At 44.9% G+C, this 60,948-nt stretch overlaps 1 protein-coding gene across 1 annotated transcript; it reads right to left on the bottom strand.

Annotated features, from left to right (window-relative positions):
• Positions 1-731: 731 nt before the first annotated feature.
• On the bottom strand, positions 732-20,870 carry LOC141153316 (uncharacterized). Its single transcript, XM_073638033.1, has 11 exons — positions 20,765-20,870; positions 16,887-16,924; positions 16,435-16,567; positions 15,510-15,608; positions 14,498-14,566; positions 7,951-8,043; positions 7,469-7,561; positions 6,480-6,593; positions 5,344-5,448; positions 3,294-3,374; positions 732-3,203 (listed from the first exon to the last, which is right to left on the bottom strand). The coding sequence occupies exons 2-11, from the start codon at positions 16,887-16,889 to the stop codon at positions 1,228-1,230; spliced, it is 2,766 nt and encodes a 921-aa protein (XP_073494134.1). The 5' UTR covers positions 16,890-16,924; positions 20,765-20,870; the 3' UTR covers positions 732-1,227.
• Positions 20,871-60,948: the final 40,078 nt, after the last annotated feature.

Raw genomic sequence — 60,948 nt, 5'->3', positions numbered from 1 at the left:
AGAGTTGGGGGGATTCACGGGAGAAGTCTTGTATGCGATTGTGGGAAGAGGTGATAAGCTGGGAGATCTTATGAGGATTGCAGGTTGCGTGCAGGTATGTATTGGGAGACTAGGCCACAGATTTATGGAGGAGACAGGTTGTGAATGACTTTGTATGCATGGTTAGGGTTTTGAACTGGAGTCTCTGGGCAATGGGGAGTCAGTGAAGGGATTGACAGAGAGGAGAGGCCGGGGAATAGCGTGAATTAAAGCACACCTGTCAGCAGGATTGTGCTCAGTAAACTACATACACTGTCAGGTGTGCCACATTACACTGCTTAAAATGATACCTTGGTTGATGAAATCCATCCTGTGGTTCTTGTGTAATCTTTACTTTCAGTTTGGAGATAATGATGTGCTCGTGCTTCGGGGCGGCCTGTGGGGGGCGCTCTATCTGGTGCTCTGCTTACATATTCAGCTATATGCTATTATGACAACTCACTGTGCCTTCACTGACCTGTCTCCTATTTTACATAATGCACCTAGTAGTGCGGGGCTAGGTAAAATAGGAGGCAGGTCAGTGAAGGCACAGTGAGCTGTCATAAGAGCATATAGCGGAATATGTAAGCAGAGCACCAGATAGAGCGCCCCCCACAGGCCGCCCTGAACCACAGCATGGATTTCACCAACCAAGGTATCATTTTAATCAGTGTAATGTCACCCACCTGACAGTGTATGTAGTTTACTGAGCACAATCCTGCTGACAGGTGCGCTTTAAGTATATATTAGGTGGATATTTTTTATTTGGTTTTAAATCCAAATAAAAAGCTATGTAAAATGTTTTGCTCCAATACACCAAGAATTAGAGGATGAACAACTGTGCAACAGTCAATTAAAAATGTCCTACCATTTTGAGTTTACAGCAACCATGCAGACATATGCATCACTATAATAACGGACGACAAACAAAACTCTTTGTAGTTTGATCTTGTACTCATATTCCCCTTCATTTATCCCTTACTTTTTCCTAACATACATTTCGTACATTAGCAAGATTAGACTACACTTTTTGTTGTTAGTTACCATGGAGATACATAGGTCTGCATAGCAGCTGTAGACCTATAAATGCAGCAAAAAAACAAAACAAAACACAAACCAAAATAATTTTTTTTGTATTCATTATAAAGTATAAAAATGCCGTTCTGTTAACATGTAAATATAATATATATTTATAAAAGTCACAGCCCATCAGAGCGTCTGTGAACAAGCCATCCTCTTCTGATGCTTTATTAGGTAGGACCTCTGCAAAAACACTTTCCCGCACCCGTTACATATAAACGACCGGCTTTTGTTGTGAATTGCTTGATGTCGGGCAACGTGGGACTGACTGGTGAAGCCTTTTCCACACTGGGGGCAGAGGTACGGCCGCTCTCCTGTATGAGTCCTTTTGTGACAATTGAGGGTCGACGACTGAGAGAAACACTTTCCGCACTCATTGCAGGCATATGGCTTCTCCCCCGTGTGAGTCCGGAGATGTTTCACCAAACATCCATTATATGGAAAACCTTTCCCACAATCCGGGCAAGTGTGCTGCTTCTCCTGAGCTCCAGAGTTTATAGGGTTGGTGAAAAACGACACATCTATCATGGACCTCTCTGTAAACGAGACACTGTCGGGATCATGGTTATAATAAGAAGTCTGTAGGAAGGAGCCATCTCCAAAAGACTGATCACTAGAGGAAATATCTAAATATGGGTTCTCGATAAATGAGAGGTCTTCATGAGGCCAGTCGTTCAGAGGGACATCTGTAAGAAGCTTCTTCTTAAATGGCACCTCTCCAACGGGTCTACCATTGAATGACACATCAATAATCGGCCTACTGTTAAATGCAAAGCTTTCACTTGTCCTTTCCATAGACGGGACAACTCCATAATGACCACCGTTGATCGTGACATCTCTAACATGGCATTCATTCAATGGGGTATCTTCGCATGGCATGTCATTGAGCGAGTCATCTGTCAAAAGCCTCTTGTGAAATGGATCATCTCCAAAGGAGACGTCTACTTCAGCCCTCTCGTGAAGTAGGACATCTCCATGTTGTCCGTTTGTCAGCGAGCCATCTATAAGAGGCCACTCACCAGGCTTATCCATATCATGATTTCTGTTATTATCCTTGACAGGGTCCTTGCTTTGGCTGTTTACTACTAGGTTGGAGACATTTCCGCTCTTCGTTTGGGCGATTTCGGCCAGCAGCTTCTCCTTCGCGTGAATTTTCAGATGCACATCAAAATTAAATTTCTTGGTGAAGCATTTCTTGCACTCCAGACAGACGTACGGTTTCTCATCCTCATGAAGTCGCCGGTGAGAATTAAGACTAGAACTTTGAGCGAAACCTTTGCCACAATCTGGGCAGACAAAAGGTCTTTCTCCGGTGTGCACCCTCATGTGCTTAATCAAGCAGCCATTATATAGAAAGCGTTTTCCGCACTGGGGGCAGCCATGGGGTCTCTCTTTGGTGTGATCTCTTATGTGTCTATCGCAGGCTGACTTTGAGCTAAACAGTTTTTCACATTCGGTACAGGGATAAAACTCTTCTCCGGCGTGGAGCCGCAGGTGCATCTCGAAGTTTGACTGCTTGATAAAACACTTTCCGCACTGAGGACATGGGACGGGCTTGTCTCTTACATGTAAAAGCTGATGTCTGTCAAGTCCTGACTTTGAATACAGGAATTTACCGCAATCAGGGCACGGCCACTGCCTGTCTCCTTTGTGAGTTTTCAGATGTGTTTCCAGCATTGACCGCATGGTAAAACACTGGCCGCACTCTTGACACACGTGGATCTTCTCTTCTATGTGAAGTAGTATATGCCTCTCTAAGGCAAGGTTATCACTGAAGCGTGCGCCACATTCTTGGCAGACCGGGGTCTTTGGTTCATGGACTTTCTGATGCTCGAAAAACTTGGAGACACTGGTGAACATTTCAGGACACATGGGGCACAAGAACTCCAAGTCAGTGATTTGCTCCCGCTCAGCATCTTCAGGACTGTCCACTTCTTTACGCTGCTTGATACGGGGAGACCCCGGAACTACAACTTCTTGGTGTGAAGTCGTATCGGTTTCAATCCTTTTCACGTACCATACATTTAACAATGTATTGCTTGGAAATTCCTCATTTTCGTCGGTGGTGTGATTTATTGGGCTAACAGCATCTTCAATAATCCGATCTAGAAAAAAAGGCAAGAAGTAAAATGCATCAATGAAAGGCCGCACTCCATATCAGCTGTTGATACGATGGCCGCCCCCTCCTTCCTTACCTTTGTTAGGACCATTAAGCGTCTTGGACTCCCAGTGAGCAGACGTGGTGAAATCACTGTCTGGTATAACCTGATCTTCATCTGCAAAATGGAAGAAAAGAGCAAAGCATAAAGGACTATTCAATGTGAGTACACCAAGAACACTGCTGCTTGCATTAAACGGTCCCTGTCATTTCAACTAAATTTGCATGAATCAACAGTACAAGTGAACATAAAAAACTTTGCAATATATTTCATCTGCAAAAAACGACTTCTTTCTCCACTTATGAGCCACTTCTTCTCAACCTGATTTACTTATCCATTCTCAAAAATAGCTAAAATACATCTTGAACACAACAAGACAGACTACCAGCTCACTGAGAGATCAGATTCCAGCCCCGCTCCCTGGGAAAATGTATGCAAGTTAGCTCTCCGAAAGAAAGAAAGAAGAAAATGCTCTTATAAGTGTCTCTTATATCTGCTTATAGATGGCGCTGGGATCATATTACTTCTAGAGAAGATAATTTGCATTGAAATATACAGGTGTTGTATATACAGGCATACCTTTTATTTCAGGTGATTTTCAGAATAACTAAGTGTGTACATGAGGAATATCACTAATTCTGGTTATTAAATTACTTGAGTCCTGCATTTTCACCAGTTTTCCCCTCTGCTGGCTCCAACTCCATTTTTCCTCTGTCTCTGAGCTCGTTAGTGGAGACTAGTTGCTATGATGTCTCCCTTACACGGCACATACAAATGTGAGGCTCCTGCTCTCCTGTCTGGATGTAGCACTTGTCCATAAGCAGCAGCAGCATAGAGAATATTACACACCAGTATTGAGCAGTGTAGCTGTGAATACAACTCTGAGGTGTGTGACAGTCACTGGTGTGATATAAACGACGGGAGGTATGTGTCACGCAGGTTGCTGGCCTGTGTGAACTGAAACCTACAAAATTTCAGCCAGCATGTTATATGCTAGGGGTTAACTCACCTAAAGGGTGTGTTTTTTTGTGAATGGCAAAGAGGGTGGGAAGCCATTCACACTACCTCCCCTTGGGGTGTGGCTGAGCAAGGTTTAAATTCTCAATCACTATTGTTTCCTGTTGGCAGTGTGTTGTCTGGAGAGTGAAGTCTCCAGCCTGTGTTGGGCTGAAGCCAGAGAGCAACACAGGAGGATTGGTGTTTGGTGAGACTTCAATGTGCTACCTGGAGCAGGCAAAGCCTCGCTGGCTAATGGACTCTGTTATACTTAATTTTTTGTTTTCCCGTTAACCCCGAGAGGGACTGTTTATTTTTATGGGACGCTGCTGGAGATTATGCCGTACAATAAACCCGCAGGAAGTTTACCCGAACCGTGTGTCCTGTGTCTGCCTCTGGAGAGCCGAGCAAGTCGCTTTACCACAGGTGATATAAAACATTTGTTACAAACTGCAAAGATCTTCTTGTATTCTTCTCGCTCTCTCCCTTAAAGCTGAGTGCTACTCATTCCTCCTTCCCCCTCCATAGAGTCTAATAGGCAGCTGTAATCTGATCCCTCAGTCAGACGGCAAGGAAGACCAAAAGAAGTTTCTTACATTTGCTTGTACTATTAATGTATGCAAAGTTTGTTGATAGTACAGATTCAATTTAAAGCGAATCTTCACCCTGGTATTGAAAAGCTACATACACTGCCTCCCGCTGCGACTGGCATACCAGACCACCTGTATCTGAGAATGCCGCAGAATGCCCGTCCTGTGAGGGGGTGGTGTGCTAAATCTGAACCATGCCATCCCTTCCACTAAGTAGGTTTTTAGGTGCCTCCATCATGGATACAGCAGGACTGGAGCGCCCGGTTTCAGCAGGAAGCACCACGTACGGTGAACAAGACAAATGTAAAGTTGCTTTCAGTGCCAGGTGGAAGGTCGCTTTACTTATCAAAATACACAGGTAGTCTGTCACAAGCTAACAGATATACTGAGATCTGACCTAACGCCCTTTATATCCTCCCTAAATATCTGTACAATTATGAAGAATTCACCGCCATCTTCAGCCATATAGAAACTACAGAGGACTTCGCCCGGGCACTCACCCACATCTATCACTCGCTCCTTCTCACTCTGATCTTCACACGTCACCGGTGTCCGCGTCTGCAGATCAGTTGTTGGCGTTGTGTCCGGTTCCACACAGAAACAATCTTCATAAATGGAAAAAAAAGTGTAAAGCAAAAGACTAAAAAACTAGTGTGATAATCATCAATAATAATCATGAAAAGAAAGTAAAAATATAGTAAAATTACGAGTTTTATGTATCCGAGGTCTCAAGGTCACACTTGATCAGCCACAAGAAGGCACCAAAGATGGCACCCAACAATGGGACAACCTTAAGGTGCACTTAGAGGAGCTCCTTCCCAGTTATAAGCCTGTGTACACAAGCCGGCAATCAGCCAATGAATGGGCAAAATGCTCCTTCATCATGGGAACAAATTATTTATACAAGCAAAAAAAATTGTTATGGGCAACAGATGGCTTCCTGTAAGCAGGAGATGTGCCGGGGATACCATGAGATTGGGTGGGGACAGATTATTGTATCAGCGTTTTCTTCTGTCCCCATCATTGTCCTTCAGTTGTGTAAGCAGGTCAGGAAACAAGCGCCGATCTATTGCAGAAGATGGATTGTTGTTCATTTAATGGCCTGGAGTTGGCAGTGTGAACGCTCGCTTAACCTTGCGCACATGTTCTCTCCATTGAATTAGTGTTTCCGAAAGTGTTAAAGGTGTTTTTCGACTGTCCCCCCAAGCTGAAGTTCATTGCTAAAAGACAACCTGTACCTTACTCTCCCTCCCCAGGTCCATGGGCGAATCTCTGCCGCTAGTCCCAGTGTCCGTTATAATCTGCAGTGCTGAACTCACCTTGACAGCGCTGCAGCTAATTAGTGAGGACAACGACTTTGAGAGTCTCATGCCGTCTACTCGGGCAGAGCTGCTGAGCTCAGTGATTGGCTGCAGCGCTAAAGGCGTGATGTCAAAGATGCAGACAATAACAGACACTGTGAGCAGCAGTGGAGACGGGGAGAAGACACAGCTTGTTTTTTTATTTTTTACACCTGAGCCTTTCTTAAAACTTAAAACCCCTTTAACCAACTTTTTTGCTCCTTAGATTTCTCCTGCTCAGGGTGAAGGTAACAGCAAATGGATCCAGACACCTACATAAATCCTCTTGTACTTACCAGACGAGCCATCTTCCTCTTCATCATCTTCATCCTCCTCCTCCAGATCGGCGGCTCCCGTTTCCTTCTCTTGCTCCTCACTTTCGTCATCGTCAGACTCTACATATATACAATCTGTACAAACCACACAGCGCTGCGGAGGTTAATCTGCGCTCATCAATGATCTGCAGCATTGCATTGTATAATCGTATTCTGAGCTACTCGTATAAAATATGGGCACCGCTGTACCCTCCGAACACTTAAAGGGGTTGTACAGAATTAGAAAACCACGGGCCGTGTCTGATACTGCAGCTCAGGTCCAAAGTAGTGTAAGGAAGTGACCTGCAGTAGCGCTTACATGCCATCAGCAGGGGTGGCGCTGTTTTGGAGCTAGTGGTCATGTATTTCTCATCCTGGAGGACCCCTGCAACACATCCTGAGACGGGTGATGCATTTCGCGTTTTGCACTGGAAAGATTAAAATAAACAGATGAGAATATTCTCCACGATGGGAATCTCATGCACCGCGCTGATACCGCTATACACTGGTCCTGTGGCCCCTAGTGAACCGAAGACCCCAGTGTAACAAGATAGAGGACATGGAAGGCTGATCAGAGGACCGGAAGCGACCAGACAGTACAGGAAGGCCAAAAAACAGGGGCGTGCAAGATCTTTTTCTTTTAATATTAACTCCTTCCCGGCCCTCTATAATCCAACACAATGGCGGATGGACACCATTTTGCTGGATTGACTTGAAGCAAAATAACAAACCCTGGTGAATTCAAACTATTTGTGAAATCTGAGGCATTGAATTGATTTGCTCATCTCTAGGAGGACCGCACTGAGGGAGCACTTATCTGCTATGCAGTGGCTGGAATATCCCTTTAATTATTCATATTCCCAATATAAGAGTGAATCACATTGTGCCCTCCCTATATTCCTATAGACAGCCGGGTATCGTCAGTGACGTCACACAGCAGCAGGTACAGACGGCTTTTGGTTTGTTCTTACCTAACGCGTTTCCGTCCTCGCGCGTCGCTGCCTCCTTCACATTTTCCTGTATATTCAGCTTCGACAACACCTCAGAGCCCAAATATACACAATCTGTATACAGAGAAATCCACAGGATATCATCCTGGATAATCATCGACCCCAGATCAGTGTTATGTGACAGACACACACAATGAGAGAGAGTTACTCAGGTTCCGATATTCTCCTTGCACAACATTTAAGCTGCGTTTAGAAAGGTTTTCAGACAAGAAGTCGCGGCCTGAGTCTGCTCCTGTGCACCACAACTTGGTGTTATTTAGGCGACCAAAGTAATAAGCCAACTAATAGGTGGGTAAACTTAAAGGAGAAGTGTAAAGACGCGATACTTATCATCCGGCACGAGACACCGGCACATTACGACGGTCTCGTCTAGGTTTCCACTGTCTAACAGTTGTGCAGTTTTCGTAAATCAGCCCCAATGTGCCGCGTTCCCCATCACCCACCTGAGAGGTCGTCATCTTCTATCTGGGAGGCGTCACTTCTAGAAGATTCTCGTTCCTGTTCTGAGTCGGAATCAATTTCCAGGTAGATGTATTCTGTGAGAGCAGAAGAACAAGACGTCACTGGACTTCTGTCAGATCATGGACTGGGAGGCGCTGGGATATTAAACTTAATTAAAAGTCAACAATTTATTAAAGGTCTTCTGGCGCGCATCGATCACTGACAGGTCGAACCGGTGGTCTGGCGGCTCCAGTGGCCTATACCATGTGGTCTCCTGCGCTGCTTGTACAGACAATTTTGCCTCTCAGCATCAGAGGCGCACAGAGGTGCTGACACTGGCCGGATCCACACATCTGGTCAGCTTCAGAGCAGACGCTCATACACTTTATAGAAAACAGCTTGTAAGCGCTGCATCTTTGCCTAGGACACCAGCCTCTGCTGATAAAATGCAGAGGTAGCTGGTAACCTAGGAAACAACCAGTACATGATTATATCCCTCCTTTCTTGAGAACAGAAAGGAATTTTAATAAGAAATAAATAGGAACGTGCCTGTTCTTACAAGCATTTAGCAAAATTACTCATTTAAAGAGGTTATCCAGGACTGTTTAATTTTTTTTTACAACGGGTATAAGAACTAACAGACAGGTATTTGTTACCTACCTACCCCATTGTGCCTGGCGTCGATTTCTACCAGCACAAAGCGGTCACAGACCGCTCCTGCCGGCGATTCAGAGGCTTCTGGTGACGTTACTGTTAGAACCTTGCTCTTAGTTTTTTTTTCCTTTGCTGGTCACATGACCTTGTTGGCCTATTTAATCCTGCTCCGCCCTTCTGGCTTTGCTGGACTTCATTGTATATCTACTTTCTAGCTAGCCTGTGCTCTGTGTCTTGCTCTGTTAGTTTGCTTGGTCTACTGACCTCTATGTTCAATATATTTTGTTTGTTCGTCTGTCTGCTACTATTTCTGTTAGGAGGTGTCCCATATTCCTCCCAGTCCTTAGTACTTGTAGGGATTCCTTCCCCACATCTATAGGTCTCCGTACAGACTAGCTTAGGACTTTAGCAGGTCTGATCGCAGGATCAGGTTCCCTGTTACATCGTAGGGATTAAGCTGAGTTCTATCGTAGGGACAGATCTCCTCTCTTTCCTTAGCTCTGGTAGCAGAACATAACAGTAAGTCCAGCCAGCAAATTCTCTAAGGAAAGATTTTTCTGTTCCATCATGGTGTCGGTTCAGGATTTGGTTCATCGCCTGCAGGGACTCTCTCTGGAGGTGGCCGAGCTCCGTCAGCACGTGAGTAACTGTCCTGGAGCACATTTCTTGGAGCCTAAGGTATGTTTGCCGGATTTATTTTTTGGTGAACACCGAGAATTTTTTTCATTCAAAAATGCTTGCTTATTGTATTTTCGTTTGAGACCTAAGTCCTCTGGGGATGAATCCCAGCGCGTAGGGTTCATAATGTCACTTTTGCGCAAAGAGCCTCAGGAGTGGGCCTTTTCTTTGCAACCTAGTGATACATGCTTCAGATCAGTGGATAGTTTTTTTTCTGCTTTGGGACTATTATATGATGATCCTGACCGTGTCGCATCAGCTGAGACTGAGTTGAGACGTTTAAAACAAGGATCAGGTAATGTGGAAAAATATTGTACTCATTTCCGTCGTTGGTCTACTCAAACAGGGTGGAACGATTCTGCTCTGAAAAGTCTATTTCTTGCTGGGCTCAGTGAAAGGGTTAAAGACCTGCTAATTGCTTATCCTACACCTGAAGATTTGCAACAGGCTATGCAATTAGCTATACGGGTGGATAGAAGACTGCGTGCAAGGGTTAATGAGAGCAAATCCTCTGCTATGTCAGTTTCTGGTTATGAGAATGTATGTACTAACAGTGGTGAACCGATGGAGATTGGATCGGTGGCACCTCGCTCTCAAGAAAAAGACCGTCGATTTTTTGAAGGCTTGTGTTTCTATTGCGGAAAATCTGGTCATTTGATTAAAGGCTGTGAGCTTCGTATGAAGAAAGAAAAAAAAATGGTCAGTCATGCCCGTATTGCCTGTTTAAATTCCAAGGGTGTATTTTTAGCTGCTTCCACGATTGCTCAGGAAAAATTAATGGAATTTCGGGTGTTTGTCGATTGTGGGTCTACTCTGAATGTTATTGATGGGGGATTCGTGGAAAGACTCAATTTAAAACCTGAACCTTTGTCATCCCCCATTGCTGTGGTTTCTGTGGATGGTTCCCCTTTGAAGAATATTACTCTCAAGGTCTGTGAATTTCCTCTCACTATTAATGGTGTTCACCATGAGAAATTGGATTTGGTAGTGTTGAATAACTTGCCTTCTCCAGTAATATTGGGATTGCCCTGGTTAAAATTTCACAATCCTGTACTGGATTGGTCTACCAGTGAAATTAAATCCTGGAGCCATAAATGTTATGACAAGTGTTGTAATGGGCGTATTGCAGCTTTGGATAGGGGAGAATTGCCTGTTCCTATTCAGGATTTTTGGAGAGTTTTTTCTGAGAAGGAATCGCAGGTTTTGCCTCCCCATAGAGACTATGATTGTTCTATTGAATTTGTCCCTGGAGCGACTCTTCCTAAAAGTCGTTTATTTAACCTTACTATTCCTGAGAGGAAGGCTTTGGAGGAATACATACAGACAAGTTTGGCCGCCGGTCACATTAGGCCCTCTAAGTCTCCTGTGGCGGTTGGATTTTTTTTTGTAAAAAAAAATGACGGCGGTTTACGTCCTTGTCTGGATTTTCGTGAGATTAACAAAATTACTGTACGCAATCCTTACCCACTGCCATTGATTCCTGATCTGTTTAACCAGTTAATGGGGGCCAAGTGGTTCTCTAAAATTGACCTTAAGGGGGCATACAATCTGTTGCGCATGAAGGAGGGTGACGAATGGAAGACTGCTTTTAACACTCCTGTGGGTCATTTTGACAATCTGGTTATGCCTTTTGGTCTTACTAATGCTCCTGCATTTTTTCAGAATCTGATTAATGACATCCTTAGACCTCTGATCGGTAAAAATGTGGTTGTGTATTTGGATGACATTTTGATTTATTCGCCGGATCTGGAGTCTCATTGGCGGAGCGTGCGTGAGGTATTACAGTTATTAATGGACAATTCGCTTTTTGCTAAGCTGGAGAAATGTGAGTTCGCTGTACAGAGAATTAGTTTTTTGGGCTACATTATCTCCAGTGAAGGTTTTGAGATGGATCCGGTTAAGGTTCAGGCTGTGCAGGAATGGCCTAGGCCTATTGGTTTGAAATCGATACAGAGGTTTTTGGGTTTCGCCAATTACTATAGAAAATTCATAAAAAAATTTTCTAGTATTGTCAAACCTCTGACTGATCTCACCAGGAAAGGTGCTGATGCGGTTCAGTGGACTTCTGAGGCCATTGAAGCTTTTGTGTATCTCAAGGAGAGGTTCACCTCTGCTCCCATCCTTATGCAGCCTGATGTTACTAGGCCGTTTTTGGTTGAGGTTGATGCTTCCTCTGTGGGGGTTGGCGCAGTATTGTCTCAGGATAACGGGGATGGATTACATCCCTGTGCCTTTTTTTCAAAAAAATTTTCGGAGACTGAACTGAATTACGATATTGGTAATCGGGAATTATTGGCTATTAAACTCGCATTTGAACACTGGCGCCACTTCTTGGAAGGTGCGGAATTTCCCGTTCAGGTTCTTACGGATCATAAAAATCTGATATATCTTGATGCTGCCAAGCGCCTGAATGCCCGTCAGGCTAGGTGGGCACTGTTTTTCTCGCGGTTTAATTTCTCCGTTACTTACATCCCTGGTTCTAAGAATGTTAAGGCGGATGCCTTGTCTCGCAGTTTTTCTCCCATAGTCGGTGCTGAGAAAGAGGAGAACATTTTACAAGAAGGTGTTGTGATAGCTGCTTTGGACTCCGTTTTGGAAAATGAGATTCTTAAAGCACAGGAGAATGCCCCTTCTAACACTCCTCATGGGAGGTTGTTTGTGCCTGGGACCTTTAGGAGAGATTTGTTTGTTGAGTGTCACGAATCTTGGTTGGCAGGTCATCCCGGAATCTCTGAGACCAAGAGACTGGTGGGTCGCAGTTTTTGGTGGCCTGGATGGCAGAAGGAAGTCATTAAGTGGGTGCGTCAATGTACTATATGTGCTAGATCTAAGTCCTCACATACTCCTGCTGCGGGGTTGCTTTGTCCTTTGGAGGTTCCCAGTGCTCCTTGGACACATTTGGCTATGGACTTTATAACTGACCTTCCCCCCTCTGAGGGTTTTACTGTCATCTGGGTGGTCATGGACCGTTTTAGCAAGATGTGTCACTTGGTTCCTTTCGTCAAACTGCCCTGCGCTAAAACTCTCGCTAAGGCCTTTGTCAAGGAAATTGTCAGACTTCATGGCGTTCCTACTGACATTGTTTCTGATAGGGGTCCTCAGTTCGTGGCTCGTTTTTGGCGTGCCTTTTGTGATAGGTTGGGAGTTCATTTGTCGTTCTCGTCCGGATATCATCCTGAATCTAATGGCCAGACAGAAAGGAAAAACCAGGATGTTGAGCAGTTCTTGCGTTGTTTTGTGGCAGACAATCAAGAGGGGTGGTCTGAGTTTCTGCCACTTGCTGAATTTGCTCTGAACAATCATACATCTTCTTCTGCTGGTTGTTCGCCTTTTTTTTGTTGTTCTGGGAGACATCCGTCGTTTGGGTCGTTCTCCAAGTTGGGATCTGCCGTGCCTGAGGAGGAGAATTTTTCCGGTGATTTGGAGAGAGTTTGGACGGATGTGCGTGGTAATCTTCAGGAGGCCAACAGAAAATCTAAAGACTACTTTGATAGGAAACGACAGGAGGTTTTGTTCGCTGTTGGTGACATGGTTTGGTTGTCCTCTAGGAATCTGCGGTTGAGGATTCCTTCAAAGAAATTGGGTCCCAAGTTTGTAGGGCCCTTTAAGGTGCTTCAGGTTGCCAACCAATCTGCTGTTAGGTTGGAGGTTCCTACCTCCTGGAGAATTAATCCGGTATTTCATGTCTCTCTGTTGAAAAAAGCTGTTGTATCGGATTGTGACGCCTCTGCCTCTGTTCCTCCGGTGGTGGAGGACGGGGAATATGAAATTTCTCGCATCCTTAACTCTAGACGGTATAGAGGTAGTTTGCAGTATCTTGTGGCCTGGAAAGGTTTCGGTCCCGAGGATAACTCTTGGGTGAGGTCGGATGATGTTTCCGCGTCCAGACTTATCAGAGTGTTTCACAGGAGATTTCCTGATAAGCCTGGTCCTAGGGGATCCGGAGGATCCTCTTAGAAGGGGGGGTACTGTTAGAACCTTGCTCTTAGTTTTTTTTTCCTTTGCTGGTCACATGACCTTGTTGGCCTATTTAATCCTGCTCCGCCCTTCTGGCTTTGCTGGACTTCATTGTATATCTACTTTCTAGCTAGCCTGTGCTCTGTATCTAACTCTGTTAGTTTGCTTGGTCTACTGACCTCTATGTTCTATATATTTTGTTTGTTCGTCTGTCTGCTACTATTTCTGTTAGGAGGTGTCCCATATTCCTCCCAGTCCTTAGTACTTGTAGGGATTCCTTCCCCACATCTATAGGTCTCCGTACAGACTAGCTTAGGACTTTAGCAGGTCTGATCGCAGGATCAGGTTCCCTGTTACATCGTAGGGATTAAGCTGAGTTCTATCGTAGGGACAGATCTCCTCTCTTTCCTTAGCTCTGGTAGCAGAACATAACAGTTACGTCAACATAGTAGCTGCTTCTCTTCCACTGTGCTCTATTGATGGGATGTGACTGCTGACATTATGCTGATTGACAGCTGGCTCCCCACTGCCTAACTGTGGGGAGCCGGTTGTCAATCACCACAACTTCAGCAGCGATGCCCTGTCAACAGAGCAGAGCGGAAGAGAAGAGCTTGATGTGAAGCAGCTGAATCGCCGGCAGGAGCGGGCGGTGATCGCTCTGAGACAGCGGCAGGTAGAAGATGCAGGTAGTTGCCTCTATTAGTAACTACCTGCCTGTTAGTTTTTAGGTCCATAGTAAAAAAAAGTCCTGAATAACCCCTTTAAGAAGATTAGACAACCTATTTAACGGCCGTGCCCAAGAAATGTGGTAACAAAAAGACAAAAAAAAGGTGCAAGAAATTTTGCACTGCTCAATATTTTTCCTAAAACTGGGATAGAGATGAAGCATAAGGAGAATATCTCCTTTTTGCACAGATGCAATCTATTGTTTCCTGTTATCAGCCATTTCAGGCTGGTGGAAAATCTACTGCAGTGACTTTTATTGAGATGATTGATGTGAAGTTCAGAAATCTCATATATTTCACATTCAGAGAAGCTTTAGAAAAAAAAATGACATAATAGGGGGTTGACCCGGGGGGGGGGGGTCTTTCTTTGGTGGTCTGTATCCCTGTGATACACAAGCCACATCAGGACACGTACTGGATATCAGGATTGCCCTGTGTGTGCACATATATAATAAGTGGATATGTCTGATCAGCATCACAGGGTATCGTCCCCCATAATAAAGAACATGACATTCACTGTTTCCGGGACACTGACCGGCCTCGTCGTCATCAGGCGATACCTCCGGGAGCTGAGCGAGGATGTCAGGCTTTATAATGACGTAATCTGCAGATACAAAGAGCAGATATTAATCATCCGGATGAAACAGAAGGCGGGATATTCCACATAAACTGCGGCCTAATTCTGACCCACTGGCCTGATTCATCATTGCATTTCCCGCAGGTTTTTTGTGTCAATACTTCTGAATAAAAGAATTTTCATGATACGATTTGTACTCTATTTTCCAGTTTTCTTTTGTGGTTTCGTTAGTTTTTGGGGGTTTTTTATGGCAGCGCGGCTTTTACAGATGTTTTAGACCGATTTATGAAATGTGATTTTTTAAAAAGTCGTAAAATTTGTCGCAGCTCTACTCCCCTCCTCCTCTGGGGTGATTCTATGTACGCAAGTTATTTTTTTGCCAAATGTGCAACTTTTTCTTCTGAAATGTTGCAAAATCAGTGAAAGGCATAACAAAAAAATAAATGAATCAATAAATTAATAAAAATGTTGGGCTTTCCGCAAAATTCATGAATCACGTGCGCCATTTTGATAAATTTGGCATCGAAAACTACAAGTTCAAAAAGAAAAGTGACTTTAAAAAAAATGTAAATAATGAATCAAGTCTATGGTGTCTAGAGGAGCATAAAAGATGATTTGTCAATGTGTGGAATAATATAGGATCTCAATCCTTTCTACCATCCACAATGAGATGTTATAGGGGATGGAGACTTCCATTTTTTTTTCAGCGCAGGCTGTTCTTGTTGTCTCCGCTGGGACCAGAAGCAATGATTTCTCAGTAAAGCCTGTGGTTATCTCTAATGCTCAGGTCGGTAGAACAGGACGCCATCCAGGTGACCATCCGGGTGGTCATTGCTTCCTGTCCCACCAGAAATAGCCACGCCAAAGAAAAAGGGACAGGTATGGATTACGGGTACATAAAGGACGACTACAGGGAACGGGGACCTAAAACGGCACACCAAAAAGTTTCAAAGCCTTTCTTCGCACTTACTAATGGGGGTCTCTCCGTCGTACAGCGCCCGATCCTTCACACACGGCTCCTTCCCTCGTTCAATCCGGGATATTAGTTCTGGTTTCAAATAGAAACTCCCTGAAATCATGAGATGTCGAATGAGTGACGACGTGGGCGCCATAATGGACAGATTACATGTAGTCTGATGGCAGGAAATAAACCCTCATTGGGCGACCTCTGCTGGGTGATCGCTCCCGTGTAATATCTGACAATATAGAACGTCTGATTCGACATTGCGGAATTGCACAAAAATGAAAACAGAAGACACTGATGAGAAATGTCTTCTACAACATACGGGGTGAATCCACGTCAGACAGAACTGCAGGTAAAATATGGAGCAGATTACGACATTTTACAAATCTCCGATGAGTTCTTTAGCACCGTCATGGAAGCATCGGATGCTGCGCATTGTTATAGTCACGTCACGTTTGCTCTGTAGTGGATTTTTTTAAGAATTTTCACAACAGAAGGGGTTAAATGTGCGGTAAATCCGCAGCAAAGTCAGCAGGTCAGACACGTGGATTTTGCTGCGAAAGCCGAGGAGGAAAATGTTTGTCACCTGTCGATGCAGCTTTATAGAAGCATGACTTTTGATATGGGGGTATTCTGCTGGAAGATATTACCACCTACCCACATGTTAAGTGATAACTTCTAGATCAGTGGGAGTCTCACTGCTGGCACCAGCGCTGCAGCCAATCAGTAGTTCAGTGGCTCTGCCTGAGTTGAGAGAGCTGCTGAGCTCACGGATTGTCTGCAGCGCTGTTGATGCTACAGACAATAACAGATCCTGGGGAGCAGTGGCGGAGAATCAGTGCTGGACCCAGGGACGATGAGTAAAGCACTTTCTTTTTAAACAAACTAGAGGTGGGGGAATTGGAACCCCCCATTAGCGTTGCTTCCTCACCTAGGGAGCAGACATCTGCGTAATTGTCCATCATCACCTCCTTGTAGAGCCTCTTCTGCTCCTCACCCAGGCAGCCCCATTCCTCTTCAGAAAAATACACTGCGATATCCTCAAAATCGTTAACCCCTACATCCTGTGACAGAGAAGATGGAAGCGATTAAGGGGTTAATTATTAATGGAGACACCGGAAACTTCTCCATTATGGAGCCAAATGTCCATCATATACGAGGCTGTATGTACAGTCGTCCATGGGCTGTAATAGCACAATTTTCTGTCTACACCGTTCACATCAAGTCCTGTTTGTCTTATCTGTTGGATTTGATTTTTTGGGGAATAAAAAAAATATAAAAATACAACGCAGCTACAGACACAAGAAAGATGTCTCCAGACCTGATAATAATGATGCTTCCCTGCAGAATGTGGGGCCTGGAAGAAGGGACAGAGCTACTCACCATCACTCGGCACCGGCTCCACCGAAAACCGGGATTCTCTGAAATCAGAAGAAGATGGTCGTGATGTCAGTATTTCCAACGACTGGACGGAAATCCTACAGGACGGGTTATAGTGGCCCCAACATATGTACTGCATGTAATCCATTCACAAAGGAGACCCCCATAATAACGGTTGTTGGTGGTCTGATGGAATATGTATGTGTGTATAATTTTTAGTTTTTGTGGTTTAATTTTTTCAGAAAATTCATACTTTTTATTATTTATCATTGATGGAGCTGTGACGGCTTGTTTTGCCAAATCATAGTTTTTATTGTAGCATTTTGAGGCAAATACATCTTTTTTAATGCATTGTTCAGGGGAGCTGCAGTAATGAAAAAAAAACTGCAATTGTGTCATTTTGTTTTTTTTTTCTGTACGGGTTCAATAATTTTATAGTTTAATTGATCAGACTTCACTGACAAATACAGATTTATTTTTTTTTTAACTGGTAAAAAGGGGGGGGGGTAAATCTTTTTGTTTTTAAAAAATGTTATAACTTTTTCCCCACTTCATTTCTTAGATCCCCAAAGGGAAATTTGAATTTGTGATTGATATTTCAATATAGTATTAGACTAGCCGGGCAATATACTAAGGTATTGCAGTATATGGGGGAAATGATGGTCTCCTATAAAGCTCCTGTGGTTGGGAGACCCAGGAGGTCCAAGATGGTGCCTTCAGAAAGTCCCCAGCTGTCATGGCAATTTATTGGCAATCATCTTACAGGTCGATGGACACCAGGGCTAAGCCTTCACTTTCGGAGCTGGTATAACACAGCGGCACCAGCGTCATTTTTGTCTCCACCAAATGTGACTGAATCTGAGATGAGGTGTGAAACCACTACATACAGGACAGATGTTTGCTGTGTTAAACATCTGGCATTTGCCTGTACCTGCAGTGTCCAGAGCTGAGCTCAGATTGCTTCCTTAGATGTCACGGTTAATAACTGATGATAGCATTTAGTGGGGTTCTCCAAGAATGTGATAAAATAGCCCGTCACATATTTTAAACAGCAACTCGTCATAGTCACGTATTAGGACAGGCTGCAGTCTGAAAAAACACAGCTCGAGATGTGTCTCAATGACAGAAGAGCAGCATCATGAACACACTTACCGCAGTCAGAGAAGGGCTGTGACAGGAGAAGACATAAATCTCCTGGCTTAGCACAAAGGATTTTATGGCTGTGGCTGGAGAAAAAAAAATCCTGTGTTCTCAGTCAGCCAATGAGAAGATTTATTTCTTCTCCTGTCACAGCCTTTCTCCTCGGCTCACTGGTACACGTGCTTATGATACAACTCCTCTGTCATTGAGACAAATGTATTGGGAGCTGTGTTTCCTTGGACTGCAGACTGTCCTGACACAACACGATGACTGGCTGTTTGAAATACAGTGCCTTGTGAAAGTATTTGGCCCCGTTAAACTTTTCTACCTTTTGCCACATTTCTGGCTTCAAACAAAGATATAAAATTCTAATTTTTGGGGGAAGAATCAACAACAAGTGGGACACAATCGTGAAGTGGAACGAAATTTATTGGATATTTTAAACTTTTGTAATAAATTAAAAACTGAAAAGTGGGGCGTACAATATTATTCGGCCCCCTTGAGTTAATACTTTAAAGCGCCACATTTTGCTGAGATTACAGCTGCAAGTCGCTTGGGGTATGTCTTTATCAGTTTTGCACATCGAGAGGCTGAAATTCTTGCCCATTCTTCCTTGCAAAACAGCTCGAGCTCAGTGAGGTTGGATGGAGGGCGTTTGTGAGCAGCAGTTTTCAGCTCTTTCCACATGATTCTCAATTGGGTTCAGGTCTGGACTTTGACTTGGCCATTCTGACACCTGGATACGTTTATTTTTGAACCATTCCATTGTAGATTTTGCTTTATGTTTGGGATCATTGTCTTGTTGGAAGATAAATCTCCGTCCCAGTCTCATGTCTTTTGCAGACTCCAACAGGTTTTCTTCCAGAATGGTCCTGTATTTGGCTCCGTCCATCTTCCCATCAATTTTAACCATCTTCCCTGTCCCTGCTGAAGAAAAGCAGGCCCAAACCATGATGCTGCCACCACCATGTTTGACAGTGAGGATGGTGTTTTGAGGGTGATGAGCTGTGTTGCTTTTACGCCAAACACATCGTTTTGCATTGTGGCCAAAAAGTTCGATTTTGGTTTCATCTGACCAGAGCACCTTATTCCACATGTTTGGTGTGTCTCCCAGGTGGCTTGTGGCAAACTTCAAAGAGACTTTTTATGGATATCTTTGAGAAATGGCTTTCTTCTTGCCACTCTTATAAGGCCAGATTTGTGCAGTGTACGACTGATTGTTGTCCTATGGACAGACTCTCCCACCTCAGCTGTAGATCTCTGCAGTTCATCCAGAGTGATCAAGGGCCTTTTGGCTGCATCTCTGATCAGTCTTCTCCTTGTTCGAGATGCAAGTTTAGAGGGACGGCCGGGTCTTGGTAGATTTGCAGTGGTCTGATACTCCTTCCATTTCAATATGATCGCTTGCACGGTGCTCCTTGAGATGTTTAAAACTTGGGAAATCTTTTTGTATCCAAATCCGGCTTTACACTTTGCCCCAACAGTATCTCGGACCTGCCTGGTGTGTTCCTTGGTCTTCATGATGCTCTCTACACTTGAAACAGAACCCTGAGACTATCACAGAGCAGGTGCATTTATACGGAGACTTGATTACACACAGGTGGATTCCATTTATCATTACCAGTCATTTAGGAGAACATTGGATCATTCAGAGATCCTCACTGAACTTCTGCACTGAAAGTAAAGGGGCCGAATAATATTGCACGCCCCACTTTTCAGTTTTTAATTTGTTACAAAAGTTTAAAATATCCAATAAATTTCGTTCCACTTCACGATTGTGTCCCACTTGTTGTTGATTCTTCCCCAAAAAATTTGAATTTTATATCTTTATGTTTGAAGTCAGAAATGTGGCAAAAGGTAGAAAAGGTCAAGGTCAAGGAGGCCAAATACTTTCACAATGCACTGTATGTGATGGGGCCATTTTATCACATTCTTGTAGAACCCCTTTAAGTGGTCTGGTTGCCTCAGCAGATTAGCCCCCTGCTTGTGAGGTATAGATTGGCTGCATTTGCATACTGACGCCCCCCATTGCTGCCATATTGGTCCTCCAGAGAAGCCCAGCCCCCGGTTAGGCTCCACAAGAAAACATAATTGTCACTATAACCTTCAATACTGAGGTGCTTCAGTATACAGGACAAGGGATCAGATGACCGCAGGTTTGAGTCCCCTAAGGTAACGAAAGTAAAAAAAAAAAAAAAATGTAAAAAAAACAAACTAAATAAAATGTTGGAATGGCCGCCCTTTTCCCTATTAATAAAAAAAATAAACATTCGCTTTTGTCATGTCCGGTATACGAAAATATAAATTTAATGTTCATTAAACAGCAAAAATTTAAAAAGCTCAAAATGCCAAAGTTGCGGGTTTGTCAGTCGCCGCTCCTCCCCCCAAAAACCCTAAACGTGGAATATTCCCTAAACCGGTATCGGTAAAAGCGACAGCTCATCACATAGCGAGCACCATAAGCAGGAGAACTACAAGTCCCAGCACTGCAGCTGAGGAAACACTAAGTTCTGCATGTAAAGGAGGAAAAGTTTACATAAAGAACTGCAATTAGTGAAGTCCCGAGGCGCCCAGTGCAGACAGTGCGGCGCTGTCACCGCAGCTGCATCCTGCGATCACACAGGGATCAGTGACTGAGCAGGGGCCCGGCGTCCTGCACGCATGAGCGGCCATTAGCGCAGGTGTCACATGACCTGCCCACTGCACATAAATACACAATAATACCAGAAATCACATCATACCTTTCTGCAGCCGCAAATCACAACGTCACGTGACTCAGCGGCCTCCCGGTTGGTTCCCCGAGGTGTGACGGCACTGCCGCCGCTATGATCTCTGGGAAAGGTAGTTGACTTTGCCATTGATATCATTGATAATTGCGCATCACATGGACTACGACTTCCAGAAGCCCTAGCGGAGGGCGCGGTCAGATGACCCGCGGGAGCCAATGATTGTTGAGGATTCTGATCTCGGCGGCAGCTTTGTTTTGGCGGGAAGTATAAGAGAGCGGTCCGATGTTTTTAGCCTTCAGTCAGTATTGCGTGTTGTGCCGCAAACTGAGACGTGTTTCAGTGCAGAGAGGAGGCGTTTATGTGTAGTGAATGGTCGTGTAGACAGAGGCACTGCGGTTCCTGAGGTAATGTGTGAGGGGGCTCTGAGGCAAATATCGGCCAGTGTGAAAAGGAAAAACGCGGCAGCGGCTTAGTCACCAGGAACGAATAGACCGTTTTAGTTTTAACGGGTTGAAATGCATAGAATTATCACATTTTATGCCATTTTATATAATAAGGTAATTATTTTTTGAAAAATATCTTTCAGTTTTCATTGTGTTGTAGAAAAAAATAGGTTTAATAATTAACAATATTCAAGTAATTTCAGTCCGGCGGCCACGAACAACCAGTGAACTGTCACGGGGTCCCGCAGACCGGCTACTACCAGAGTGTCTTCTGAGTCTGGTGCGACGCCATCGTTGTAGCACAGCGTTCATATGCTCGCTGTGTACCCTACATGGCCTGTGCAAGAAGGGGCAGATGAGACCAAAGTAGAAGTTTTTAGGCTAAATGTAAAATGCTATGTGTGGCGGAAAACTGACACTGCACATCACCCGGAAAACACCATCCCCACCGTCACACAGGGTGGTGACAGCATCCTGCTGTGGTAGGCTTTTCTCAGCAGGGGCAGGGAAGCTGGTCAGAGTTGATAGGAAGTTGGATGGAGCAAAATACAGGACAATCCTGGATGAACACCTGTTAGAGGCGGAAAAAGACTTGAGACTGGGGTGTAGGTTCACCTTACAGCAGGACAACGCCCCTAAACAGCCTGCCAGAGCTACCATGGAGGGTATAGATCAGAGCATATTCATGTGTGTGAACGGCGCGGTCACATCTAGACTTACAGTGGGTACGGAAAGTATTCACACCCCTTTAAATTTTTTGCTCTTTGTTTCATTGCAGCCATTTGGTAAATTCTAAAAAGTTAATTTTTTTTCTCATTAAAGTCCACTCTGCACCCCATCTTGACTGAAAAAAAACAAATGTAGAAATTTTAGCAAATTTATTAAAAAAGAAAAACTGAAATATCACATGGTCATAAGTATTCACATCCTTTGCTTAGACACTCATAGTTAAGTCACATGCTGTCCATTTCCTTATGATCATAGGCGGATTATAATGAGGGCAATCCGGGCTACCGCTCGGGGCCCCGCGGCTTCGGGCGGGTGTCTAATGCCGGATTGCCCTCATTATGTGCGGGCCGCTGTGGCACATACCGGTAGCAGTGGCGGGAGGGGGGGCCCCGGACCGCTCCCTCAGCAGCTTTGCACGGCCGCTACTTCATCGGCCGGGCCAGCACTGCAGCAGTTAACTTCCCTGTGCTGGCCCGGCCGCGTCACTGCTAGGAGACACGGCCCTGTGCGCGACCGTGTCTCCTAGCTGTGACGTCACGCAGTGCGCGCCCGGCCTGCACTGCTGCAACGGAGAAGTCAGAGCAGGCAGGAGGAATGGAGCCGGGGGATGCTGAGTCTGTGTGTGTGTCTGCGCAGGCAGATATCATTGTGTGATGTCTGTTTATATGTATTTTTGTGTGCGTGACTGCGTGCGGCCTCCTGCTGAGTATAGTTGGTGCCGTGCGGCCTCCTGCTGTCTCTGGGGGTGGCGCCGTGCGGCCTCCCACTATGTATAGATGGCGGCGTGCGGCCTCCCGCTGTGTAGATGGCGGCGTGCGGCCTCCCGCTGTGTAGATGGCGGCGTGCGGCCTCCCGCTGTGTGTAGATGGCGGCGTGCGGCCTCCCGCTGTGTAGATTGCTACGTGTGCTCAATATTGAGTCATACAATTAATGTAAGGCTGTGTGCACACGATGCGTTTTTAATGCGTTTCCGCAGTGTTTTTGCATCTGCGGAAACGCATTAAAAACGCATGGTAGAAGGGCAGCAATGTTCCCCAATGATAATCCGCATGTGCTGTGCCCATGCTGCGGATTTTTCCGCAGCGTTTATGCTGTGTTCAAAAATCCGCAGCATGTCCATTAATTTTGCAGAAACGCTGCATTTTCGCAGCCATTGACTTGCATTAGAACGCGCCAAGACTGCATTTTTACTTGCGTTATTGGCGCGTTCTAATGTGTGGATGGTACCAGAGTGTGGAGAAGATGACTCTCCTCCACACCCAGGTACCATAAAAAAGCTGTAAAAACAAGAACAAAATAAAAAATAAGATAGTCACCTTCCGACGGCCCCCGGTCTCCTTCCCTCTGCTTGCGTGCAAGACTGAAGGACCTTCGGTGGCGTCACGGTCATGTGACCGCAGGCCCTTCAGCGCAGTGTCTCGCGATATACCGGCAGCCGGGAACGAACGCGGCAGCACACGTCGGGCCATCGGAGGGTAAGTATAGCTTTATTTTTTTATTTTTAAACATTCTTTTACGGTCACACTATATAAATCCATGCCGGTTGCATGGATTTATATAGTGTGACCTAGTTGTCAAGCACTTTCCAGGTGATGCTAAAATCTCCTGGAAAGCGCTTGTCAATCCGCATGTGGAAACGCATGTGAATCCGCATGTATTCTGCAGGAAAAACGCATGTACAATCCGCATGCGTTTTTTCTGCCAGGGAGATGCAGAAATGATGCAGAAATTTTCTGCATCGTGTGCACATAGCCTAAGGCTATGTGCCCACGATACAGAAATGTTCTGGATTTTTTTTTGAGCGTTTCTGCATCTCCCTGGCAGAAAAAACACATGCGGATTGTACATGCGTTTTTCCTGCCAGGGACATGCGGATGTGAAGCGTTCTTCACTTGCATTTCTGCATGCGGGTTGACAAGCGATTTTAGTATCACTTGGAAAGTGCTTGACAACTTGGTCACACTATATAAATCCATGCAACCGGCATATATAGTGTGACCTTAAAGAATGGTAAAACATATATACTTACCTTCTGATGGCCTGCCGATGTCAGCGGTCGCGTGACCCGTCACATGACTAAAGGACGTCACGACAGGTCCTTTTCAGACCATCGCTAGCTGCTGGCAAGCCAGGACGCATCGGATAAAGACACCGGGAGCCATCAGAAGGCAAGTATAATATTTATTTTTTATTTTATTCTTTTTTTACAGGTTCTATGGTACCCGGGTCCGAAGGAGTCTCCTCTTCTCTGGACCTGGGTACCATCCGCACATTGAAACGCATGTAATCAGCATGTACAGATGCCGTGATGCGTAATCCATACGTTCTAATGCAAGTCAATGGTGGCGAAAACGTCGCGCTTCCGCAAAATAATTGGTAATGCTGCGGATTTTTCCGCAATGATAATCCGCAGTGGAAATTTCCGCAGAATGTGCACAGCACATGCGGATTATCATTGGGGAACATGGCAGGCCTTCTACCAAGCATTTTTTAAGCGTTTCTGCAGCGGAATTGCTGCTGCGGAAACGCTTAAACGCATAGTGGGCACACAGCCTAAAAAAAAAATATTATAATTAATATTGTGCCAAATTAATTTCACGTGAACTATCACAGGGGATCATGTGACATGTCACGTGATAAATCAGGTGTGGGGGGGGGGCGCCTACTAAACTGCCTGGGGCCCTTGCTACTCTTAATCCACCCCTGCTTATGATCCTAAAGATGGTTCTACTCCTTCATTATAGTCCAGCTGTGTTTAATTAAACTGATAGGACTTGATTTGGAAAGGCACACACCTGTCTATATAAGACCTTACAGTGCATGTCAGACCAAATTAGAATCATGAGCTTTAAAGTAACTGCCCAAGGAGCTCAGAGACAGAATTGTGGCAAGGCACAGATTTGGCCAAGGTTACAAAAGAATTTCTGCATTACTCAATGTTACTAAGCGCTCAGTGGCTGTTAGAACCCTTCTGTTTGTTTTTTCCATCTTGTGTTTTGCGGTCACGTGATCATCTGCTTTATATTCCAGCTCCGCCTTTCTGGCTGTGCTGGACTTCAGTGTTTGACTGTTTCTCTAGCCAGGTGCTTCTGCGCCTTTCTCTGTCCATTCGCTTGGTCCTTCTGGGACCTCTAGTACCTTTTTGTCAGTTTGTCTTTTTGTATTCTGCAACAACTTCTCTGTTTAGGAGGTGTCCCATTTTTGTCCCAGTCCTTAGTTCTTTTAGGGACCCCTCCCTTTATGCTATAGGTCTCCGTTCAACTAGCCGAGGACTAAGGCGGGTCTGTTCGCTAGGAACAGACAGCCTGCTACATCGTAGGGATTCAGCTTAGTCTTACTGTAGGGACAGCTTCCCCCTTTCTTTCCTTAGTTCATGTTGCAGATTATAACAGTGGCCTCCATAATCCTTAAATGGAAGAAGTTTGGGACCACCAGAAGTCTTCCTAGACCTGGCTGTCCAGCCAACCTGAGCAATCGTGGGAGAAGAGCCTTGGTGAGAGAGGTAAAGAAGAACCCCAAGCTCACTGTGGCTGAGCTCCAGAGATACAGTAGGGAGATGGGAGAAAGTTCCACAAAGTCAACTATCACTGCAGACCTCCACCAGTCGGACCTTTATGGCAGATTGGCCCATCGGAAGCCTCTCCTCAGTACAAGACATATGAAAGCCCGCATAGAGTTTGCTCAAAAACACATGAAGGACTCCCAGACTATGAGAAATAAGATTCTCTGGTCTGATGAGACAAAGATAGAACTTTTTGATGATAATTCTAAGCGGTATGTGTGGAGAAAACCAGGCACTGCTCATCACCTGCCCAATACAATCCCAACAGTGAAACATGGTGGTGGTGGCAGCATCATGCTATGGGGGTGTTTTTCAGCTGCAGGGACAGGACGACTGGTTGCAATTGAAGGAAACATGAATGCGGCCTAGTACAGAGATATCCTGGATGAAAACCTCTTCCAGAGTCCTCTGGACCTCAGACTTGGCCGAAGGTTCACCTTCCAACAAGACAATGACCCTAAGCACACAGCTAAAATAACAAAGGAGTGGCTACAGGACAACTCTGACCATTCTTGACTGGCGCAGCCAGAGCCCTGACCTAAACCCAATTGAGCATCTCTGGAGAGACCTGAAAATGGCTGTCCACCAACATTCACCATCCAACCTGACGGAACTTGAGAGGATCTGCAAGGAAGAATGGCAGAGGATCCCCAAATCCAGGTGTGAAAAACTTGTTGCATCATTCCCAAGAAGACTCATGGTTGTACTAGCTCAAAAGGGTCTGAATACTTATGACCATGTGATATTTCAGTTTTTCTTTTTTAATAAAGTTGCAAAAATTTATACATTTGTTTTTTTTCAGTCAAGAAATGTATAAATCCTTTTAGAATTTACCAAATGGCTGCAATGAACCAAAGCGAAAAATTTTACAGGGGTATGAATACTTTCCATACCCACTGTATGTAAATGCCATTGAGAATCTGTGACAAGATGTGAAAATTGCTGTTTTCAGACATCTTCATGAGAGCGAGTGTGCAAAGAAATGGCAAAAATGTCATCTAGATGTGCAAAGCTAGTAGAGACAGACCCCAAAACACTGCAGCAGCAGTTGCAAAGAATGGTGGTCCTACAAAGCATTCACTCAGGGGGACCAGGGCTGTTGAGTCGGGAAGCCAAACCTTTGACTCCTCAATTTTCATGACTCTGACTCCCTCATACATGGCTCATGTTTAAGTGATAAATTTACTGTAGCACAGATTAATCTCAGCTAAAAGTCCAGACCCTTAGATCAGGAATAGGACAGACGTTTATAAGACATTTCATAAGTTTCCCAAATTCTTATGAAAAAATATTCCCCACAAACTGCACTGAACTACTGTACCCAATTTATTATATATTTTCGGAGTTGGTCCATTTTATACCGACTCCACTAAAATGGGCTTCGATTCCACGACTCAGGCGCCACAGCCATGAGGGGGACTGAATACAAATGTACTTATTAGAAAACCATGTATCATTTCCTTTACACTTCACAAATTCTTGCTACTTGGTGTTGGTATATCACCAAAAAATACATTTACATTTGTGGTTGTAATGTGAAAAAAATGTGGAAAAGTTCACAGGGTATGAATACTTTTTCAAGTCACTGTACATTTATCAGTTGACTCCACTAATTCATGGCTGTCCCATTGTCTATACATTTAACCAGTTCAGTACTAGGCCATTTTGCCCCGTCCCTGACCTGGCACATATTCAGGATTCCGCCTATATGAACTTCTATTTGCTCTACAAATCGGGGTAAACCAGAAAAATCCAGCCCTTGTAATATAAATTACAATGATTCAATCCTTTCAACAGTTCAGCACTCCTGGTTCTTTATCAAGATGTTGCAGCAATGATGTGAAGAAATGCTAGAGTGGAAGTGGTTACCATGCAGTACCGGATAGTCACCCTACTATCTGACTACCTGGCACTACACAGCAAAAACTTCCACTCCAGCATTTCTTCATTTCAGTATTACAGCATCTTGATTAAGACCTGGGACGGTCGAAACGTTGAGAATCATTATTATTTATGTTACAAGAAGTGCAGAATTTTTCCGATTTACCATTGAGAAACCTTGTATGATGCACATTTCATGTATGCATTATCTCAAGAGTATGCAGTGAACTATACATGATTTGAGGGTATTCACTCGGTCTACTTGACACTCTCCGCCTCCAATACAAGTGCACTCCACACCTTCTTGCAAGTGCTTCCTAAGCTGTATACACAAAGTGCTGGTTTAGCCTTGTGTATGCTGCAATCGAGAATGTAGTAAATAACCATGTTTATCTTCATTGCGGGGGGTGAGGGGGTGGTCTGATAGCTGGCATATCACCAGATCTCGTGCCAGCTGTTTACTCTGCATTGACACTTTAGAACATCAGGGCAGAGTAAAGTGTGGTGGACAGTCCAGATATTTATAGTCTGTAGGTGATCCAGAAATAGTTAAATAGGACCTTTCACCAGTTTAAACATGTTAAAGGGGTTGTCCGGTCAAAAGTGATAAGTCTGCAGTCACTCTGTGTGACTGCAGACTTGTGAATCCCCCCCCAACGCAGGCACTGTGTGCTATGGGGATTCGCCGGTATGAGATCCGATAACGGAGAGTATGTATATGTTATACATACCCCCGGCCAGTGGGTGTGGCCTCACTCTCCATACACTTGTATTGAGCAAGACCGCCCCTTCTCGTCGGATGTGCTCACTGGCATTCTGCATCAGTGGACGGGGTGTGGCTTCGCTCCATACAAGTGTATGGAGTGAGGTTGCGCTGAATGGCCGGAGGTATGTATAACTTATACATACCCTCTGTTACTGGGTCTCATATTGGCAAATCCCCGCAGCGCACAGTGCCTGCGCTGGGGGAATTCATAAGTCTGCAGTTACACAGATTAATTGCAGACTTATCACTTTTGACCGGACAACCCCTTTAAAGTGGCCACATCATGGAATAGCGGCTGCAGAGTTGAATAAAACATATATATTTTATTTCTCAGCTCCTTAATTGAGATATTAGCATGTAAAGTTTAGTTTTTAATTTCCCCTTCAACCAATGGCGCATTTTTTCCTGAACATGACATTCATCAATCATAAGCAGGAGGCGTGATTCAGGGGAATAAAATAACAGGCTCCCAAAGAAGCTTAGAGCAGGTTTTCTGCTGTGAGACTTGTAATGACCCACAGCCCTGCTGTCCACCCTGATCTCTGTACATACTGTGTAGAGTAGAAAAGAGCTGTGTCATTACATACACCTATTGCAGTTTTCACCTCATGGCTGTCAGTGTGGGAGGTGGGAAAGGGAGCACAGCAGAGCTGTCAGAGCCCTGAAATGAAAGCCTGTTTGTAATGACACATAGCTCTGCTGTTCTTTACACAATAGGAGCAGATATCAGAGAGGACAGCAGGGCTGTGTGCCATTACTTGTCTCACAGTATAAAGCTTGCTCTAGGCTTTACTAAGGCATCTTTTTATTCACCTGATGGACGCTTCCTGCTTATATCATGCAGAGGAAAAAGTCATTGCTCCCAGAGATAAATCTCTGCTTTGTTGAAGGGGAATTATAAAATAAACTCTACATGTTTTATACTTTTTCGTTCACATTTTTTTATCTAACTTTAAACCGAATATTATGCAACTTCTGTAAATTTTTTATTTTTTTTTTTCCACCTAGCAAAAATGAAACAAAAAAATCCCAGTTATAATTGGCAACTTTGCTGCCAACTTTCCAAGCGGCAGAATTAGTTCATGCTATGATCTGCCCAAACCACATCACAGCAAAATCCACCCAACCTGCTGTATAATTACTTCCCATCTCTAAACCATATCTGGTGCAGTCACTTTCCTTCTGGTTACGGGAACTTGGGGCTGAAATGCAAATTAATTACATGCTGGCTGCATTTGTAAATGTTCTTTCGTTTTTGAAATTCTGATTCAACAAATAATATCCTAATATTGTAGATATATTTCATGTCATAGTGTAATATATAGTATGTTATATGATAAGGTCTCCTTCAGGTTAAAGCTGTGGACACTGCGAGATAATGACACATAAATCTCGAACATTCCCTCTAATTCTCCATCTTGAGCCTCAAAGTGTCCTTTATGGGTTGGTTGGGGAAATCAAATCATCCTTTTCAAGTAAAAAGTTTATATAATCTCCCTACCCAAACACAGGAGCCCACGGATCCATAAGACATATTCAGATGCTGATATTAAATGGAGAAAGAAAAGTCATTGAGATTTGTTCAGTTTTACTTTTATAGTATGAAATAAAAGTGCCCACATTTTCTTACATTAAAAGGAATATGTCAGCAACTTTTGCTATGTAATCCGAGAGCAGCGGGGTGTAGGGACAGAGACCCTGATTCCAGCGATGTGTCACTTACTGGGCTGATTGCTGCAGTTTTGATTAAAAACTTTTCCCTGCTGTAGATCTAGCAGATGCAAAAATAATGTCGCGCGGCACTCACTGGTAGGGTGCGCAAATAGGAATCCACTCCCATATAGTGATAAAAAAAATTTGCGCTCCAAAAATTCATGCAGAAATAAACTCTACTAACACAAGATATTTACTTGTTGGCAAAACAGCGTTTTGGCCAATTATGGCCTTCCTCAGAACTATAAAATAATAAACAATAATCAGTATAATATCATAGACAGTACAGACCAAAAGTTTGGACACCTTCTCATTTAAAGATTTTTCTGTATTTTCATGAAAATTGTACATTCACACTGAAGGCTTCAAAACTATGAATTAACACATGTGGAATTATATACTTAACAAAAAAGTGTGAAACAACTGAAAATATGTCTTAGGCTGAGTTCACACGATGCGTATTTAATGCGTTTCCGCTGCGTTTTTGCAGTTGCGTAAACGCAGCAAAAACGCATGGTAGAAGGGAAGCAATGTTCCCCAATTGAAATCCGCATGTACTGTGCCCATGATGCGGATTTTTCCGCAGCGTAAATGCTGCGCTCAAAAATCTGCAGCATGTCAATTAATTTTGCGTAAACGCGGCGTTTTCGCCGCCATTGACTTGCATTAGAACGCGCCAATTCCGCAAGACTGCATCTGTACTTGCGTTATTGGCGCGTTCTAATGTGCGGATGGTACCTGGGTGTGGAGGAGACGAGAGTCTCATCCACACCCAGGTACCATTAAAAAACTGTAAAACAAGAATAAAATAAAAAATATATATATATATACTTACCATCTGTCGGCCCGCGCAGCGCTCCTGCTTGGCTCCCAGCACTTGCAGTGAGTTGTAGGACCTGCGCTGACGTCAGTCATGTGACGGGTCACGGGAAGCTGACGTCGGCAGGTCTTTCAATTCAAAGTTGCCGGGAGAACGGATTGAGCAGGACACCGGGGGCCATCAGAGGGTAAAGTATACATGTATTTTTTTATTTTTACCATTCTCTCGGGTCACACTATATAAATCCATGCTGTTTGCATGGATTTATATAGTGTGACCTAGTTGTCAAGCACTTTCCAGGTGATGCTAAAATCGCCTGGAAAGCGCTTGTCAATCCACATGCGGAAACGCATGTGAATCCGCATGTATTCCGCAGGAAAAACGCATGCACAATCTGCATGCTTTTTTTTCTGCCAGGGAGATGCAGAAATTTTCTGCTTCATTTCTGCATCGTGTGCACATACCCTTATATTCTACACCGCATGCAGAATTATTAGGCAAATGCATATTTTGATCACATCAATACTTTTTATACATGTTGTCCTACTCCAAGCTGCATAGGCTTGAGAGCCAACTACCAATTAAGTAAATCTGGTGATGTGCATCTCTGTAATGAGGAGGGGTGTTGTCTAATGACATTAACACCCTATATAAGGTATGCTTAATTATTAGGCAACTTCCTTTCCTTTGGCAAAATGGGTCAGAAGAGAGATTTGACGGGCTCTGAAAAGTCAAAAATTGTGAGATGTCTTGCAGAGGGATGCAGCAGTCTTGAAATTTTCAAACTTTTGAAGCGTGATCACCGAACAATCAAGCGTTTCATGGCAAATAGCCAACAGGGTCGCAAGAAGCGTGTTAGCCAAAAAAGGCGCAAAATAACTGCCCATCAATTGAGGAAAATCAAGCGTGAAGTTGCCAAGATGCCATTCACCACTAGTTTTGCCATATTTCAGAGCTGTAACGTTACTGGAGTATCAAAAAGCACAAGGTGAGCGATACTCAGGGATATGGCCAAGGTAAGGAAGGCTGAAAAACGACCACCTTTGAGCAAGAAACAGAAGATAAAACATCAAGAATGGTCCAATAAATATTTTAAGACTGATTTTTCAAAGGTTTTATGGACTGATGAAATGAGCGTGACTCTTGATGGGCCAGATGGATGGGCCAGAGGCTGGATCAGTAAAGGACAGAGAGCTCCACTCCGACGCAGGTGCCTGCAAGGTGGAGGTGGGGTACTGGTATGGGCTGGTATCATCAAAGATGAACTTGTGGGACCTTTCCGGGTTGAGGATGGAGTGAAGCTCAACTCCCAGACCTACTGCCAGTTTCTGGAAGACAACTTCTTCAAGCAGTGGTACAGGAAGAAGTTGGTATCGTTCAAGAAAAACATGATTTTCATGCAGGACAATGCTCCATCACATGCATCCAACTACTCCACAGCATGGCTGGCCAGTAAAGGTCTAAAAGAAGAAAAAATAATGACATGGCCCTCTTGTTCACCTGATCTGAACCCCATAGAGAACCTGTGGTCCATCATAAAATGTGAGATCTACAGGGAGGGAAAACAGTACACCTCTCGGAACAGTGTCTGGGAGGCTGTGGTGGCTGCTGCACACAATGTTGATCAAAAACAGATCAAGCAACTGACAGAATCTATGGATGGAAGGCTGCTGAGTGTCATCCTAAAGAAAGGTGGCTATATTGATCACTAATTTTTTTTGTTTTTGCATGTCAGAAATGTTTATTTCTAAATTTTGTGCACTGATATTGGTTTACCTGGTGAAAATAAACAAGTGAGATGGGATTATATTTGTTTTTTTATTAAGTTTCCTAATAATTCTGCACAGTAAGTTACCTGCACAAACAGATATCCTCCTAAGATAGCCAAATCTAAAAAAAAACCACTCCAACTTCCAAAAATATTAAGCTTGAATATTTGAGTCTTTTGTCCTCTAAAATACAACTTGCCTAATAATTCTGCACAGTGTAGGTTCTTCAAAGTAGCCACCTTTTGCTTTGATGACTGCTTTACACACTCTTGGCATTCTCTTGATGAGCTTCAAGAGGTAGTCACCGGAAATGGTCTTCCAACAATCGTGAAGGAGTTCCCAGAGATGCTTAGCACTTGTTGGCCCTTTTGCCTTCACTCTGCGGTCCAGCTCACCCCAAACCATCTTGATTGGGTTCAGGTCTGGTGACTGTGGAGGCCAGGTCATCTGGCGTAGCACCCCATCACTCTTCTCCTTGGTCAAATAGCCCTTACACAGCCTGGAGGTGTGTTTGGTGTCATTGTCCTGTTGAAAAATAAATGATGGTCCAACTAAACACAAACCGGATGGAATAGCATGCCGCTGCAAGATGCTGTGGTAGCCATGCTGGTTCAGTATGCCTTCAGTTTTGAATAAATCCCCAACAGTGTCACCAGCAAATCACCCCCACACCATCACACCTCTTCCTCCATGCTTCACGGTGGGAACCAGGCATGTAGAGTCCATCCGTTCACCTTTTCTGCGTCGCGCAAAGACACGTTGGTTGGAACCAAAGATCTCAAATTTGGTCTCATCAGACCAAAGCACAGACTTCCACTGGTCTAATGTCCATTCCTTGTGTTCTTTAGCCCAAACAAGTCTCTTCTGCTTGTTGCCTGTCCTTAGCAGTGGTTTCCTCGCAGCTATTTTACCATGAAGGCCTGCTGCACAAAGTCTCCTCTTAACAGTTGTTGTAGAGATGTGTCTGCAGCTAGAACTCTGTGTGGTATTGATCTGGTCTCTAATCTGAGCTGCTGTTAACTTGCGATTTCTGAGGCTGCTGACTTGGATAAACTTATCCTGAGAAGCAGAGGTGACTCTTGGTCTTCCTTTCCTGGGGCGGTCCTTATGTGAGCCAGTTTCTTTGTAGCGCTTGATGGTTTTTGCAACTGCACTTGGGGACACTTTGAAAGTTTTCCCAATTTTTTGGACTGACCTTCATTTCTTAAAGTAATGATGGCCACTCGTTTTTCTTTACTTGGCTGCTTTTTTCTTGCCATAATACAAATTCTAACAGTCTATTCAGTAGGACTATCAGCTGTGTATCCACCAGACTTCTGCACAACACAACTGATGGTCCCAACCCCGTTTATAAGGCAAATCCCACTTATTAAACCTGACAGGGCACACCTATGAAGTGAAAACCATTTCCGGTGACTACCTCTTGAAGCTCATCAAGAGAATGCCAAGAGTGTGCAAAGCAGTCATCAAAACAAAAGGTGGCTACTTTGAAGAACCTAGAATATAAGACATATTTTCAGTTGTTTCACACTTTTTTGTTAAGTATATAATTCCACATGTGTTAATTCATAGTTTTGATGCCTTCAGTGTGATTGTACAATTTTCATAGTCATGAAAATACAGAAAAATCTTTAAATGAGAAGGTGTCCATATATCTGCGGTATCTGTGCATCATGAATCGTGGTTTTTGTTAAAGGGGCCCACTGAGACTCTTTCGCCCGGGGCCCACGAAAACCTGGAGCCGGCCCTGCCCTGGGACCCAAGGGATTAAACAGAGAATGTGAAGTGTTAAGCTTTATATGAAATATGCTATTAATACATTACTTTTTTCTATTTTTAGCTACAGACCCGCACAATATGATTTCACTCTATGGACGGGTTTGGTGGCACATACTTACCTGGTGGTCTGTATTTCCTTCACCTTTATGGGTGTTATTGTTGAGCTTAACATCTATCTGATATTCTTTTGCTTCATTATGGTCTCGATTAATCCCCTTCCCTGTCAAGACTTTAGTAGTTTTATCTTACTATATTCTATATATCTAGTTGCCTTTTACTATTTTCTGGGGTCTGCCATGTATTTCATTTGATAGGATCCAGTATCTTACCCCTTTTCCCTAATCCCATTATGCCCTGCCTTAACCTTTTTCTAATTTTCCCCATTTTTTTTCTCTTTTCTTCCTATCACCCCTTTTTCCCCTCCTGTCCCACGTTTGTTTCATTCCTATAACCATTAAGTGACACTTTGCCTTTAATACCCCGACATTCCATCTGACTGACAACATCACATCGGGGTCACATGATCTTGCATGGTTAGTATCCAACAAAATGGCGCCGTAAGGCGAAATATTGAAAATACATATATATCTTGCATGAGAATATATGTGAATCTAATGAAAATGTAGAGTCCCTGTGGGTGGAGATAAGAGGGGGGAAAAATAATAAATTACTGATAGGGGTTTGTTATAAGTCTCCAAAAATAATGTAAGCAGCGGAGAATATCCTCATAAAGCAAATAGATGAAGCAGCGACTCAAGGAGAAATCATTATTATTGGGGACTTTAACTATCCTGAAATACATTGGGGAATAGAAATCTGTAGTTCAAGCAAAGGAAATAGGTTTTTGACAACTATGAGAGACAATTACCTTTCACAACTGGTTCAGGACCCAACAAGAATGGGGGCACTGCTAGACCTAATATTAACCAAAACCTACAAAAGACAAAAATATCTCATACCCTACCATCATTATATATAAATGTAAAGCAAAGTTGCATAATAAATATAGGGTACTTAGTGAACTATTTTTGATCAAAAAAAGTATACAAGCCGTCCCACCAGCGGCAAGGTGACCCTAAATTGGGACGGTACCTATACTGCCTATATTAAAAACCTTACTGTATATCAAAGTTGATATACAGTAAGGTTTTTAATATAGGCAGTGTAGGTTTTGTTTCTTTTTTGCTAGTGTGAACATGCTCCTATTTCTTGCATGTCTACCATCTTAGACCTCAGTTCACATTGCCTGGTTTTTTGTCTTGTTTGCATTCTGTGCAATTTAAGGGTGTGGCATCCCCTTTGTTGAGCTGACTGGTATATATGTAGCTTACCACGGGCCTGGGTGGTCTGGAGTTGGGACCCGGTCCTATTTGTCTACCCTTTTATATGCATTATTTCAACTTTGATATACAGTAAGGTTTTTAATATAGGCAGTATAGGTACCGTCCCAATTTAGGGTCACCTTGCCGCTGGTGGGACGGCTTGTATACTTTTTTTGATCAAAAATAGTTCACTAAGTACCCTATATTTATTATGCAACTTTGCTTTACATTTATATATAATGATGGTAGGGTATTAGATATATTTTTGTCTTTTGTAGGTTTTGTTTCTTTTTTGCTAGTGTGAACATGCTCCTATTTCTTGCATGTCTACCATCTTAGACCTCAGTTCACATTGCCTAATATTAACCAACAGGCCAGACCGCATATCAAATATACGAGTTGGGGGTCACCTGGGTAATAGTGATCACAAAATAATAAGTTTTCATGTATCCTTTAATAAGATGTGTAGTAGAGGGGTTACAAGGACATTAAACTTCAGGAAGGCAAATTTCCAACGCTTGAGAGATTATTTTAGTGCAAATAAACTGGGACGATATCCTGAGACCTAAAACTACACAAAGCAAATGGGAGACATTTATTAGCATCCTGAATAGGACCTGTGCATAATATATACCCTATGGGAATAAACATGCTAGAAATAAGAGGAAAGCACTACGGCTAAATAGAGCTGTAAGGGGCGCAATAAGTGACAAAAAGTAAGAATTTAGAGAACTAAAGCAAGTAGGTAGTGATGAGGCATTAAATAAATACAGAAAATTAAATAAATTCTGTAAAAACCAAATCAAGGCAGTAAAGATTGAGACAGAGAGACTCATTGCCAGAGAAAGTAAAAATAATCCCAAAATATTCTTTAACTACATAAATAATAAAAATCTAAAAAATGATTGTGTTGGCCCCCTTAAAAATAGTCTGGGTGAAATGGTGGATGAGGAAAAAGCCAATATGCTAAATGATTTTTTTTTCAACCGTATTTACGCAAGAAAATCGCATGACAGAAAACATCAGTGATAACAAAAATTCTCCATTAAATGTCACTTGCTTAACCCAGCAGGAAGTATGGCGGCGTCTAAAAATCGCTAAAGTTGTCAAATCCCTGGGCCCGGATGGGATACATCCGCGAGTACTGCAGGAATTAAGTAGCGTCATAGATAGACCATTATTTTTAATATTTAAAGATTCCATAATAACAGGGTCTGTACCACAGGACTTAGTAGTAAAGAAAATCGCTGCACAGCTGGACACTGGTGCTCGAGTAGGGGCCGAACCCGTACAATATTATACAGTGGCATGTAAAAGTTTGGGCACCCCTGGTCAAAATCACTGTTATTGTGAACAGTTAAGCAAGTTGAAGATGAAATGATCTCTAAAAGGCATATTGTTAAAGATGACATATTTCAGTTGTATTTTAGGCAAATAAATATATATTGTCTTTTTTTTTTTCATTTTCTAAAATTACAATAAGGGAAATGGGCCTATGCAAAAGTTTGGGCACCCTTGGAGATTTGTGTGCTTTGATAATTTTGACCAAGGTTTCTGACCTAAATTAGCCTGTTAGGGTTATGGCTTGTTCACTACCATCGTTAGGAAATGCCAGGTGATGAAAATTTCCCAGCTTTATAAAAACCAAGCCTCCTCTAACTTTATGCCAAAAAAACAGAAGCCATGGCTTCTTCTAAGCAGCTGCATAGCACTCTCAAAATGAAAATGGTGGAGGCCCATAAAGCAGGAGAAGGCTATAAGAAGATAGCAAAGCATTTTCAAGTTGCCCTTTCCTCAGTTTGAAATGTAATTAAGAAATGGCAGTTAACAGGAATAGTGAAGGGCAAGATAAGGTCTGGAATACCATGCAAAGTTTCAGGGAGAGCTGTTCGTACGATTGCTAGAGAGGCAAATCAGAACCCCCGCTTGAACTCAAAAGACCTGCAGAAAGATTTAGCAGACTCTAGCTTTGTGGTTCATTGTTCTACTGTTCAGAGACACCTGCACAAATATGACCTTCATGGAAGAGTCATCAGAAGAAAACCTCTCCTGCTGCTTCACCATAAAATTCAGCATCAGAAGTATGCAAAAGAACATCTAAACAAGCCTGATACATTTTGGAAACAAGTTCTGTCGACCGAAAAGGTTAAAATAGAAGTCTTTGACCACAATGATCAAAGGTATGTGTAGAGAAAAAAGGCCACCAAACTTCAGGAAAATAACATCTCGCCAACTATTAAGCATGGGGGTGGATCAATCATGCTTTGGGGTTGTGTTGCAGCCGATGGTACAGGGGACATTTCACGGGTAGAGGGAACAATGGATTCAATGAAATTTAAACAAATTCTTGATGCAAACATAACACCATCTGTAAAAAAAAGCTGAAGTTGAAAAAGAGGATGGCTTCTACAAATGGTTAATGATCCTAAACATCAAAATCCACAATAGGCTACCTCAAAAGGTGGAAGATGAAGGTTTTACAATGGTCCTCACAGTCCCCTCTTCTGAAGATCAATGAAAATCTGTGGCTAAACCTCAGAATAGCAGTGCATGCAAGACGACCCAGGAATCTCACAGAACTGGAAGAATTTTCCAAGGAAGAATGAATGAAAATCCCTCAAACAAGAATTGAAAGACTTGTCTGGCTACAAAAAGCTTTTACATGCTGTGATACTTTCAAAAGGGGGGCTACTAGGTACTAACCATGCAGGATGCCCAAACTTTTGCGTTGGTCCATTTTCCTTTTTCGTCATTTTTAAAATGTAAGATTAAAAAACATATTTTTTGCCTAAAATACAAAGAAAATCTTATCTTTAATTTCAGGCCTTTTGGAGATTATTTCATCTTCAACTTGATTAACTGTTCACAATAACACTAACTTTGACCAGGGGTGCCTAAACTTTTACATGCCACTGTAGAATAACCTCTGCACTCGAATTCGTTCTAAGAAACAAAATTTTAATGCAGTCTATAAATTAACAAAACGTTTCGGTCAAACAGACCTTCATCAGTACACTGCAGAACATAAATGAGAAAGTAACGTGAGTAAATAAAAAAAACATAAAAACATGTAAATTAAAACGAAGCATGAGTATTAATTTAGCCACAGGGCAGGAGAGAATGATCTGACTGGTGTCAAGTCTGTGGGAAATAGTGTAGAATCCTTGCTATAATGCGGATAAATAGATTAAGGTGTCACCTACCAGACTGCTTGTAGGAGATAAGGCATAGGTGCAGGGCTAGAGGACTCAGTGTCTCAGGACAGCACAAATCTATCAGGGAAGTACAAAGTATGGAGCTTAGTTCCAATAAGATTATATGTAAGGCAGGAGTATAGGGATAGTATACCTTAAATACAGCATATGTTGAGAGCCTGGCATAGAACGCGGTATCCGCCTCTAGTTCCTGGTGCTGGGTGTGAGTGGGAGGGTCCCTGTTTATAAGGAAGTGGTGGGACAGCCGGCCAATCACTGTAAAGCGGCAGAATGCTGACCGCGTTTACCGGAAGTGCCCGCGTGACGTCCCCGGAAGTGACATATCGCTGATGTATGCGTTCCAGGCGCTCAAGGCTTGCGTTCCACAGGGCCGGAAGTGGGCGTGCCTGACTATGGAGACCTGCGTGTCACTCACTGGAAGTGTGTATATCGGAACAATAGTACAGATAAGGAAAGACATAGGCTGGAAGTATGTCTGAGGCGGGGCTTAGCTAGAGATGTACCACAGGACTGGCGTTTACCAAATGTGGTGCCAATATTCAAAAAGGGGACAAAAACCGATCTTGGAAATTACAGGCCGGTAAGCTTAACCTCTACTGTGGGTAAAATCCTGGAGGGTTTCCTAAGAGATACTTTAGTATAGCATCTGAAGAGGAATAATCTCATGACCCAGTATCAACATGGGTTTACGAGGGACAGTTCCTGTCAAACTAATCTGATCAGCTTTTATGAGGAGGCAAGTTCTGGACTGGACCAAGGAAATGCAGTGGATGTTGTGTATATGGACTTTTTAAAAGCTTTTGATACGGTTCCACACAAAAGGTTGATACATAAAATGAGAACAATGGGGATCGGGGAAAATATGTATGTATGTTTATGTGGGTTAAGAACTGGCTCAATGATAAGAAACAAAGGGGGGTGATTAATGGAACGCACTCTGGCTGTGTCACAGTTAACAGTGGGGTACCACAGGGGTCAGTATTGGGCCTGCTTTTTAACATATTTATGAATGACCTTGTAGAGGGCATACAGAGTAGTATTTCAATATTTGCAGATGACACTAAACTCTGCAGGGTAATCAATACAGAGGAGGACAATTTTATATTACAGGAGGATCTATGTAAACTAGAAGCTTGGGCTGATAAATGGCAAATGAGCTTTAATGGGGATAAATGTAAGGTAATGCACTTGGACAGAGAAAATAAAATGTATAATTATATGCTTAATTGTAAAACGCTGGGCAAAACGGTCACTGAAAAAGACCTGGGTGTATTGGTGGACGACAAACTCACGTTTGGTGGCCAGTGTCAGGCAGCTGCTGCAAAGGCAAATAAAATAATGGGATGCATTAAAAGAGGCATAGATGCTCATGAGAACATAATTTTACCTCTATACAAGTCACTAGTGCAACCACACTTAGAATACTGTGTACAGTTCTGGTCTCCGGTCTATAAGAAAGACATAGCTGAACTAGAGCGGGTGCAGAGAAGAGCGACCAAGGTTATTAGAGGACTGAGGGGTCTGCAATACCAAAACAGGTTATTACACTTGGGGTTATTTCGTTTGGAAAAACAAAGGCTTAGGGGTGATCTTATTACTATGTACAAGTATATGAGGGGACAGTACAAAGACCTTTCTACTGGTCTTTATTATTCGCTGCCACCACCGACTGAGTTTATACTATAATACAGGCCTGGTCGGACGCCTGCTTTCTGGTAGCGTATATGGCTTCAGGGGAGGGAACGAATACAGAGCAAAAGAAACAGGACTATTAAAGGGGTTGTCCGGTCCCACGCTGACGTCACAACCAGTGAGGTGTGACTCAGCGCTGGGGTCCCCGCTGTGGCTGCTGGGTTGTGGGCGGGGTTATTCCCCTGTTTCACACCCGGCATCCACCGCACGCTTTACCAGTGAATGAGGATTGGGAGAGCGTGCGGTGGATGCCGGGTGTGACGCAGGGGAATAACCCCGCCCACAACCCAGCAGCCAGCGGTAGAACGCGGAAGAGTGACCCCCGGCTGCAGCCGCAACTTGTCGTGACCTCCGCTGATGTCAGCGCCAGCTGCAGCCGGGGGTCACGTGCTGCCTGTAAGCGGCCACCGATAACGCTGCTCACAGGCAGTATCAGCAGCACAAGGTAATTAGAAAGAAGGTTGTATTGATCATTAAAACACACTGGCATTTTTTTATAAGTACCGGACAACCCCTTTAAATTTTATATTTAATCCAAAAGGGAGCCAGTGTTTAGGAAAAATATACAAAGATTTTACCAAAGGGGACAATACAGTACAGAATATACACTTACATAAAATAAACAGGATTAAAGAAGACTTACTATAAAGATCGCTGAGACGATTCAGTATAGGTGGAGGGGATGCGCCCCAATTATTGATTTGACCGTTCTCGAATGGGATCCGTTGCTTATAGTCTCTATATCCCCCGGCAATGAATTCTGATCCATCTCCAGTGGGGTCTTTTATGCCTAAATGGGAGACCTGCCCACACACCCCCTGGGATGACATCACGTGGGCTGGGCTCCAGCCTTCATATTTTTCTCTAACTCCTGGGATAACTTATCGCTGGTTGATCGCAGAGGCCCAAAAGTGATACCATATTTCCCAGTATGAATTTACCTTTCTTTCGAGACCACACATGACATAGTTATGGTCTGCTATTTTGTTACTTTTGCGCCACAGCTCCCCGGAGGGGCGTACAGCGATGGAAAAATATCCATATTGTAACTTGGCTGACCCTGTCACTAAAAATATGGGCCCCATTATTACCGGACGTATGGAACTTTAGATATTCCATATTTTGTGTCGTGCCGAAAATCCTGCGTTTTGCAGCTGGGATTTTCCTGGTTCCTAACCCCCTCTCCAGCTGGCGGCGGCCAACTTCTGCACCTCTGGTATGCGGTTGCCCTCATAGGCATCTGCGATCTGGACTGCTTTGGCGGCCTACTTTGGCTCCTGGTCAAGCACAAACTGTCGCACTTCCACTGGGCAAAGACGAAGAAACTGGTCCTTCACCATCAGATCCTTCAGGTCTTCAAAGGTGGTGACTGACAGTCCTTGGACCCACTGCTCAAAGTTGGTCCTGACCCCATCCACCTCATCACTGTAGCTATCATGTGGTCTACATTGGAGGGCTCTGAACTTCGACTGCTGGGTATACCAGGGCTCTTCACGTGTAGCCATCATAAAAGATAGGACAGAAAAACAAGAGAAGGAGGGGATGCAACTGCTACACGTACAGTAATGTCCCAGATAAAAAATATTAAAACAGAGTCTGGTTCCTTAAAACGCCACAGAATTCCCGCAAGAACCATGCAAGTTTTCAGTGACAGGAGTGATTGCTCAATCCAGCCACTGATATTCTGTAATATCTCACTGCTTGCCACCAATTTGTCAGGGTTAAACAGGGACGACACCGGGGAGATCACACAATTTCTCACCGCTGCCATCACTCTGTCCGGATTTAGTCAGGGACCCGTGCGTACACGATCCCAACTACTCACTACGTAGCTATCGGCAAGCGAGCAGAAAACGTATGGCACCACACCTCCGGATTCCAACGCATGGAATATGTGTATACGCCCCTGTGAGGTTACTGAGAGGTTCACGATAGCCCAATTAATATTATTCGCTACCACCACCGACCGAGTTTGAACTATAATACAAAGAGAATGACGGCACTTCCACTACAAAAACTAGGTGTGAACAGGTGCTTACTAAGAGCAGCTACCTCCGTATATAATGAACAAATAAAGTAGCACACTGTAATACTGAGTATATAGATGTGAAATATGAAATATGAATAGCATATCTATATACTCAGTATTAGTGTGCTACTTTATTTGTTCATTATATATGGAGGTAGCTGCTCTTAGTAAGCACCTGTTCACACCTAGTTTTTGTAGTGGAAGTGCCGTCATTCTTTGTTACTAGATTTAGCGTTGACTGAGCACTCCACCCCCACCCCCATGCCGCAGGTGGTTTTAAATGCATCAGGATCTGTCTTTCCCACACATAAGCAGACGGAGGTCTCTTAGAGAGGTACTTACATAGGTAGGTCCTGACATCGAGAAACACCTTACCGCGGCTGTCAGGTACACATGAATTGGCCAATTTATGCGCGAAGATTTCTCATTTATTTACAGCAGTAATGCTATTCATTTTCCATACTTCATATTTCATGCGCTTAAAAAAAATTTTCAAAAAATTTTTTCATTTATTTCTATTTTTTACAGCAGTTATGCTATTCATATTTCACATCTATATACTCAGTGTTACAGTGTGCTACTTTATTTGTTCATGAACTATAATACAGGCCTGGTCAGACGCCTGCTTTCTGGTAGCATATATGGCTTCAGGGGAGGGAACGATTACCGAGCAAAAAAAACAGGTCTATTAAATTTTATATTTAATCCAAAAGGGAGGCAGTGTTTAGGAAAAATATACAAAGATTGTACCAAAGGGGACAATACAGTACAGAATATACAGTTACACAAAATAAACAGGATTAAAGAAGACTTACTATAAAGATCGCTGAGATGATTCAGTATAGGTGGAGTGGAGGCGCCCTAATTATTGATTTGATCGTTCTTGAACGGAATCCGTTGCTTATAGTTTCTATACCCCCCAGCAATGAATGCTGATCCATCTCCTGTCGGGTCTTTTGTGCCCACACCCCCTGGGATTACATCGTGTAGGCTGGGCTCCAGCCTTCATATTTTTATTAGAATCTCTAACTCCTGGGATAACTTATCGCTGGTTGGTCGCAGAAGCCCAAAAGTGATACCATATTTCCCAGTATGAATTTACCTTTCTTTAGAGACCACTCATGACATCGTTGTGGTCTGCTATTTTGTTACTTTTGTGCCACAGCTCCCCGGAGGGTCGTTCATCAACGGCAAAAATATTGTTCCTTAGCTGACCCTGTCACTAAAAATATGGGCCCCGTTATCGGACGTATGGAACTTTAGTTATTCCATATTTCATGTCGGTGCCAAAAATCCTGCAGTTTGCAGCTGGGAATTGTCATGGTTATTGTGAGTGTTTGAAGCTTAACGAGCTGCATCCTCAGCTAGTTGTAAATTGTCGCAGGTCTGTGTCAGAGGAAAGCACACTCACGTGTTAATTGGGTTTGTGGCACCTTTTGTGCTAGCTTTTGTCTAAACTACTTCTGCTGTGGGTGATAATTTGCATACAGACAGGTGATTGATTGTCAGCTCTTCTCTTCTGATAAATACTATAGGGGAGGGGGGATGAAAAGGAGTCTGGGAGAGAGAACTTCTTAATATAACTGTGACAGCCTTTCTCTTTTGTTTTCTTCTCTCCCTTTCCCCCTTCTTTTGTTATGCTATTGATGCACCCCCTGGGCCGTGGGGGAACCCGGAGCCGGGCCTTGTAGATGCTGGGGATTGTAGTCACCGTGGCGGTGACCCGGTCCGTGACTCAGGGCGGTCAAACCAGGGTAGTCTATGTGTCTGTTATATATAGTCCGACTACGCCACCTGTGGGATGCGGTTATTGGGAACCGCCGCTGTGGAGCAGTCCACTGAAGCTGATGGTGTGTGCAGCAAGGTGATGTGACTCCCCACAGGAAGAGTGGAGCTTCAGGGCAGCGTGTATGGATGATGGTGGTGATAGTGCCGGGATCGGTAATGATAACAACAGAGTCGTTGCAGTGCAGTCCCAGAGTCTTTACTGGTGGCAATTATATAGGCCCCAACAGGAGTACTTGCTAGGGATGAGGGCCTGGTCAGTCTGGGAGCAATCCTAGAATCCTTCTGGCCAGGTGGAGTTGTAGGCCTGCCGTTCTGACTGTACTCTTTGGCTATCCTGCTTAGTCGTGTGGTAGCCCACGTCCCTGAGTGTAACTTGCTGTGCTCACCCGTATGGCTGACGACTCGGATCCCGTGTATTCCTCGCTCCTCTGTGGCGGCACTGATCCTCTCGTGTGGCTGAGCCTCTGGGCTTCTGATGGGCCAGGAGACCTACAATCTCCTGCCGTGCGGTTTCTGCTGCTGGATATACAATCCCCACAGCCTCGTACTCCGGTGTCCGGTTCTCTGTATATACTCTGGCTAGGACAAGCTCTGCCAGCTCCAGTCCTCAGCTCCTTGCTCCTTCGTGTCCTATCTGACTCCTGACACTAGACTAGACTAACTTAACCCCGCCTCCAGACCCAGTTATAAAGGGCAGGATCCTCCCCTTTCTGGTCTGGAGCAGGAGGTGTTGCTTGTTCTGTGTTCCTGACCAGGAAACTCCTGTTTTGCTCCCAGACCTGGTATTACTACCACTGTGGCAACCAGACCCTCTGGGGTGCCACATTCCCCCCTAGTAAATTTCAGTACTCAGGGACTGAACATATTTTTCAAAATAACAGGTAACAATGAACAAGGCACATTAGAATATTACATACATTACAATCTTTAACAGGTTACAGTATGATCTGCAACCAGGTGTCCATTCCACTGCGCAAGGTGCAATCTGAGGGACCCGTCCCAAACCCTCAACGTAGGCCCTGGGGTGGCTACAGGGCATTGATGATCCGGATGCTGGACCACATCTTCAGCCACCTCCACGGGTTTTTGTTCTGTGGTCTGGCACAAAGGGGCACTTTTACAGGTGCAACTATTTACAGGACAGTTTTTGGGCTGCTCACAGTCCTCAGCCACTGAGTTTATTATATATATATATATATATATATATATATATATATATATATATATATATATATATATATATATATATATATATATATATATATATATATATCTATCTCCCTACGGGTAACTAAATGCAACAGGAAAAGTGTTCAAGTCACCTAAATTGTCCATTGTAAGGCAAAACACATCAATAATTAAATACATGAAAATCGCACAAGAATAATATACCCCAGGGGCAGCTATTTATATTATTGGTATTTCTACTTATTCACTGAACCTGACAGGGGCCTGGCCTTTGGTGCTATGTTTTTATCTGCGTAGTACGGGAGTGTGGATGGTATCTATTTCTGCACTATCTGCTAACCTGTCAGTCCTACGTGTGGGTACATTGTAAAACTGCCTTAACCTCTCCATGGAACTGACAAGTGTACCATTGGCTGGGCCTTCTTGCTCCGCTCCAGCCGGGGATCCTTCTTCTGGGGACTCTTCTTGAGCAGGCTCTTCTGGCTTACTTACAGGTTCTACTTGCTGTGGAGGGTCTACTGGCGTGGGTACGACAGGTTCATTGTTAGCAGAGGGTAGATTCTCCGGGTCTGCTGTTGATGAAGCTTCTGCCTCCGGGGCCAACTGTTCTTCCAACTCTTCTGGGACTTCTACAGCTTCCTGAGGGGCTGGTTGGAGAAAGGTGAGAACTGGCACAACAATTGCATTGTTCACTTGCGTCCATGACCGTGGAAATTCTCCGAGTATCGTGCTGACCATTTCTTCCACTTCCTCTGCGGGTTGAGGGATATCTTGGTCATCTTAAGCATGTTGCAGCTGCTCGGGACATTTCTTCAGGTGGTCTCTGGAAACTGTTGCTGTTGTTTCTCCTCCATCCTTACTTATGAGGTACACCTTGGTGTTATCATGACTTGATGGTAGAATGGTGTACGGCTCTTTTTCCCAGTGGTCATCCAATTTATGGAGCCGCCTTTTTCTCTTTAGGACTTGCTCTCCAGGTGACAAGGGGGCAGCAGGTGCATGTTGATTGTAAGTCTTCTCTTGCCTTTCTCTTGCTTGGGACAGACTTCTTTCAACACTTTCTTGTACCTTACGGTATTGCTGTTGCCGCTCAGTGTCCCAATCCACATCTGGTGAGGCGTCCTCTGGTGTCAGAACTCCCATATCCAGATCGATGGGTAGCTTACCAGGCCTTGCTGTCATCAGGTAAGCAGGTGTGCAGTTGGTGGAATTCACTGGGATGTGATTGTAGAGATCCACCAGGTCCGGCAACTTTTCTGGCCACAGGCTGCGTTCCTCCAGGGGCAATGTCTTCAGTAGGTCTATCACCACCTGATTCATCTCTTCACACATCCCGTTGGTCTGGGGATAAGGCGTTGTACGGATCTTCTTGCAGCCGTACAGGTTGCAGATTTCCTGGAATGCCTCCGCTTCGAAGGCCGGACCTTGGTCAGTTAGCACACGTTCTGGGTAACCATGCGGGCGGTAGAAGTGCTGTTGGAAAGCTCTGGCTGCTGTCTGAGCCGTTTAGTCCTTGACTGGCACTACTACCAGGAACCGGGAGTAGTGGTCTACGATGGTGAGAGCGTAGACATAGCCTGACCTGCTCGGGGACAGCTTCACATGGTCTAGGGCTACCAGTTCAGGTGGCTGCTTGGTGATGATGGACTGCAGGGGAGCCCTCTGGCTGTCACGGTCTTTTCTTCTCAGGTTGCATGGTCTGCATTCTCGACACCATCTCTCGACTGCTTTCCTCATGCCAACCCAATAGAACCGTTCATGTAGCAGGACTTCCAGCTTCTTCCATCCGAAGTGTCCTGCTCCATCGTGGTACGCTTCCAAGACCATTGACGCATCCCGCCTTGGGACTACCACCTGCCAGACCAGCTCATGTGTCCGGGAGTTGATGGCTCTTTGACACAGCTCCCCTTCATAGATGAACAGCTTGCCTTTTTCTTTCCACAGCTGTTGGTCTCTTCTGGAGCATCTGAATCAGGGTATGAGTCAGCTTGTGTCAGCCACTCTTTGATTAGGCGGACAGCCGGGTCACTGTCTTGTGTTTCTGCCCATCCATGGTGGGGCAATGGATTAAATGTGGCCTCCCTGTTGGCAGAGCACCTGTTCTTCACACAATGGGAGCACTGCTTTATCCCATGGCGGTGGAAAGCGGGGATCTCTATCTCTTCCAGCTCCTCTGGGTCTTCTCCCCCGTCTGGCAAGTTAGGCATTCTGGACAGTGCATCTGCGTTTGCATTCTTGTGCCCAGCCCAGTACTTGATAGTGAATTTGTAATTAGACAGTTGGGCCATTTATCTTTGTTCCAGGGCACCAAGCTTTGCAGTGTCCAGGTGTCAGCGGGTTATTATCCGTGAAGACGGTGAATTTGGAGGAGGCGAGATAATGCTTGAAGCGCTCTGTCATGGCCCAGACTACGGCGAGGAACTCCAACTTGAAGGAGCTGTAGTTTTCTGGGTTCCTTTCTGTGGGATAGAGCTTCCTGCTGGCGTAGGCTATTACCCTTTCTCTGCCTTGTTGGATCTGGGACAGCACCGCTCCCAGTCCCACGTTGCTCGCGTCCGTGTGAAGGATGAAGGGCTGTCCATAATCAGGGTAGGCCAGGACCTCGTCTCCTGTGAGAGCCATCTTCAGCCTGGTGAACTCCTCTTCCAGCTTGTCCCATTTGAATGGTGGTTTCTGGTGTTATGTTCTGCTACCAGAGCTAAGGAAAGAGAGGAGATCTGTCCATACGATAGAACTCAGCTTAATCCCTACGATGTAACAGGGGACCTGATCCTGCGATCAGACCTGCTAAAGTCCTAAGCTAGTCTGTATGGAGACCTATAGATGTGGGGAAGGAATCCCTACAAGTACTAAGGACTGGGAGGAAAATGGGACACCTCCTAACAGAAATAGTAGCAGACAGACGAACAAACAAAATATATAGAACATAGAGGTCCGTAGACCAAGCAGACTAACAGAGTTAGATACAGAGCACAGGCTAGCTAGAAAGTAGATATACAATGAAGTCCAGCAAAGCCAGAAGGGCGGAGCAGGATTAAATAGGCCAACAAGGTCATGTGACCAGCAAAGGAAAAAACCTAAGAGCAAGGTTCTAACAGTACCCCCCCCTTCTAAGAGGATCCTCCGGATCCCCTAGGACCAGGCTTATCAGGAAATCTCCTGTGAAACGCTCTGATAAGTCTGGACGCGGAAACATCATCCGACCTCACCCAAGAGTTATCCTCGGGTCCGAAACCTTTCCAGGCCACAAGATACTGCAAACTACCTCTATACCGTCTAGAGTTAAGGATGCGAGAAATTTCATATTCCCCGTCCTCCACCACCGGAGGAACAGAGGCAGAGGCGTCACAATCCGATACAACAGCTTTTTTCAACAGAGAGACATGAAATACCGGATTAATTCTCCAGGAGGTAGGAACCTCCAACCTAACAGCAGATTGGTTGACAACCTGAAGCACCTTAAAGGGCCCTACAAACTTGGGACCCAATTTCTTAGAAGGAATCCTCAACCGCAGATTCCTAGAGGACAACCAAACCATGTCACTAACAGCGAACAAAACCTCCTGTCTTTTCCTATCAAAGTAGTCCTTAGATTTTCTGTTGGCCTCCTGAAGATTACCACGCACATCCGTCCAAACTCTCTCCAAATCACCGGAAAAATTCTCCTCCTCAGGCACGGCAGATCCCAACTTGGAGAATGACCCAAACGACGGATGTCTCCCAGAACAACAAAAAAAAAAGGCGAACAACCAGCAGAAGAAGATGTATGATTGTTCAGAGCAAATTCAGCAAGAGGCAGAAACTCAGACCACCCCTCTTGATTGTCTGCCACAAAACAACGCAAGAACTGCTCAACATCCTGGTTTTTCCTTTCTGTCTGCCCATTAGATTCAGGATGATATCCGGACGAGAACGACAAATGAACTCCCAACCTGTCACAAAAGGCACGCCAAAAACGAGCCACGAACTGCGGACCCCTATCAGAAACAATGTCAGTAGGAACGCCATGAAGTCTGACAATTTCCTTGACAAAGGCCTTAGCGAGAGTTTTAGCGCAGGGCAGTTTGACGAAGGGAACCAAGTGACACATCTTGCTAAAACGGTCCACGACCACCCAGATGACAGTAAAACCCTCAGAGGGGGGAAGGTCAGTTATAAAGTCCATAGCCAAATGTGTCCAAGGAGCACTGGGAACCTCCAAAGGACAAAGCAACCCCGCAGCAGGAGTATGTGAGGACTTAGATCTAGCACATATAGTACATTGACGCACCCACTTAATGACTTCCTTCTGCCATCCAGGCCACCAAAAACTGCGACCCACCAGTCTCTTGGTCTCAGAGATTCCGGGATGACCTGCCAACCGAGATTCGTGACACTCAACAAACAAATCTCTCCTAAAGGTCCCAGGCACAAACAACCTCCCATGAGGAGTGTTAGATGGGGCATTCTCCTGTGCTTTAAGAATCTCATCTTCCAAAACGGAGTCCAAAGCAGCTATCACAACACCTTCTTGTAAAATGTTCTCCTCTTTCTCAGCACCGACTATGGGAGAAAAACTGCGAGACAAGGCATCCGCCTTAACATTCTTAGTACCAGGGATGTAAGTAACGGAGAAATTAAACCGCGAGAAAAAGTGCCCACCTAGCCTGACGGGCATTCAGGCGCTTGGCAGCATCAAGATATATCAGATTTTTATGATCCGTAAGAACCTGAACGGGAAATTCCGCACCTTCCAAGAAGTGGCGCCAGTGTTCAAATGCGAGTTTAATAGCCAATAATTCCCGATTACCAATATCGTAATTCAGTTCAGTCTCCGAAAATTTTTTTGAAAAAAAGGCACAGGGATGTAATCCATCCCCGTTATCCTGAGACAATACTGCGCCAACCCCCACAGAGGAAGCATCAACCTCAACCAAAAACGGCTTAGTCACATCAGGCTGCATAAGGATGGGAGCAGAGGTGAACCTCTCCTTGAGATACACAAAAGCTTCAATGGCCTCAGAAGACCACAGAACCGCATCAGCACCTTTCCTGGTGAGATCGGTCAGAGGTTTGACAATACTAGAAAAATTTTTTATGAATTTTCTGTAATAATTGGCGAAACCTAAAAACCTCTGTATCGATTTCAAACCAATAGGCCTAGGCCATTCCTGTACAGCTTGAACTTTAACCGGGTCCATCTCAAAACCTTCGCTGGAGATAATGTAGCCCAAAAAACTAATTCTCTGTACAGCGAACTCGCATTTCTCCAGCTTAGCAAAAAGCGAATTGTCCATTAATAACTGTAATACCTCACGTACGCTCCGCCAATGAGACTCCAGATCCGGCGAATAAATCAAAATGTCCTCCAAATACACAACCACATTTTTGCCGATCAAAGGTCTAAGGATGTCATTAATAGAGATGAGCGTTGTTCTACTCGAACTGTTCGCCAATCTCAAATTCGAGCTGTTTTGGGCGGTGTTCGAGCCGGTCGGCGAACACGAACAATTTGAGAAAAATTCGGCTGTTCGAGGTTATGTTCGATAACTGTTCGTGCACCAAAATCATAACTGGATTTTTTCTCAGTAATGATGAAAATTAATGTTAATACGCAGTTTGAGTGTACAGCGGGGCGGGGGGAGGGGCAGGGGATGGATCTCTGCAGGAACAATGAAGATCTCCATTTTTTTTTCTCTTTCCCGCATTTGCAGTGGGGAGGTGCAATCTGTCAGCCTATCAGCAGCGCACACACGGAGCGAAGTGCTTTTTTTCACACCAGCAAGGGCATGTGTGATTGGCAGTGTATGTCACATGTCCTTGCCCTATAAGACCAAGCCATTTTCCCCGTCGCCACCATTTTCTCACTGCTGCAGCTGCGTGTTAGACGGCACCGCTGTTGCTGTGTGCGCTATACCTTGTTAATTTCAAGCCAATTTTCGCACAAATATACAGATAGCTTGGGAGTAGGGAATAGTTGTGATTGCAGTCCTTTTAAGGACTAGGTTACAGCATTTCCTACGACTTTTATCAGGCAGGTCTGTGCTCTTAAATAGATTGTGGGAGTAAAGACTAATTGTAATTGGAGTCCTTTTCAGGTCTAGGTTACATCAGTTCCTATCGGTTTTTGCCAGGCAGGTCTGTGCCAGTGCTGTGCAAGTTTTTTTCACAGCATTTGGCTGAATCTAGCAAAGCTAATCCTTTTTGGCCTATTGCAGAGTGTGTTAGTCAGTGGAGTAGCCTATCTGTGTTGCAAGATATACCACCTGTGTATAGAATACCAATTTTTTTACTGCACCTAGTGAAGTAAAATCTTTTGGGCATAGCATCATTCTATTAGTCCATCTATACTGACCTCCATCAGGTTGCAAACTGAATATAATTTTTTTCTGCATCTAGCTCTGAAAAAATATTTGGGCTTCTAGCGGTGTGTGGGACTTGGTCTATTAGTCCATCTATACTGACCTCCATCAGGTTGCAAATTAAAAATAATTTTTTTCTGCATCTAGCTCTGAAAAAATATTTGGGCTTCTAGCAGCGTGTGGGACTTGTTCTATTAGTCCATCTATACTGACCTCCATCAGGTTGAAAATTAAAAATAATTTTTTTCTGCATCTAGCAGTGTGTGGGACTTGGTCTATTAGTCCATCTATACTGACCTCCATCAGGTTGCAAATTAAAAATAATTTTTTTTCTGCATCTAGCCCAGCCAATAGTTTTGGCCTAATACCACAGTTTGGCCACTCAGCTCTGCTCGGTTACCATCCATTGTTTTTTTGTGCAAACAACTCCAGAGTTGTGAATTAGTTAACCACCAAAATGAGTGGAAAAAGGCCTGCTGCTGGTGGAAAGGGGAATAGGCGTGTTGGGAAGGGGGAAAAAAGGTTGTGTCCGTGGGGTAGGTGTTAAAACAACAGTAACATCTGCAGAAGAAAGACCATCTTCCAGCCAAACTAAAATGTCTACTTCTTTTAGCGGACAATGTGATAAGATCCCTTTCTTACGGCCACGCCAATCGCTACAAATTCCAGATGAGGCACAAAAACAGCAGGTGCTTCAACGGATATCAAGTGCTCCTTTAAGTGGGCTCTCCTCCACATCAACTTCAACATCACAAATACTCCAGTCCTCAAAGGTGTCACCCAAATCGCACTTGCTTCCTCACAGCTCCCAAATCTCCAGCTGCCCGTCTGAGTATGAGGTAGAACAGATGGTTGAGTCTGCAGAGCTGTTTACTCATACTATAGCCTGGGAATCAGAGGTCGACTCCAGCGCTTCTGTGAATCCAGACGAGGAAATGATCTGCACTGATGCCCAGAATCTTTATGAGTCGGATCCAGGACCAGACGCAGAAGGTTCTGACCATAATGTAGACCCTCATTCCCAAACTGTAACTCCTGTTGGTGGAGACAATGAGGAAGACGATAAGACTCAAATACCTGATTGGAGCGACAACTTTAGTTTTTTGTCAGGGCAGGAACAGGTTGGCTCTGAGGACGACGGGTGTGATAACGCACAGGGTGATGATGATGAGGTCGGAGATCCCACTTACTGTCAACCCACAATCAGCCAAGAGATGAGGTCAGCAGAGGAGGTGGAGGAAGATGCTAGTGACGACGAGGTCAGGTTGCGCCTTCCTGGACAGAGACGTAGTACTGGAAGCACGTCAACAACTGCATCCTCAAACACAACTCTGCCTCTCACCACAAGTCGTGGTGGCTCTTCAGGTCGCATGGGTGCTAAGCCTTGCATAGCCTGGGCATTTTTTCAGATCGATAAAGATGACCCAACTCGTGTTATCTGTAACATTTGTCAGCAAAAGCTAAGTAGAGGCCAAAAAATACATAGTTTGAGTACTTCATGCATGAACCGGCACATGGACTTGAAGCATAAGTTGCAGTGGGAAGCTCAGTGTGCTACAATGCAGCCTAGCCGGCCGGGCCAATCACCGTCTGCCATATCTTGTGCATCCGCGGCCTCTTCATCCTCTGTGACTGGGGGGACAGCAGTCACACCTGTTTTGGGGCGCAGACCTGCCACCTCTTTACCCGCAACAGCCAGCGTGATTGGCAGGTCATCATTTTCTTTGGAGGTGGTAACACCAGCTGGTGTTGAGCGCTGTCCGACATCGATAGCACCACCTTTGGATCAAGGCAACCTAACATGTCCGCCTGCATCTTCCTCACAGACCGGCAGTTTGCCGGGGACACCCTTATCAACCCCGTCTAAGCACAATAGCCAGCCCTCGGTCCCTCAGATGTGGACAAGTAAAAGACCATTTCCTCCTAGCCATGAGAAAGCTAAGAGGTTGAATTTCACCATCTGCAAGCTCTTGGCTACAGAAATGCTGCCTTTCCGCCTGGTGGACACAGAGGATTTTCGAGACCTTATGTCCGTCGCAGTGCCCCAGTACCAGATGCCCAGTCGGCACTACTTCTCAAAGAAAGGTGTGCCTGCGCTCCACCAGCATGTCGCACACAACATCACCGCTTCTTTGAGAAACTCTGTGTGACAGGGTGCATTTCACCACAGACACTTGGACGAGTAGGCATGGACAGGGGCGTTACATGTCGCTGACTGGGCACTGGGTAACTATGGTGACAGCAGGACAAGGGGCTGCTGTCCAAGTCTTGCCGTCCCCACGAGTTGTGCGTCAATCCTCTTTATGTCAAAGTTCCTCCACTGCTTCTGCCTCCTCAACCTCCTCTCGGTCTTCCACCTGCACCCAAAGCCTGTCTGGTCATGCCACAAGCTTTCTAACTGCGCAGAAGGGATCCTGCACACCTCCTTACTATGCTGGCAGTAGGGCTCAACGTCATCAGGCGGTTTTTACATTGAAATGTCTGGGAAATGTGAGTCACACAGCTGAGGAGTTGTGGTCAGCTCTGGAGAACCAATTTCATGAATGGTTGTCTCCACTGGACCTGAAACCAGGGAAGGCCGTGTGCGACAATGCTGCAAACCTGGGTGCGGCCCTTCGCCGGGGCAATGTCACACACGTGCCTTGTATGGCTCACGTGTTGAACCTGGTTGTCCAGCAATTTTTAGCCCACTATCCCAGACTAGATGGCCTTCTGCAGAGGGCACGGTCGCTGTGTGCTCACTTCCGCCGTTCGCATCCCGCAGCTCAGCGACTTACATCTCTACAGAAGTCGTTGGGCCTGCCACTTCACCGGCTAAAATGCGATGTGCCTACCCGGTGGAATTCAACTCTGCACATGTTGCAGCGACTGTGGCAGCACCGACAAGCCCTGGTGCAATACGTTCTGACGTATAGCCTGGGCCAACGAGATTCAGAGGTGGGGCAAATCACGCTGGAGGAGTGGTCTCAGATCAGGAACCTATGCACCCTTCTGCACAGTTTTGAAATGGCGACGAAGATGTTTAGTGCTGACGATGCCATTATCAGCATGACTATTCCGGTGATTTACATGCTGGAGCACATGTTAAACAGAATTCGGAGTCAGGTGGTGGCACAAGAGGAGGTGGAGGAAGTAGAGGAGGAGGAGTTGTATGCGGAAGGGCTAACATCTGCAAGGTCCAGACGGTCGGCAGCACCAAGGCGGCAGGCATGTGAGGGTGGGGGAGATGGTTTTACCAGGGCGCATGGTAGCAGCCAAACTTATGAGGAAGATGCAGGAGCCCAGGAAGAAGTGGAGGACGAACTGATGGAAGACTCATCAGATGAGGGAGACCTTGATCACATTTCTGTTGTGTGAGGTTGGGGGGAGAGGACAGAGGAAGGAAGCATGATTGTTACCTCGCCACCAACACAACAGGGACTTGGTGCTCCTGGATGCGCAACACACATGAGTGCCTTCTTGCTGCACTACCTGCAACATGACCCTCGAATTGTGAGAATTAGAAATAATCCTGACTACTGGGTTGCCACACTGTTAGATCCCCGGTACAAAAGTAAATTTGCAGAAATTATTCCTGCCATAGAAAGGGATGCACGCATGCAGGAGTATCAGCAGAGACTGTTGCAGAATCTTACATGTGCTTTTCCACAAAATACCAGTGGTGCACGTAGTGAATCTCACAGTTCCAACTTGCCAACCGTGGGACCGTCAAGTGTTCAGCACTCAAACCGTAACAGAACCACAGTATCTGCTGGTAACATCAATTTTGCGGAATCATTTCACCACTTTTTTAGCCCATCCTTTGCAAGGCCACAGGAGACAAGAAGTCTGACACATAGTCAACGCCTAGAGACGATGGTACAGGAGTATCTCCAAGTAAACATTGAAGCCACGACTGTGTCACTGGACCCTTGCTCTTTTTGGGCTTCCAATCTGGATAAATGGCCGGAGCTAGCCACTTACGCCTTGGAGATCTTGTCATGCCCCGCAGCCAGCGTTCTGTCTGAACGTGTGTTCAGCGCTGCTGGTGTGCTGACAGATAAGCGCACGCGGCTCTCCACTGATAATGTAGACAGACTCGCGTTCATAAAGATGAACAAATCATGGATCCGAAACGACTTTTCTACCCCTGTGTCATCCTGGGGAGAGTAAAAGCTTGATGATTGGTTAAAATCACCCTACCAACCGTTTTAAGCTTTCAAATTACTAATCATGTTTATCTGTATCTTGACTGGAAAATAATTTGGGCTTTGTAGCAGTGTGCAGCACTGATCCTATTAGGCCATCTATAATAAGCTTCACCAGATTTAAAATTAAAAATAATTTTTAGCTGCATCTAGCCCGGAAAATAATTTTGGGGCTCCGAGATGCGCAAGACACAAGTGCCTTCTTGCTGCACTACCTGCAGCATGACCCTCATATTGTCAGAATTCGAAGTAATCATGACTACTGGGTTGCCACACTCTTAGATCCCCCAAACTTTTCGATCAACCTTTTCATTTTAAGAAAGACCAAAAAAATGGTCATTTTTGAAATTATAAGCATTAGCAGGTTGTTAGAAACTGAAATCAAACAGTTTTCAACTCAAAACTTTATTCTAGGTGATGTTACATTTTCACATAGGACCCCTTGTTCGAAAGGAGCTTCTGAACTCTCTCGTCCATTGAATTTGTCAGGTTTTGGATGGTTTCTGCTTCAATTGTTTTGCATGAGGACAGAATACCCTCCCAGAGCTGTTGCTTAGATGTGAACTGCCTCCCGCCATCATAGACACTCCTTTTAATGATGCTCCAAAGGTTCTGAATGGGGTAGAGGTCAGGGGAGCATGGGGGTCACACCATAAGTTTGTCCCCTTTTATGCCCATATCAGCCAGAGATGCAGATGTTTTATGTGCAGCATGAGATGGTGCATTTTCATGCAGAAAAATGATCTTGCTGTGAAATACACGGTTCTTCTTCTTGAACCATGGCAGGAAGTGCTGTTTGAGAAAATCCACATACATTATGGAGTTCATCTTTAGCGCCTTCAGGGATCCTAAAGGGGCCGACAATCTCTCTCCCCATGATTCCAGCCCAAAACATTACTCCACCTCCTCCTTGTTGGCGCTGTAGCCGTGTTTGCGTGGGGTGTCCATCAACCAGCCATCCTCCACTCCATTCATCTGGACCATCGAGCGTTGCACGGCACTCATCCGTGAACAAAACAGTTTTGAAATCAGTCTTCATGTAATGTTTGGCCCACTGGAGCCGTTTCTGCTTGTGTGAAGTGGATAGAGGAGGTCGACAGGATGGCGTATGCACAGCTGCAAACCTCTGAAGGACCCTGCATCTTGTTGTTCGGGGGACGTTGGAGGCACAAGCAGCTTCAAAAACTTGTGTGCTGCTATGACAAGGCTTTTTTGCCGCTGCTCTTTCAACCTGACGTAATTGCCTGTAGGAAAGAGTCCTCAATTTGCCCTTATCAGCACGCACACGTGTGTACTGTGAATCAGCTACATACTTCTTGATTGCCAAGACACTTCATCCTGATCATCGCACAATGTTGATTGTAGTCATGCCTTGACCTAAACACTCCACAATTTGTTGCTTCTCAGCAGCCGACACATCCTTTTTCTTTCCCATTTTGGCAGAAAATGTAGGCTGCTTAATAATGTGAGAGAGCCTTCTTAAGTAGTCTTGCCTTTCATTGGACACACCTGCCAAACTAATTAGCACAGGTGTCTGCAATTGCTTACAGTGATATAAAGAGCCCTGACACACATCACCATCAATGAGTTTAACTGACAAACAAACAAATTCTTCCCTTATCACTCCTAAACACTTTTTGCATAATAATTTGGAACGCGGTGTACATGTGCTTTTCCACAAAACACCAGTGGTTCACGTAGTGAATCTTACAGTTCTAACTTGCCAACCGTGGTCTGTATGGAATTGTTCAATAAAGGGCCCAAAATTAAGATAACATAGATGGGAGAGGTCTCTATGAATAGGAATTCCTAAGTATTTGATACCCTGTGAGGGCCAGGCAAAGGGAAAGTTGGACTGGATGGAATCCTATATGGATTTAGGGAGGGAGACATCGAGGGCCTCAGACTTCGCTGCATTGATTTTAAAATTTTACCATGTAACAAAGTGATCTATTTCAGCCATAACAGCAGGGATGGATATATGTGATTGAGTGATATATACTAGGACATCATCAGCAAATAGAGAGCACTTGTACTCGGTGCCTCCCACCTCAATCCACCTAATATTGGGGTTATGGCGAATTGATGAGAGCAGGTGCTCCGTCACTAGGATGTATAAGAGAGGGGACAGAGGACATCCCTGCCTTGTCCCATTGGTGATTGTGAAAGGTGATGAAAATGTTCTGACGCACCCCCTGGGCCTTGGGACACCCAGAGCCGGACCCTTTTTGGTGGATGCTGGTGGTTGTAGTCTTCGTGGCGGCGATCCGGTTCCGTGGCTCAGGGCGGTCAAACCAGTGGCGGAACTATTTATGTGGTTTTGATGTTTAAATGTCCGACTACGCCACCCGTGGATTGCGGTCAGAGTGAACCGCCGCTACAGGGCAGACCGCTAAGGCTGGTGTTGTGGGTGCAGCCTAGCGTAGCATAACTCCCCACGGGAGGAGTATAGCCTCAGGGCAGTGTATGCGGAGGATGGGGGTGATGGTGCAGGGCAGCAGCAGTAACGACACGGAGTCAGTGATGCAGTTCAGGGCCTTTACTCACAGTTCTTATTATCCAGACCACATCTGCAGGTAACGGCTGCCCACGTCGTACTGTGCTCACCAGGTGAGGGGCTCAGACAACTCCCAGATAACTTTGGAGCGCTTCACAGGACCCCCTTTGTGTGTCCTTTGTCTGGCCTTTCTTACCAACACTTCTGTCCGGCTGCCTCGGGCCTCCTCTTGGTAAACTTGGCGCCAGTTTCCCTGACCCTATGTGGTGCCTTCCTAGCGGGTGGAGCAAGGGGCTGCGCCACATAAAATGTCAGAGCCTCCGGTTTCTAGCTGAGGGTCGTTTCCTGCCTCCACTAGTTCGGGGACCGGTCTCCCCCTTTGGCCTGACCCCTCCACGCAGGTGGATTCGGGCGTGCGGTGGCGACTCGCCCGTCCGCAGCCCTGGGATCCCTTCATTCCTCGTTCCTGGAGCCTTCTCCGCTCCTCTTCCTTCCTTCTCCCTCTTGCAGGCCTGGGCCTCTGTTACTAGGCCCGCCTCCGGAGCAGAGCTCATGCAGAGCCCCTGCTCCCTGCCACTTCTGCTCAGACTTCTCTGCACTGAACTAAGATGGTGCCCACCTTTTATACTCCCTTCTCAATGCACCCAGGAACTGCTTCCTCCCTGCTCCTGCACTGCAGGGTTCCCCTTCCTCAGTGTTCCCTCCCCCCACTCCAGCCAGGGACAGGGACTGTCGTGCCCATCTCGGGGGCATATTGGTCGCCCTGCCCCACGGCAATGTGGTGTAATGCATGCAGGTGTCGGGTCCTGATCCACACTCCATCCTTATCTGAGAGTGAGATATCACACCTCTGGGTGAGGTGCAATACGTCTGTAGCAACCGAGCCCTCGGTGCTACAGTTCCATTTATCTTCAGCCTAGGTGACGTATTGTGATACAGGGCCGTGATTTTGGCTATAAAAGGGTCCCCTAGACCCCTACCCCAAGCTTTTTAAGAGAATCATATATGGCGTGCCAGGAGACTCTATGGAATGCTTTCTCAGCATCCAACGAGAGTATCTACTTACAAATTTTTAACTGCATCTAGCCCAGGAAATACTTTGTGCCTAGTAGCAGTGTCTGCTAGTCAGCGGATTATCCCGGCTGTTAAGCAAGCTACACCACCTGTAGTTTGGACACTTAATTTTTTCAAAGGAAATGCTTCGGGACCACGGGATACTTAGTGAAGAGCATCAGGAGGCACCCCAAGGCATAGGGGCTGGGACTGGCACTAGGATGCCTTGCGGTGGACAGCCGAGCTCGATCCTTATAAAAGCTTTTTAACTGCAGCAGCTTTAGTGGACGCTACTGGAGCTGGAATTACGCGGCTGCTGGCATGAGACTTGCCCTCCAATAGATCCTTGTAAATGGATTTAAAGTGTATTCATTCAAATTAGAGTGACAATTTAAATTAAAAAGCTTAGAGCTGCCTCCACCACAGGGGGGCTCTCTCGACCCACCAGCGGACAGGCACCAGTATTGGGAGAGGGGGGCTGGCCGTCAGGGTTCACCGCGGCTCTGGCACAAACCCGGTGGCACGGGCAGGAGCGGACTGGCCGTCTCGGCTTCTCACTTTTTGGATTTTAGAAGGGCATGACATGCCTATATCTGTGTCTCCCCCTCCTTTTACTCCTCCACCTCTTTTCTTTTCGCATGACTATATGTACTTGTCACTTTTCCATGTGTTAGTTGTGTCTTCTGAGCAGTTTGTCAGCTTTTGGACACCTTTTGAAGGTGTTTTCTATGTGTTTCTATGTGTTTTTGTTTGCCTGCCATTGGTTTTAACGGTGTTCGAAGGTGTTCGACGAACAGTTCGACGAACAGTTCGGCGAACACACGGGTGTTCGACGAACCGAACCGAACTCGAACACTACGGGGGTGGCTCAACACTAGTCATTAATAAGATTCTGAAAAAATGCAGGAGCATTAGTAAGACCAAAGGGCATAACCAGATTCTCAAAATGACCCACAGGAGTGTTAAAAGCAGTCTTCCATTTGTCACCCTCCTTCATGCGCAACAGATTGTATGCCCCCTTAAGGTCAATTTTAGAGAACCACTTGGCTCCCATTAACTGGTTAAACAGATCAGGAATCAATGGCAGTGGGTAAGGATTGCTTACAGTAATTTTGTTAATCTCACGAAAATCCAGACAAGGACGTAAACCGCCGTCCTTTTTTTTTACAAAAAAAAATCCAACCGCCACAGGAGACTTAGAGGGCCTAATGTGACCGGCGGCCAAGCTTGTCTGTATGTATTCCTCCAAAGCCTTCCTCTCAGGAATAGTAAGGTTAAATAAACGACTTTTAGGAAGAGTCGCTCCAGGGACAAATTCAATAGAACAATCATAGTCTCTATGGGGAGGCAAAACCTGCGATTCCTTCTCAGAAAAAACTCTCCAAAAATCCTGACTAGGAACAGGCAATTCTCCCCTATCCA

This window comes from Phyllobates terribilis, unplaced genomic scaffold, assembly GCF_046119375.1.
Source record: "Phyllobates terribilis strain yellow unplaced genomic scaffold, ASM4611937v1 Scaffold_7__3_contigs__length_470593459, whole genome shotgun sequence".
Classification (NCBI taxonomy): Eukaryota; Metazoa; Chordata; class Amphibia; order Anura; family Dendrobatidae; genus Phyllobates; species Phyllobates terribilis.
This window is presented reverse-complemented; position numbering and strand designations above follow the sequence as displayed.

Coding starts and splice junctions, on each gene's coding strand:
- LOC141153316 (XM_073638033.1), bottom strand. Junction 5,449..6,479: donor AGAGGAAGATGGCTCGTCTG/GTAAGTACAAGA, acceptor CCATTTATGAAG/ATTGTTTCTGTGTGGAACCG. Junction 3,204..3,293: donor GCTTAATGGTCCTAACAAAG/GTAAGGAAGGAG, acceptor CTTTTTTTCTAG/ATCGGATTATTGAAGATGCT.